Source organism: Lactuca virosa, chromosome 2 (assembly GCF_052849685.1).
Source record: "Lactuca virosa cultivar CGN04683 chromosome 2, Lactuca_virosa_CGN04683_v6, whole genome shotgun sequence".
Lineage (NCBI taxonomy): Eukaryota > Viridiplantae > Streptophyta > Magnoliopsida > Asterales > Asteraceae > Lactuca > Lactuca virosa.
This window is the reverse complement of record NC_136427.1, coordinates 237,106,539-237,178,627: the sequence shown is the minus strand read 5'-3', so window position 1 is coordinate 237,178,627 and position 72,089 is coordinate 237,106,539. Positions and strand designations below refer to the sequence as shown.

General features: G+C 35.8%; 4 protein-coding genes across 4 annotated transcripts; 3 read left to right on the top strand and 1 right to left on the bottom strand.

Moving 5' to 3' along the window:
- Positions 1 to 20,309: 20,309 nt before the first annotated feature.
- Positions 20,310 to 27,087, top strand: LOC145160535 (alpha-dioxygenase PIOX-like). Its single transcript, XM_079079776.1, has 10 exons — positions 20,310 to 20,605; positions 20,704 to 20,970; positions 24,041 to 24,190; positions 24,300 to 24,433; positions 24,524 to 24,737; positions 24,838 to 24,983; positions 25,057 to 25,284; positions 25,427 to 25,629; positions 26,424 to 26,667; positions 26,758 to 27,087. Exons 1-10 carry the CDS (start codon positions 20,471 to 20,473, stop codon positions 26,981 to 26,983), a joined length of 1,947 nt encoding a protein of 648 aa, XP_078935902.1. The 5' UTR covers positions 20,310 to 20,470; the 3' UTR covers positions 26,984 to 27,087.
- Positions 27,088 to 30,719: 3,632 nt separating this feature from the next.
- LOC145158309 (uncharacterized) lies at positions 30,720 to 36,030 on the top strand. Its single transcript, XM_079077225.1, has 10 exons — positions 30,720 to 30,849; positions 31,864 to 32,510; positions 32,648 to 32,847; positions 32,959 to 33,346; positions 33,407 to 33,502; positions 33,581 to 33,634; positions 33,704 to 33,790; positions 33,996 to 34,058; positions 34,673 to 34,797; positions 35,940 to 36,030. Exons 1-10 carry the CDS (start codon positions 30,720 to 30,722, stop codon positions 36,028 to 36,030), a joined length of 1,881 nt encoding a protein of 626 aa, XP_078933351.1.
- Positions 36,031 to 37,680: 1,650 nt separating this feature from the next.
- On the bottom strand, positions 37,681 to 39,784 carry LOC145158308 (uncharacterized). The gene is made up of 4 exons (XM_079077224.1): positions 38,839 to 39,784; positions 38,543 to 38,753; positions 38,318 to 38,457; positions 37,681 to 38,009 (listed from the first exon to the last, which is right to left on the bottom strand). Exons 1-4 carry the CDS (start codon positions 39,782 to 39,784, stop codon positions 37,681 to 37,683), a joined length of 1,626 nt encoding a protein of 541 aa, XP_078933350.1.
- A 15,337-nt stretch (positions 39,785 to 55,121) lies between these two features.
- Positions 55,122 to 60,058, top strand: LOC145160533 (alpha-dioxygenase PIOX-like). The gene is made up of 10 exons (XM_079079775.1): positions 55,122 to 55,269; positions 55,383 to 55,649; positions 57,047 to 57,196; positions 57,313 to 57,446; positions 57,711 to 57,924; positions 58,008 to 58,153; positions 58,248 to 58,475; positions 58,714 to 58,916; positions 59,060 to 59,303; positions 59,409 to 60,058. Exons 1-10 carry the CDS (start codon positions 55,150 to 55,152, stop codon positions 59,632 to 59,634), a joined length of 1,932 nt encoding a protein of 643 aa, XP_078935901.1. The 5' UTR covers positions 55,122 to 55,149; the 3' UTR covers positions 59,635 to 60,058.
- Positions 60,059 to 72,089: the final 12,031 nt, after the last annotated feature.

Below are 72,089 nucleotides of genomic sequence, written 5' to 3'. Positions count from 1 at the left end.
AAGGATTCTTATCAACTAACTTGAATTTTCTCCCGTTTTGTAGATGTCTAAATCTTACAATGGTCTTCCCAAGTCCCTTGGAACAAGCTTTCCAAATAAAGATGACGTTTCACGATACGATCAAGGAAATGAGAGTCATGCTTCACTTCCTCCACCTCCTCCAATTATTCTCCCTAACCCACAAGTTCAAAGGCTTGAAAAGTTCAAGCTCACTCAAGCCCTATTGGCAAGTAAACACGAAGATGGGAAACCTGTGTGTGCACACGTCTTGGAGATAAAGTCACACATTGACAGGTTAAGGATGTTAGGTGTCGAGATTTCAGGTGAGTTGGCTGTTGACTGGGTTCTTCAGTCGCTTCCTGAATCATATAGTGAGTTCGTTAGAGAGTACTATATGATGGACCATGACGTGACCCTCATTGATTTGACCTATTTGCTTATAGCTGCTGAATCAGCAATGATTTGGCATGCTGATCAAGCAAATTTGTCTGGTGAATCAAACTCCCAAACTTCGATGGACATTAAAAATGGTGACATTGGAAATCCAGAAAAGGTAAATTCTGAGATAGTTCCTTGTGCCATTCCAAACGAGTCCATTTGCTTCTACTGCCAAGAGAAGGGGCATTGGAGACGAAGCTGCCCTGTTTATCTGAGAGATCTAAGAGATGGGAGAGTCAAGACGTATGGCTCTACTTCAGGTAAAATCCACTAACTAACTATGTAAGTTCCTATTTTTTGATTCTTGATACATGATGTAATAAGATTACATTTTGATGTTTTGCAGGATCGAAGAAAAGAAAGGAAGCTTAAGGAAGAAGCGTGCTGAATCTGATCATGAAGAAATGGTTTTCGATCGCATGGATTCGAAGATCAGATTTTTGAGCTGCTACTCCAAAGTTAGGATAGAATGATAAGAAATATGAAATAGCATAGTTTTTCAGTTGAATTGCATTGTAAGGACAAATTTTTCCGCAATAAAATAAATTTTGATTTTGTCTTATTTATTTATCCTTACAATGGTGTGTATGAAAAATTGATGTTTAATTGTTTCTATTATTAGCAATAATGGATTTGATTCTTAATTATGTTATTTTTGGAAATGTCGAGAATTTGCCAAATAAGGGAAGATTCTCATCGCCCAAGTTTCAATTGGACAGAAACTTGGAATCATACAACTAGGTTGCGTGATGAATGAAAAACTTCATATTTGGAAATTAGACTATTTTTGACAAAGTGTCAAGAGAAGGACTAGGAGATCAAGTACACTAGGTTGTGCGTTGATCAAGTCCATCACAAGAGTGATAAAGATATTCATCATGATTTACTAAAGTTTAGTAAATATGGTTATACTTATAAGATTAAGTATAATTCTGAGTTGATTGAAAGAGTTTCAATCAATAGCAGAACGAATAAGAAGAATCAAGTAGGCAGAAAGATAAAAGTTTCTCTATTCTAAGAAGAAGGGAGAGTACCTTTTATTGTGTTTTATGATAAGTCTTAATCATTAATAACCATATCTCAATTGATCCTCCAAGTGAGTCTTAGTGCATTTGTATGTCTAAGAAGAGGAATCGAGAATTGTAGAAATGGTTAAAATCAAGAAGTCAATCATACTTCGTTCCAATATCAAGTCTTAGAGTTATATTCCAAGATTGTGAATTGAGTGACAAGACTTTAGTAGGTTTATAACACTCAACAAATGTGGAATTGGAAAAGGTCTTCTTATTCCTGCACATTTGAGATTGGTAAGTTGTGATGTCTTGGATAAGACAAAGACCAACTAGAACCAATTATGTAAAGTGATAGTCTTGATAAAAACTACACTAACTCTTGAATATTTGTTTTATCAAGGAATGTTTCTTGACAAGAGAATCTTATATGTCAAGGAGTCAGTGGGAGTCTTAATGGTCTTGAAAGGTTTCAAGAACAAATCAAGAGTTAAACCTAGTTGATCATCACTAGCACACGACTTGAGGTTTAAAGCCTATCGTGGATGACATACTCTTTTTCTATGCCATTCCAATTGAGTTAATATGCATGTGAGTTCTATGAGTTCTCATTTGAATACATAAAGACAAAGCACCTTGATCAATGGAAAGTACATTGATATGAAAGGGTGAGTTGCTTGGAAGACATGGTGGGCATTCATGTTACCATGAGGCAAGAAATCGAGATCGAGCACGTTCGGTCCATATGAGTTTGGATTTGTTGCAAACTTTGGTTTTGACAAATTCACATGGATAGGAACACATACACTTTAAAATCTAAGTGTCATGAGGTTTCCCTCCTTCATGAAAATGATTGTAAGGAAATGCTTTCACTAAGAGAGATTTTAAGAAGATTGCAATTGTGAAAATTGTATTCTCAAATTCGATTATGATTACGACATCCCTCTTCATAGTTCGAATTGTGAGATTTGGCAATTAGTCTGAACATTTGGGACTTAGTAACATAAGTTCTGAATTTCTTTAGACACACATGTGAGCTATCTAAGGCAAAGGTGTATGAGCTTACAAAGCTTAGATAAATGCTTATCAAAGCATTAGGTATTAGAAATATGAACTTAAGAAATTCAATAAGCATTGTTTTCTGGAAGTTCAATTGTTTTCTGAATACATGTCAAAGCTAGTGGGATCATAAGTGTTATGCTGGTAAGAAAATAATCATCATGTTAGTGGGAGCATGATTATTATGGTAAGTATTGCAAGTTAGCAATATTAATTATAGAAAACAAAGATTCACTTTGCAAAGTTGCAAGGGTTGAAAAGTTGTTTTGCTATAATTAAGGGAGAGAATATTATACTTCGTTTCAAAATTCTAAAGCTTAGATCAAGAAATGTTAATAAATTTAGTCAAGGATACATAGTGCATTCTCAAAATTCAATTATGATTACGACATCCTTCTTCATAGTTCGAATTATAGGAACAGGACACCTAAAATATTATGGCAGAAGGCTGATAAAGTATCACGTCTTTATGTGAGACATTATGCATCGTGTCCAATACGCTTCAGGTATAGGATCGATTGCATATGCTATAATATTTGACCATTCTAAAATTTTCCAAATGCCTAGGGCATTAAGAGGGAAAAAGGACTAGAATCGGTTTTGACTAAAATAATTAAACAACTATCAAAGGACGATCTGAGGTTCACTGAGGATTTATCGCTTGTGAATAGTTGGAAGTATAGTACTGGATGGACTATATTGACATTATTATGAATAGATAAGATTCTATTAAGAATGAGTTGTCATATGGAAAATATGGAAATGTTTCCATTAATGGGAGTGGGATATTAAGAAATATGTCTAGATTAGAAACTTTTATGCGATAAGGATGTTCAAAGGAATGTACTTTGAATGTGAGACTTCACGTCTATGGAGTTGTCTTGTAACAATTTCCGATAGAATACCTTGTAATTTCATTAGCCGGGTCTTGGTGACTTTTGTGCTATGACATTACGAAAGAATCATTGCATAAAATGTTAGAATCTGACATATTCTAAAAGTGGCAAGAATTTGGTATTCTTATACTAATATTAAGGATTGGGGATTGTGAAATGAGTTTCATTGGAAAAGTTTTTCAATTGATCTATTTCACAAAGTATGGACCATAGGAAACCAAAGTGTGCATGCTTGGAGCATGGGACAATTGTGGTTATAATTCGAGTAATAAGTTGATTTTCTGAAACAGTAAGCAATGAATAATGAGTAATCAATATGGTGTTTAAATAAAAGTGTTTTTATTTACGCTCAAAAGTTTTGGGGCCATATAGGATTAATATTATTATTGCGTTTCACTTTGCATGTTTTGACTTCCAGAATAACTGGGTTATTCGAACCTCCACAGTCAGTCATACGTTGGAAGTAGGTATGAAGGAAGACTGTCATGAATTTTTCTGTAGATTGTCTAAAGTGTTTAGACATAGCACAAGTTTGCTGCAGAGTTCATGAGTGCTTTAATAAGATTAAAGTATTGGATTAAACCCACGCTCACTTGAATCACTTCATGGATTTATCACGGGTGATTAGTAAGACGATAACATTGTATATTCTTGAAACCGAGACGTGTGAGTTGTTATTTGCTGGTCGGTTGCACATTGATGATAAGTAAACGCACCAGTAACTTGGTGTTATAAAACTTATTGTTGTGTGTGATTCGATTAGTAGGTGCAAGCAAGCATTTGAGTCGAATTTTATCAATTCCTTTTACCCCAAGGTGGGATAAAAGCGATATATGTGGGCTCCTCGATGATTTAGTGATGACACCCTAAGCACTTGGCCAAGCCGGGACTAAGTTGATGTGTTCAATTGTAGTCTGTTGTCAGTTGTCATAAATCAGATGTCGGGAAACAATACATAGACAGAGAGAATGATTTAAATCCATGTCTCGCGTCTATATGATATCTTGAGAATGGAGGAATATATGATCCCTTATCTAAAGGACACGCATATATGATAAGATCAGAGTTGACAGCTGCTTTTGAAAGCTACGATTGTTGATCAGGTTCTGAAGTTATGCATAATAGTTATTAGACTTATCCAAGTAGGAGACTGTTGGATTAGTGTCTAAGTCCATAACTATTTTGGTATGTACTTGACCCGATTATGAGCATGGTCCTTTTGGGTTGCCTTCACCATAGCAATATGTAGGATGAATTAAGGAGAGAAAGGTTTAATTATGATTTATTAATATATTATAAGAATAATATATTAAAGGAGAAATCATATTGTTTAATTAATATTAGTCAAGAATTAATTTTGTGGCTAAAAGAGATTAATTAAACTTAGGGGACTGGAATTGTAATTATAGGATAATGCAATTGGACTATGGATCACCTTGGAATAATAGGTTGGACGAATTCTATGGGGAAGCCCATTAGAAATCGTCCAAGGCATGTTCCAGAAGGGGTCCATGGGCTGCTTAGGGCTTAAGCAGTCAAATTAGGGTTTCCTTGTTAGATAACCCTAATAGTCTACCTATTTAAGGAGCCCCTAAGCCCCAAAAACGTGGTGAATGATCCCCTTAGGGTTTCTGGACGATTTTGGGCAGCCTCTCTTCTTCTCTCCTTCATCCAATTGCTTAGTGGTGTTTGTGACTCCATTAGAGGTGCAACACTTGAGGCACTAAGCTTTCTGAAGCCAATCAAAGCAAGGATTGATTGTTATTGCTATATAACAATCAAAGGTAATTACTAAACCCTTATTTTAGTTCTTATATGATAGATCTAGGGTTTGTAAGTCTTGGAAGTTTATTGCATGTTCAAAGTAGAAAACCTAGATCCAAGCAATTAGGGTTGCATGAACACCATAGGATTGATGTTATGCTCAAAACCCATCAATATCTTCCCATTTCCACATGGGAATGTCTAGCGGCTGCATCTTGCCGTGTGGCCTCTGGTTGTCACACCCCAAAACCGGAACGACGGAAACGTTCAGGGGTGGAGGACGTCATGTACAGTATCACAACAATGCATAGTAGTAAACAAGCAACAACATCATCCATTGCATTAATAATATAATTTAATACAAGTGTGTTCTGTAGAGTTTAATAGACACCAAAAAGTAAATCAAAATATGAGATGAGTCTTGAACGAGCTCCATCTTCTCAAAACCTGGCACCGGTACCTGTCTACTGGTGACCTGAGAATACAAGTTATTTTGAAAGAGTTGGTCAACTTTAAAGCTGGTGAATTCATAAGTATTTTAGTGTCATTGTTTGTATGAAAGTGTTTGTATGCACTTGATGTATAAGTTTGTAAATGTTTGTAAACGTTTGAAATCTCCTCGAAAACCCTATGTTTTCTACTAAAAGTAGCCTTCTACCAAGGCATCAAATGTTCGTGTGTTTGTTTCTTGTAAAAGTGTGTATTTTCCCAAATATGACTATCATTAACCAAAAATATAGATTTTACATTACCGTTCATTGTGTGAAGATCATAAAGTGAATGCAATGGGGAAATAATAAAGTACTGTAGTGTTGTATTAAGTAACTACTGTTGTACTAATTACTTTAAACCAATTGTTATTTAAAGTAACATGTGATATGCCTGTACCATACTACCGACTAAAAACACGACGATGAAAGACGTCGAAAGAAATGACATTTGGCACCCGTAGACTTGCAAGTCCCACTTTAGCGAGCAGCAAGGTGTAGGATAGTCAATCCAGTATAGATCTATACACAAATTCAACGCTCTCCTTATAGGAGACTCTGGATACAAAACGAGCCATGACAGGTGATGCCATGCCCCGTTACGTGGCTCACATAACTGTTGTAATGTTCTTGTATATGTATTGTATGTACTAGCTGTATTGTATGTTCTCTCTGTCTAGTATGTATGTATGTTCTCTCTGTATGTTATTGTTTGTTTCTCATCATATTATTCTCTATATGTATGTTATCTTTGTTTCTCATCATAGTATGTATTGACTCATGTACGAACTGACTCATTGTATGTTTCACTGTTCTAGTAATAGTATTAGTAACTTCCTAAACTATACCTATTATAGTTTACTAGCAATGTTGTTTGTATGTATGAATATGATTGTATACCTTTGATACCCAAAGGTATTGTACTGAATGAAGGAACTTTTATATCTATACACATATACATAATATATAACTAAGATTCAAACGACCTTCGGACAAATAACCGATACCCTAAGTCCACAACCAAACAAGGAACAGGAAGCAAGGCGAGCTATCAGTCCTAAGTCTTTTCAATCTTACTTATATAACTATATGTATATAGATATGCATTTTACAAAGTATAAGTTTAAAAGAGTTTGAATAAAAAGTATTTAACATGTAAAAGCATTTGATAATCATTTGAAGTAGATTTGTTTGATAAAACAGCTAATTGAATAGCAAATCCTTAGTTTGATAGTTATTAATCACATGTGATTGATATAATAACTAAAATGTTTCAACTTGTATCCCCCCCCCATAAAAGCATTTAAAATCATTTAAAAGGTTGATTAAGGGGTATGAACTCACCTGTTGTGAGTGGTTTGGATGAACGGATGGTATAGGATGCTAAGTGTCAAGTGAAGACTTGAGCACACACACGGATCCTATTTAACAAGTATTGACACATATATGTATCCAATTAGTCAATTAACAACTAATTAATCAAGTTAAGACACCCTAAAACATGGATAACACTTTGATTCAAGTGTTAGGAGTACATTAGGGTTGCATCTATGGGTTGTAGGGCTTTGCTTTTGAGTTTACGGTCCAAGGGTAAACTCTCCATGAGTTTACGGTTTAGGGTGTACGGTCCTAATGGGTTTACGGCCGTAAACCCATGGTAACTCCTACCATTTTGTGTTTTAAGGTCTTACAAGTCAAGGTTAAGTATCCTATGATCAAGTCCAAGCCTTAGGAAGTAATAGTGGCACCATTGCACCACCTACATGAGTTTACGGCCCATGGTCAATTCCCCATGAGTTTACGGCCGTAAAATCATGTGTGCTTGGTTCTTTTGTTTGTTTAAGGTCCTATACTCCTTAAGGAAGTGATCTAGACTTGTATCCAAGGCTTAGTAAGGGACTGGGGCTCATAATGGCCCTTTCATTAGAGTTTACGGCCCAAGGAGATTGCCTTGGCCGTAAACACTTATGATCTTGTGTTTCTTGTTGTTTTCTAATTGATTAACAAGTGTATCAAGCCTATAAAAAGCTAAGGTAAGAGTACTTACAATATAGAAGCTTGTAAGGGTGTTCACGGCTCAAGAACACTAGTGTGTGTTCTTGGTGTTCTTGGTGAAATGAAGAACACTTGAAGATCTATGAAAATGGAATGATTTCATGGATGAAATCATGTAAGATCACTAGATGATGAAGGATATCAACTAATCAAGGCAATAAACACTTACTTTCTTGAAGATCTTGAAGAACAATCGGATGATACTTGAGAGAGAATGAGTTTCTAGGCTTGAAATGGTAAAAAAAGTGAGTAAAATGACTAAGTGTCATATTTATACTCCTTAGAGTTTACGGCCGTAAACTCCATGCTTGGGCCGTAAACTCCAAACTCTTGGAGTTTTGGGACTTAAATGTTGTACAATTAACTCTAGATCATACTTCCTATATTTACCTCTTGATTTACTAGGCTTTAGAACACTCAAACTGACTCCAAACAGCTTAAAAGTTAACAGAAACAAATCTGACTTCTATTGAAGTGAATGGTTGTATAAGATAGAAATTTCGAGTTGTCACACTGGTGCTTAGCCTTAACCTTCATGCAGGTCAAGCATCGCTCTACGTACCAGGCGACGTCCCGCTTCATGCAGGGCCACCAGTAATCGGGTCGAAGATCCCTGTACATCTTCGTCGCCCCGAGATGAATCGAGAATCGGGATTTATGCGCCTCCTCCATCAGAACCTGACGCACACCCCCATGATAGGGAACCCACACCCTGTGGTGTAGCGTCAATAACCCATGGCTATCATAGTCGAAGGAGGAAATCTGTCCCATAATACGCTCGCTCTTCCGATGTTCCTCCTTCATAGCCTCCTGCTGGGCCTCTTGGATCTGCTCCAAAAAAGGAGTCACCACCGTCATCCTCATGCAGATGTCTCTGATCGGCGCTGCCTTGCGGCTAAGCGCATCGGCCACGACATTGGCCTTCCCCGGGTGGTAAAGGATCTCGCAATCGTAATCCTTAACCACATCTAACCACCGACGCTGCCTCATGTTCAGATTTAGCTGATCCATGAGATACCTCAAACTCTTGTGGTCCGTGTAGATGGTACAACGGACCCCATAGAGGTAGTGTCGCCAAATCTTGAGGGTTAAGACGACCGTGCCCAACTCCAAATCGTGCGTCAGGTAGTTCGCTTGATGAGGCTTCAACTGCCTCGAAGTGTAAGCGATAACGTGCCCTCTCTGCATCAATACCGCGCCCAACCCTGAGATGGACGCATCACAATATACCATAAAACCCTCCACGCCCTCGGGCAGGGCGAGAATTGGCGCCTCGCACAGTCTCTATCTCAACGTCTCAAATGCTACCTGCTGCTCAGGCCCCCAGCGAAAGACAACGACTTTCTTCGTCGGCCGCGTCAAGGGTACGACTATTTTGGAGAAGTCCTGAATGAATCTCCGATAATAGCCTGCGAGTCCGAGGAAACTCTGAATCTCAGATGGAGACTTCGGAACCTCCCATCTCATCACGGCCTCCACTTTGGCCGGGTCAACCAATATCCCGTTCTGGTTGACAAGGTGTCCAAGAAACTGCACCTCGCGCAACCAGAACTCGCACTTGGAGAACTTGGCATACAAGCTCTCCCTCCTCAGGGTATCTAACACCTCTCGCAAGTGCTCCTCATGCTGCTCCTGCGTCTTGGAGTAAACCAAGATGTCATCAATGAAAACTTTTACAAACCGATCTAGCATCGGTCTGCACACGCGGTTCATGAGGTCCATGAACACGGCAAGAGCATTGGTGAGCCCGAAGGGCATCACCACGAACTCGTAGTGGCCATACAGAGTCCGAAAAACAGTCTTCTGTACATCCTCCTCTCTGACCCTCATCTGGTGGTATCCTGACTGCAAGTCTATCTTGGAAAACTAAGACGCTCCCTGAAGCTGGTCGAACAAATCATCTATCCTCGGAAGTGGGTAACGGTTCTTCACCGTTACCTTGTTCAGCTCCCAGTAATCTATGCACATGCGATGTGACCCGTCCTTCTTATTGACAAACAGGATCGGGGCTCCCCAAGGCGAACTACTCGGTCTGATAAATCCTTTGTCTAACAGCTCCTGCAGCTGCGTAGACAACTCCTGCATCTCGAGAGGAGCCAACCGATATGGTGTCTTGGCTATCGGTGCCGCACCAGGGACTAGATCGATCCTGAACTCCACCTGTCGCTACGGAGGTATCCCAGGCAGCTCCTCTGGGAATACATCCGCGTAATCTCGCACCACGGGTACATCGCTCACTGATGCCTTGCCCGCCTCTCGGGTATCCATAACATAGGCGACATACCCAGCGCATCCCTGCTGAAGATAACGCCTAGCCCTCGCTGCTGAACATAGTGCTGGTCCGCGCTGTGGCCTCTTACCCTGTATCACCAGCTCTCCCCCACTCGGGGTCCTGATCCGAACCAACATTACGCACAGTCGATCACTGCCCCGTTGGGGGCTCAACCAATCCATGCCTATAATCACCTTGTTCCCACGCAGCGGAATGGGAACCAAGTCTACCAGGTTGAGCTCTTCGAATAACCTCAGAACGCAATCTCTAAAAACCGCTGATGCTCGCACTGATCGATCATTCGCAATCTCGACCTCTAGAGGGCAATCCAACATGCCCGAAGACTCAGAGAACCTCTTGCTAAGCGCAAGAGAGAAAAATGATCGGGTAGCACCCGAATCAAACAACACCTGAACTGGGATACCGTTCACATGGAACGATCCTAAACAAGACATATCACATGGCACATTAATATCATAAACACATAAAATAAAAGCTAGGGAGAAGAAATCATACCAGTCACCACATCGGGTGCGGCGCGTGCCTCCTCGGTAGTCAACTGGAAGGCCCGACTCCTCACCACTGGAGCCTCTGTCTTGCCCTGCCGACCATCAGTGATCCGCAGGGTCGTTGGAGCTGGCGCCTTCACTGGCGCTGCTGCTGTCAACTGAGGGTAATTGGCCTTTTTATGGCCCTTCTGATTGCAATGAAAGCAAATCAGTTCTGACGTCTGAAAGGTGGGGGCAGGGGCAGTACAATCCCTACCAAAGTGCCCCGTCTTGCCGCACTTATAGCAGCCCGACGATCCCAACCTGAAATCCCCCTCATGCGGCCTGCCGCATTTCCTGCAGCGGCCCTGACCCGACTGGCCCTTCGGCCTAGTGTTTGATCCCTTGGGCTTCTTCCCCGAAGCCCCAGTAACCTGTCCCTCATCTGCCTTCCTCTTCCTGAGGTGCTCCAATTCTATCTCCCTCTCCCTCGCCCTGGCAATCATGGAATCCAGGGTCGGGTATGCCGAGAAGCTGACATGCTCCCGGATGTCTGCCCTCAACATATCATGATAGCGGGTTTTTCGCATCTCCTCGTCTCCCGCATACTGGGGCACCAACAATGCCCTCTCCCGGAACTTGGCGGTAATCTCTGCCACTGACTCCGTCGTCTGCCTCATATCCAGAAACTCCCTGGCCAGCTGCTGAAGCTCTACAGTTGGCGCAAACTCAGACCTGAACCTGGTCACAAAGTTCGACCAAGTCATAGCCTCAATCGCCGAGGCTCCCAACGAGTCACAACTGACTCCCACCAATCCCTGGCCCAGTCTCTCAAACAACCTGCAACATATCGCACCTTCGACCCCTCAGGGCAGAAGTTCGTCAACTGTGCATACTCAATGTCTGCAATCCATCTCCTGGCTGCGATGGGGTCCTTAGCCCCATGGAAATCTGGTACACCACTGCTCCTGAAGTCCTTGAAGGACAGTGTGCGTGATCCTGACTGACTGAATGCCATATCGCCCCTGAATGCCCTGAGGCGATCCTCCATCAACTCAATGCTCCCTTCCTTGATCGACCCGTATATCACCGGGGTCGATTCAAGGATACCTCTCGTGATCTCAGAAGCAATGAACTCACGCAGTCCCTCATCAACTGGCTCGGTACCTGCTCCCGAACCTGATCCCGAACCGGATCCTGACCCTGAACCTCCTCCTCTGTGACGTGTGATCATCACCATTCTCAAACATAACATATAACTGTCAGAATCATACATAAACCTCGGGAGGTTTCATACACTTCTACAAGTTTCCTGGTTCCATCTCAGCCCTCCTCGATTCGAGTACGGATCCTCTGCTTCTAGTAGTACGGGCCCATACTACCTTCCACATCTATCTGTACTTTCCTCGAGGATTACTTCGACTTCACCAAGTCCCTTCTATTACCGTTGCACTCTTTTCCAATCTCGTCCTAGGCTTACCCTAGGGTACTCTCCAATCCACTCGCCCTCAGCTGCTGAAAGATTCTCAGTAATGTTAACTAGCTACCTCATGAATATAGCCACATGCAATAGAGATCAGATAATCCTTCGAGTAAAAGACCCATCCCTAGAACGGTTGGACTCAAACAAGAGCTGCGCAATAGGGTCAAATATATCACTCTGAGATTATCCAGCCTGTGCCACATGTGACTTAGCATATTCACTTAATAGCTAGCTCACACTACTAAGAGTCCCACAAAGCACAAAGCAAACATCATTCAGACAATGGAAATATCTAACCATCATATACTACTCAAACCATTCTATCCTCTAATCAGGAATCTAAACATACAATCCAAAGGCTCATACAATCAGGCATAACCTAAACATGCTATCCTATCACTGACAGATCAGTACTAGCATGCAAGTCTACAAGCTCATACAATAAGCACATACGGCATCCTCCTAGATCCTTAACTCTAATCTAGCATGCAGTTCTCATAATCATATCATAACCTATCATATCATAACATGTATGGGTATCTTGGGGAAAACTTACTTGAGCTCAGCCGGTCGCGCACATCACACATCTAGTTCTTTTTCAAAGTTCTTTTCTCTTTTCAAACTTCTTTTCATAAAAAAAATGATTTTACTTTTGAAAATTTCATACCAAGTCCTTAGTTTGAGTTCAGACACACCCGGGAGTGTGCCCGAATCCCTCAAAGCAAGGCTCTGATACCAACTTGTAACATCCCAATTTTCAAGGCCAAAAATTTCATTTTTAATTAAGTAACTCATAAAACAGTTTATCAAAAACATTACCAATGTCAAATCAATTTATAAAACTGTAACAACGTGTCTCAAAACCATATCATCAATAGTAATAAAAATCAGAGTACAATCCCAAGAAATCCTATAGTGCGGAAATCATGCATGTGTGTGGTGTGCCGCTACCGCGCCAGCTCCTTCCCCTTTGCCGAAGAGGTACCTGAAACAAGACTGAAAACTGTAAGCACGAAGCTTAGTGATTCCCCCATCATACCGCATACCATACAGTTACATGGCATACATACTGTCGAGCAATTCTGGGGTGCCCGACCTACCCGGTCCGGCCATTATGGGGTGCCGACCTACCCATGTCAAGCCGTTCTGGGGTGCTGACCAACCCATGTCAAGCCATTATGGGGTGCTGACCTACCCATGTCAAGCCATTATGGGGTGCTGACCTACCCTTCGGTCCTAACAACCGAAATACGAGGACTGTTTCACCTCCTACTACTACTACCACATAATATCATATCACATAAACATATTGTCAGGCATATCTGGGGGTGCCCGACCTACCCTTCGGTCCTAAAAACTGAACTGGGGGACTAACCCCCTCCTACTACCTCTATATAACATATCTCGCTAGCACATACTCACATCAGGTAGTAGCGAACCTAGATGAATATCACGAAGACAATCATCTAACAAACAACTCCTACTAGTGGGCCGACATTGTGGCTGTAGACCCACTTCTACTGGAAGGTAACTCACCTCAATGTCGCGTAGTGTCTGCACTGATCTCGATGTGGAAACCGACTCTCCTCGACTCCTCAATCCCTACACGACAACTCTTCCAAGTTATCAACTCATACTCATACTCGTAACCCTTACAAGGGTCACGCAATCCTAGTCAATGTCAAAGTCATACCCATGGTCAAAGTCAACTTTTGGTCAAAGTCAACATCTGGTTGATTCGACTCGCCGAGTTGGCCCGCCAACTCGCCGAGTCCTCATGACCACACAATGCCATAATCCCTTCCTTACCCGTCGAGTCTAGCAAGAGCTCGATGAGTTCGCCTTCAACAACACATCGGACAATCTTCAACCGACTCGCCGAGTTCGTTCTTGAACTCGCCGAGTTCATCTTCATCCATAAGAAGATGTTCAGTCTATGACTCGCCGAGTTCCTCTTGAACTCGCCGAGTCCGTCTTCATAAGTTGGGAGATTGCCTTGGACTCGCCGAGTCTGTTCATACACTCGTCGAGTCCCATGAGTTCCAGGTCCAAAACAAACCGCTATCAGGCTGAGTGTTCCTTCCACTCAACCAAAACCATTTCCAGGAGACACTTTGGGGGAAAAAGCGTCCCGACTCGCCGAGTCACCTAAGTGACTCGCCGAGTCCCTCTTTGTCCAAAACTATACAGTCGATTTCAGTGGGACTTAATGCATCCCAATCATAGATCTGACCTCCTAGGGTCCCTTTTATACGTAAAGCTACGAACTTGATGTCCATGCATGGGGTTTTTGGCTCAAAAGGCTATACAATGGGGTTTATATGATGCATGGGTCTCCCATGGCCATAAAGTTGGCACCTTTATGCCATGGGAACCCTCAATGGTTCCAGATCTGAAGCACAACCCACATATACAAGCAAAACTAAACATAGCTTCTCAAAAGCTTAGAAAAGGTGGAGAAATAGCCCCAAAACAAGATCTAGGAAATAGATGGTCAAGGTTCAAGCCTTTTACCTTGAATGGACTGAGAATGAAGCAAAACCTTGGGATCTACTAGATTCCTCTTGATCTCCTAAGCTCTCTTCTTCTCCTTCAACTTCAAACACACACAAATAGGCACAAAAGAGCTCAAAATCACTCAAAAATGGTTTAGGGTTTCAATCTAGGGTTTCTCTGAGTTGGGAGGGTGATGGAGGCTGGTTTGGGACGAGATAAAGTGTTTAAATAGGGTGCAAACCCTAAATATTAGGGTTTTGTCCAGACAGCTCCTACTCGTCGAGTCGGTCTTCCGACTCGTCGAGTAGGTCACTTAAACCCCCGATCATAAGTCGCGTCTACTCGACGAGTTGGGCCTCCAACTCGCCGAGTCCCAGAGTAAATTGTAACATTTCAATGAAATTAAATACGTACCAGGAATCGGGTGCTACATTAATCGTAACCCTTTATTATGTGTGTCAAAATTTAATTAACAATTTTTTTTTCCATCGAATTCATTTATCTTTCCTTGGTCATCTCTTGTTGCTATTTGGATAGTATCATGTAAACTTAACAAGACAATGTAAATTTAAAAAGACATGGTAGCGTTCTGTTCATCATCACCAATGTAAAGTTAAAAAGAAAGAAGATTAATGTGGTGATCGATTACCAGATTAGCAAGACTGCAATCGATCGTCATATGATTGAGTGAGTTTCTTTAATGGATTAATCACCCTCGCTTGAATGATCGCTTCTGCCTTCTCATGCCTTCTACGACTGATCGATTAGAGAGCATTTGGGCCTATCCCGAATATAGAAAAAATAATAATAATAAAAAATTGGGCCCCCGTCAGAAATAAGGCCCTGTGCACATGCACATCTTTCCACTGCTTATAACCGGACATGATGCCCAACATTGTACTGTTGTATTACTGAGACCAATCATCTAGCATAGTATTGATGACGACCACAGACTCTTCTAGACAGTCCAGTGGAACAACAACAAACTCACAATCTGTAGGTGTTAATGAATCATACAATCCGAGAGTATAGAGCGTGTGTTCATTTGAGTAGTTTATTCCCCCTTATGGTTACCTTATTGACATATATTGCTACAAAATCCTCGAAGTAATATTGTCTACTCGTTACTTTCAACGATCCTTTAGGATAGGTACTTTGAGATCGTCAATTTAGGATCAAAGAGTGAGAATAACGAGAATGGATAATCGTATTATTTGTAAAAGAGATATATTTAAGAGATTTTAACTAAATTATTGTAGGTTGAAAACCCTATGTGCTCACCATGCTCCCAAGCCTGACGCACTCAGTTTCTTTGTATCACAGGTAGCGGTACGAAGGTACATGAATATTGATGTATGAATCTGCCGAGAGATTTAAGGATTTTTAGGCCATTAAATAAATTGATGTAAGGCCTGTAAAGACTAGTTTATGCTAATATTTCTGTATCGGTTATGACATGCCAAATTTTTATAAAATTAAGACTAAACTACACAAATTGTCCCTGTGGTTTGCTCAAAATTGCCACTTTGGTCCAAAAAGTTTGGACTAGCATCAGAGGTCCAAACTTTTCATTTTGTTGCTTATTTGGTCCAATCTGTTTTGATTTTTCTCAAAATGACAGATTTGCCCCTGTTAATATGATTTTCTCTTTTTTCTTAATTGTTTTTTTATTTTCATATTTAAAAAAAAATAAAAAAATTAAATTAAATCTCTCTCTCTCTCTCTCTCTCTCTCAACAAAATTAATACATATCTGGAAGTGGATTTGTAAAATGAAGAACCCTCACTTTTATCAATTTTGTTCAATTCATTGTGTGAAGTCGAATATAACTAAACACATACACACACATATATGAATATGAATCTCAAGAACACTCGTTTTTTTCGTGACTTCAAGAACAAGAACATCATATTCACGAACCCATAAATCGATTTCTAATGAACTGTCTGATGGGTTTTAGGTAAAACAAATAAACTAGAAAAACAATTCCTAAGTTCACATGCAACCTACTTTGGATCTATGTTTTAACTATTGAACATATAACTTTGAATTGCAAAACAAGAACCCTAGAGGAGAGAGGCTAATTTTGAAATTAACAAACTAGGGTTTAGGAGTTACATACCTTTCAATTGTTATAGTAAACAATTGATAATCCTCTTGACCTTGATCTTGATCTTCTTGGAAGCTTAGCACCACAAATGTAATGCCTCTAATGGAATCACACCCAAGAACTAGCAAGAAAGAAACTAGAAGAAGAGAGGATGGAGAGAGTATGCAATTTTGGCCTAGGTATCTTCCAAAGAAAAGAGTGGTCGAAAATATGAGCCAGGAGGCTCCTTATATAGCTGAGGGAACTAGGGTTTTGGGAAAACCCTAATGCTCCTTAGCTTAGGGCCTAAGCAAACCCAAGGGCCTTATCCAAAGCCCCCTTGGACGAAATCCTTAGGGTTTCCCCTATAGATTTCGTCCACCTCCTTCCAAGGAGGTTCTGGAGCCTTCCACTCAACTATCTGATAATTGCAAACTAGTCCCTGCACTTTATAATTAATACTTTTAACCCCAAAATTAATTCTGATTAATTTCGGGCTAACTATTAATTAAACATAATGATTTCTAATTAATATATTAATCTTTTAACATATTAATAAATCATTTATATTAATTTATTAATCTTATAAATTAATATCTCTCCTTTATAATTTCCTTGTCCAGTTGCTAGGTTGAGGGCAACCCAAAAGGACTGTGCTGCTATCAATTCAAGTACATACCAATTATAGTTATGGGCTTAGACACCTAATCCAACACTGCCATCACCACCACCTGAATCGATTTCTTCTATAAACTGCCCACCTCACACCCACAAGCACACAAACAACTCAACAAACATGAAGATGAGGGCAAACTGACCCTTTTTATCCCTCTCCCTGAATTGAAGACACTGTATACCCCAAATCAGTACAAGGAAAAATTGACACTAGCCAGTCCTATAAAACCCAAATCGAAAATCATAAATTTAGGAGGTGGATCAAGGGGTTGGGAGATAGACGCATGATTTTTTCTTTGACAGACCATAGCCCTAAAATACTTGCGTGATGATGCGAGGATTGGGATGCAATTTCCCGCTTTCTCTTAAACTCCATTCCTCCGATTTGCAATCTGGTGAAATACTTGATTGACTGATGAAGAACGCCAAAGCTAAGTAGCAAATCGAGGTCGTGAATCTGCTTGGGATTACGATTTACAGGTGAAAGGGATTACGATTTACAGATGAAAGGGATTACAATTTACATCCTAGAAATTTTTGCGACCTTTCCAATCATTGAATCAAATGCCAATCGTGTCCCTCTCTCTCGTTCTTCTCTAAATCAGTGTGTGTATCGATTTTAGGTGTGTAGAAGATGACTATTGTAGAAGAACGACGATAACAATGGCATTGTAGATCTAAACGACGGTGGGAGAAAACCCAGGTACGGTGGTTTGACCTAGGAGGCGATGGTGTTGTTAGTGTTCGTCAGAGATGTTACCTGAGAGGTTTGACCTAGGAGGCGAAGATGTTGGTGGGTCAGGTAAGAGAAAAGCAGTGTTTTCTGGCGAAGACATATCAGATGGGCAGGGGAGGGTAGCTGTTGGTCGGAGATGACATAAAAAAGGTGGTGGTGGTTGTTCGTGGAAGAAGAGAAAAGGAAAAGGGTGAATCGAAAAAGCTGGAGCTCGAATTGAAAAAACGTGAGTCTTCTTTGTCCGATAAAGATGCACATTAGGCTCAACTAGAGTATGGAAAAGAAATAGAGAGATTTTGATTCAATTAAAACACAAAACAGAGCTTTGAATCTTGATCTGATTTGGAATTTGAGGGTCGATTGATAACGAGATTCAAAACCCAGATGAAATCAAGCTTGTGGAAATTTGATTTAGAATTTGAATGTTGATCTGATGAGAGAGAGAGAGAGAGAGAGAGAGAGAGATTTAATTTAATTTTTTAATTTTTAATTTTTTTTTAAATCTGAATATCAGAAAAAACAATTAAGAAAAAAGAGAAAATCATATTAACAAGGGCAAATTCGTAATTTTGAAAAAAAAATCAAAACAGATCGGACCAAATAAGCAACAAAATGAAAACTTTGGACCTCTGATGCTAGTCCAAACTTTTTTGGACCAAAGTGACAATTTTGAGCAAACCACAAGGATCATTTGTGCAGTTTGAAAACGTTTATTTGGAAATGCTTTGGTAATGATATTATTTCACAACAAGATAATGTTTTGGTACAAATTCCGCACAATAAATGAATACTCCGTCTTAAATAAACATTAATGAAAAAGTTTTTAACTGGTCGTAAAATTGGAGATGTCACACCATTCATCATGAATTTTTTTCTAAACCCTAATTCCTCTCGAACACTCTCGACCTTCTCAGATTCTAATTAGGGTGGTGTCCATAGCCTAGACCAGTCTACTACAACATACCTCATGTACCTTGGCACAAACATAATTTCATGGAGGTCTATAAGGCAAAAGTCGGTTTCTCGTTCCTCCACTGAAGCTAAGCACAAGGCATTGGAAAATGCCTCAACTGAACTCATTTGGCTAAAGAAGTTATTGAAAGAACTCGACATCATTGTCTAACAAACGCCGACAACAAAGATGCTACATACTTATGTGCGAATCCTCATGAAGCACATAGCACTTGACTATCACTTTGTGCGGGAGGTAGCAAATCTCTTATGGTCTTCTCAGAGTACTTCACATCAGCTCGCAAGATCTACTTGCCGACATGTTAACAACATCACTTTCTCGGGTGCCGTTTCTGCGAAATAGATCCAAGATTGGAGTTTCCGATGGATCCTCCATCTTGTGGGGGCGTATTAGAGATATTGAGCCCACAACACAACCCATTTAGGATGAAACCATATCCAATTACTCCTGTAGGATGAAACCATATCCAATTACTCCTGTAGGATGAAACCATATATATACATTCCAATGTGCTGTCAAAATACCAATAATAGTTCGTTAAATTACTCCTATAAATGCGTTCCTTCCAACTATATACTTTGCCAATATAAGGCACATAAATGTGTAAATGAAATCAACAAATTCTAAAACAATTCTCTTTACCTTTATAAACTCAACTGAAAAACTCTCTATTTCGATGGTTGGATGTCAAAACTCAAAACGGTCCTGGTTCACTCCGACGAGGAGTTTTTCTTGATTCCTTCGGCTTTGATTTCACCCAACAACATAGAACGGATTTGAGATAGTTTTTCACGTTTCTATGATTGTTCTATAGATGTACGATGTATGATATTCACTAAAATAAAGGTTACTCCGGTTACCTTCATGGTCAACAAAATTCACGTGGTTTATCAATATTGATTTTTAAGATTTCAAAGTTCATTTGATCTTTAAACAAAAATATTATTTCATTACAACATATGTGAATGTTATGCGTAATTAACGTCAGTCTATATAGATAGATGTATGTATATATTTATTTGTTTATTATTCTTGTAAAAATTACAATAATATGCAATATAACTCCAAAGATAAAAAAGAAACCGTGGAGAATGGGTTCGGTTAATCAACTGAATTTCAAACCTATCGATCAAAAGACGTGTTTAATTAAGCGACTCATAGATCTCATTTCCTTATATATTTCTAATTTCTTTTTTGATTCGGTACCTTATCCAATCTGACTCGTTCCTTTTGAATAATTGGCACCAATTAAACACATTTTCAATTAAATCAACATAACTGATATAGTGGTAAGTTAACCATTTAGTAGTCTCCACTTGAAAAGTCCTTAAATAGCTTGTTGTTGTTTTGGACACCTCTTAATTTCCTCTGACAATTCACTGTACGTTTATTTTTCTTCATTTGTAATTTCTATTCAATGCTTATGAGCAGACCCGGTACAGACGTGACTCACGTTCCAACCATATCCATCCTGACAATTAGTGTATAAATAGGCAATCTTGGTGTTGTAAATCTCACACAAAACATTCAATCGAGCTGTCCCTCAAGATGAAACCCACCATGAATCTAATGATCTTATCTTCTGCGCAATCTCTCCTTCTTTCACCCATCAAACACTTTATTCATGGCGACTTCCATGATATCTATCAAAGGATGACACTCATCGATAGGCTTCTTTTCCTGGTGCTTATATTTTGATCCATGCATGCATGTAGCTTTCACTCTTAACTAAGTCAAAAAAATGGTGCACTAATTAATTCTAGGGTTTCATTGTTTTGCAGATTATGCATAGTATTGATAAGATAGGGATTCAGTGGCATCGTTTGCCTGTTTTCCTGGGGCTGATATACCTTGCCATACGGAGGTATCTTCATGACGAGTACAATTTGCTGAACGTTGGGAAAACTCCGGTGGGGGTAAGGTTCAATGCTGGCGACATTCCGTTCAGGACAGCTGACGGGAAGTTTAATGATCCTTTCAATGAAGACGCCGGCAGTGAGGGGACTTTCTTTGGCCGGAACATGCCCCCAGTTGATCAGAAAGATAAGGTATATACATAAATGCATGGACTTTTTTTTTTTTTTTTTTTTTTCATGGTGCATTATAGACTTATAGCGCATCCGTATGTTATTAATAGAGTTCTGAATTCAAATAGCACATTCAGTTTCCTGCAGTTAATTGTCAAGATTTATTGCCGAGATAGGTTCACTAACTAGGACCAAAGGGCTTCTAGTCCAGCGGTACCAGGTGGTGTCCTTCCTCTTTGAGGTCGATGGTTCAAGTCCCGTCGTGGATATAAGTGGTATTAGGTGTTAGATTAGGAGTAGATTTATATATTTGTATTTGCAGGTTCAAAAAAAAAAGTTCATCCTTTAAATATGATTCTTTTGATAATCTTATGAAAGAAACAAAAAGTTTTAAACTTGTAGATATGATTTTATTGGTCATTTGAAACATAAGGTTAAACGAAAATAGGGTTTAGTACTTTTCTTTTCTTCTTAAATATGAAGATAGATCAAGTTACATATATATATATATATATATATATATATATATATATATATATATATATATATATATATATATATATATATATATATATATATGCTTTGAAGTTGAATTTTTTTGTCAATCATTTAACTTATTTACCCGTCATCAATAATAAAGGAATTAAATTTATGCTATATATCTAGTTCTCTAGCAAACTCAACTAATTAATTTTAATTTAGTTGGGTTTAATTTGGTTCAAGATTTCAGTTATAAATAACATGGATGTGATTATACAAGTGCCAGAGAGCAGGTGGGTGGTTGGATCGGAACCTTTCATATTGAAATGATATGAATAATAAGTAATCCTTATTAATACCCGATTAATTATGTTTTTCTATATTTGTTTATAATTAATGATCCCTTCAATATAGCGTGTTTCAGTATGCAAGATTTGGTTACAATAGTCCAAAAGATTTTTAACATTTTGTATTGAAAAACAAGATTGGTTCAAATCTCATTTTTTTACATATAAAGGATACAAGTTTTACCACTTCAGTTTTGATTTTTCTGGTCTTCTAAAAAACAGTAGTTTTTATGGATGTGTTATATGTTTGACTAAATATTAAGTCAAAATTTTGTTCGTTTCCGAACCATGCATACACTTCCCTTTACGTCCAAATCAACCTTTTTGGGGCAAAGATAAAAATAAAATAAGAACAATTAGGTCTATTATAATTAATTAACTTAGAGAAGCGTTATGTTTTCTTGATCAAACTTAGATTCCATCATTTGGATTAGATTTCATAATGTATTATGTACGTAATATATTAATCATAAATGTATCGTAACACGCGCGAGTACCAACTACTGCTGCTACTGTATATAATACTAATCTCTCCAGAAAAAAAAAAACAACATTATTATTCGTTTTTCAAATTAGGCATGCTATATATTTTCTGAATTTAAAATTGTTGTGGACATTTAATTAAGATATTATAAATAAAGTTTTGGTAGTCGCGTTAAAATCTAGGGTTATAATTGTCAAAAACAGATTAAGAAATGTCTTTCAAAGATTTGATTATGTGTTCTGCTCCATTAAATATATTGTAAACAAGTTGTACATAGTTTTTATTAGTATTTACTAGTTCTGAGATACATATATTATATGAGTTAATTTAATATATATATATATATATATATATATATATATATATAAATGTCAAAATATTTGAAAATTTTGAATTTATAAAAAAATAAAAAAAATAATGAATTATTATAATTTGAATGTTTTTTATCTTTTAAATTTAAACAAATAATTTAAATAAATAAACAAAAGAAACTAATGAGCTTTAATTTTGAGATTTTTTTGAAAGTAAAAGGTAATTAAATTCATTAATGAAATTGATATTTATTTATCATTACATTTATTGTAATTATTACATTAAAATATTATGTGGAATTTAATAAAACAGAAAAAACTAATAAAATAACATTTGAAAAAAAAAATTAATTCAAAATAATTGACAAATTGAATGAGAGTGTGACAAGTGATAAAAAAACATTCATTTATTAGAGTAGAAGAAGATGTAGTATTTTGTTTTAAAACCTTTGGTTTCAAACCAAAGGAAATAAAATTATAGTAATTTTACTTATTGAAATTATCTAAATTCAGATATTAAATTAAGATCCCGATAAAAAATTCAGTCTGCATAAGTTGATTTAATTTTTTTTTAGAATGACAAATATATTCTACACTTCTAATAAACTACTTCTAAATCCAAATCCACCTATGTTCTTAACATTACTTGAACCCTCGATCTCAAGAAGGAATGACAACATCAGATACTGTTAGGATAGAGACCCTTTGGTACATAAGTTGACTTAATTACTTTTATAAATCAACGACGTTTTTAAATAAGTCATTTAACTTTATATGTTTTAAATAATTTCTAACTATTTTTAACGAACACCTATATTCAAATAAGAGTTACAATTCAATTTCTAGCTATTAGCTAGTTTATAGAACATGCCCATGGTTGGCGTGGTTATTAATTACTCATTTAATTTTCTCCAAGCATATTATAAAAATGAAAACTGTATTTATATAACCGAATTTTCTTTTCCCATAGCCAAAGTAACAAAAATATAATATCAAAATCTTCATGAAGTAAATTTTTTAAATGATAATTGTTGGTTAATCATATCCTTATCTTGGAAATTAAGATATAACTGGTTTATTTCTTTGTTGATCAACATTTTTATATAGTATAATTATCTAGCTAGATCTAGAAAAATCAAACGCATTATGGTTTTCAGAATTCGAACAACGGAACAAGTTTATATGTGATTTTTAACTTTTTGTGAATCTTTACTAACAATCACAAAGAGTCTAATGTTCTTATGCATATACATTGAACAAATACAATCGATCAACTGTTCATTGTTCTATATATATATATATATATATATATATATATATATATATATATATATATATATATATCAGTTAACTTTTTATCATTCTTAATTTGTTATAACAGATATTAAGCTAATTAAGAATGATATTCAAGAACTATAAACAATATTACTGCAAGGAAAATATATTAATACTCCAAGTTTTGTGTGCAGCTACTAAAACCGGATCCAATGGTGGTGGCAACAAAACTTCTGGCACGTAGACAAATCATAGACACTGGTAAACAATTTAACATGATTGCTGCTTCGTGGATTCAGTTCATGATTCACGATTGGATTGATCATCTTGAGACAACACAACAGGTTTAGTTTATATATATTTATCCCGTTATCCGTATATATCATATTATCATTTCAAACAAGACATGATGCAAGAAAAACTAACACATGATCATGGAATTGCATGGATCAGATTGAGCTAAAGGCACCTCCAGAAGTAGCAAACCAATGTCCTCTCAAATCCTTCAAGTTTTATAAGACCAAAGAAGTTGACACGGGATTTTATGACATCAACAAAGGTCAACTTAACATCAGAACTTCTTGGTGGTATGAACAATCAATCTATTTTTAGAACTATTTGCAACTAAAAACAGTTGCTGAATCAATAATATGAAGTTAAGAAACCAATTCTTTTAGGGACGGGAGTGCAATATACGGAAGCAACTCAAGTACATTGAATCAGTTGAGAACATTCAAAGAAGGAAAGCTCAAGATTGGAAAAGATGGCCTCCTTCAACATGACAGTGACGGAGTTCCATTATCTGGCGATGTCCGTAATGGTTGGATTGGTTTATCAACCTTGCAAGCTCTCTTCATCCTCGAGCACAATGCCATTTGTGATGCGTTGAAGGTACGTACATACATTTACACACAAACCCATTCACGTAATTACCTTTAAATTCACTATAGTAATTCTCATTTGCAAATTAATTATGTATATAATATATCAGAAAGAATATCAAGATTTGGAGGATGAAGATTTATATCGTCATGCAAGGCTAGTGACTTCTGCTGTCATTGCCAAGATCCACACCATTGACTGGACTGTCGAGCTTCTTAAGACTGACATGCTTCATGTAGCAATGAGAGCAAACTGGTAATTGATCGAATTAGTTGGAATTAATTAGTTAACTAATGTATTTGATTATTTTTTAAATTGATTTATACAGGTATGGGCTACTGGGGAAAAGATTCAAGGATACATTTGGACACGTTGGAGGAGCCATATTGGGAGGTCTTGTAGGATTAAAGAAACCAAATAACCATGGGGTACCCTACTCACTAACTGAAGAGTTCGTGAGTGTTTACAGAATGCATTCTCTGTTACCTGATCAACTTTTCATTAGGGATGTTAATTCAACACCAGGCCCCAACAAATCTCCAAAATTAACCAAAAAGTAAGACCTTATGGAGCCAAATTAATTTATCTTCAGTAGTTACAGCTTCAAATAACTTACTTGTTTGTCAATTGGTAGCCAGTCCCGATAATTTATTCAGCAAATAATATTGATGGAAATTTTGATCAACATTAATTCACAGGGTTGACATGATAAATTTGCTTGGAAGGAGAGGGGAGAAGGAATTATCAGAAATTGGATTTACAACACAGATGGTATCAATGGGACATCAAGCATGTGGGGCTCTTGAGCTATGGAATTATCCGACGTGGCTGAGGGACTTGGTGCCACAAAACGTTGATGGCACAGATCGCCCAGATCATGTCGACTTACCATCCCTTGAGAGTAAATATCTTCTTTCCTCACTAAAATTCAAAATAATTATTAGATTTTAGTCAAAGGGCGTGAAATTTTAACAAGGAATGAAGAATGTGTTAGAAAATGGCGTATAGAAAGACTTGAAATTCTGAGAATTGTGTTAAACACTTTCAGATTAAAACATTTGGGTTGTACTCCCAATATTCTTTAATCGGATAAGACTCAGAGAGACAAGAACTTAGAATGTTTTGAAGATAGTTTCGTATGTCCCAGAAATGAGACCAAAAACCGACTTTATGATCTTTGTCTGAAAACTGTCATATGACAGTTTCAAACTGTCATAAAACTATAAAAACTATCATAAAAACGGAAGTTTGGATAAGGGTCAAACAATGGTCAATTATCTGAAAATCCGATTTTCTGATGCATTTTTAATATAGTAACATACCCTATATATATATATATATATATATATATATATATATATATATATATATAATTCCGCGCTGACCTGGAAGCTAGACCCCAGCCAGGGGCTGCCGCCCCTTGGACCCCGCTCCCAGGGGCGCTGCCCCTAAATGACAGTGTACTTTGAAACTTGATCAAACTTAAACAAGTGTGTACTCCACACCTTCCTTACTTGTTAATTATTTATCAAGATCTCTTTTGGTCAACAAAATAATCCCATTACACTTAAATAATATTGATGATAACAAATCACCAACATAAATGATTACTTAATGTTCTTGTTTGCAACAATGATCTGTATTATTCTGTGTATCTACTTATTGATCAGAACACATTCATGCATGGTGATGTAGTTTACAGGGACAGGGAGAGGAATGTAGCAAGATATAACGAGTTTCGTAGATCACTCTTTTTGATCCCCATTTCCAAATGGGAAGATCTGACGGATGATAAAGAAGCTATCAATACATTGCGTGAAGTGTACAATGATGACGTGGAGCAGCTCGATATGTTGGTAGGAATGGCAGCTGAGAAAAAGATTAAAGGGTTCGCCATTAGCGAGACAGCTTTTGTAATATTTATCATCATGGCATCAAGGTAGGACTTAACACCATAAGAAAAAACTAACACTGATGATCAAAATAAGCAAACTGAACGGATATTCTAATGAATTGCATGGTTTTGCAGGAGACTGGAGGCAGATAGATTTTTCACGAGTGACTTTAATGAAGATGTTTACACAAAAAAGGGGTTGGAATGGGTGAATACAACAGAGAGTTTAAAAGATGTATTGGACAGACACTACCCTGAGATGACCGATCGATGGATGAACTCTACAAGTGCTTTTACGGTGTGGGATGCTACACCAGATCCTGATAATCCCATCCCTATATATTTTCGTGTGCCAAAATGATAGATGATTTTTTTTTTGGTGGTATATAAACTAGATTATGACTTGCGTTAAATGTGGGGAATATAAATTAAATAAATATCACATTAAAATGTGGTATTGTCTTAGGTGGAATTCTAATAAAAATGTTAGTTAAATTCATTTTTAGAATTTTTGAACCAAACTTATTAAATAAAAATATTTAAAATTTATATTAGAGCAATTTGGTTTTTTAATACAGTAATTTTAACATAAATGATCCATATGATCTTTGTTTTATCACAACATGATGCCACTCCTTGATTAAAACATGTTCATATAACTCTTTTCATATTGGCACTTTAAAATGAAAAGCAACAATAAGTTGTTATATGTACCAGCAACTTTAAATTCTGCAAAGAAATTCAATAAACATTACAATTAAAGTGCATTGTCATAACCATAAACATAAAATTCATACATTTTAATTTGGTCAATTTCTAAAGTATTTTTTCCTTATAAAAATTAAAATATGATTTTTCAGGCTAAACCTAATCACATATACATATTCCGATCAAATAAATTATTACAAAAAAAAGTGAAGAACAAAAATATAATATTAGTTTCATAATTTGCCAAAGGTTAACACTAATAAATAATAATGAACTTTCATAAATCTTGCATTTTGGTCACTACATCCAACTAACAAATGAAATTCAGTTTGGAGGATTGATTCAAGAAGTGCATCCATGACTTCTTGTAGTTAAATTTGGGGAAATGCTAAGACCTACTAAGATATAAGGGAACGGTCTGTGAGGCTACAGTTGGTTTCTAGAGAGCAATACAAATTCAATATCGTTAGCACATATCTTTCATACCTGCTTCAATTATCAAATTTAGATCAAACTTGTCAAAATCAAATTACAAAAAAAACCCAGATATGTAACCTAGCAATCACATATTTTTCATAGAAATAAATATCACAAATCTACGATTTACACTTTATATAATATTCCTAAATTATATCTTACATTTTCATCTTTAATGGTCACTAACACCTCTTTCTGCCTTATTGTTGTGACACGCATCTATATCGAAAATAAGAGAAAGAACTATAGAGAACGAACGTTGACAGAGTGATCCTTCATTGAAAAGGCAACAAAATTCTTCATAGAGCCGCTAGGATTATTCTATAGACCACTAGAAGGTCTCTATAGTGACAACCAATGTGGCATCTATGAGAACGCACCATTTAAAGTAACAGTTTTGATTAATGTAAGTGAAAAATCATTTAAAATGCTTACCAGTAGTGGTTGTTTCCACTTGGATGTGAACATTAACATTCTTGTAGAGAAGTGGAACTTCAAATGAAGCATGCATAGCCAAATCAACAAACATGACAACACAAAAAGAATCCTAAATTGACATATAACCAAATTTCCAACAAATTTCAAAATGTTAAGGTTTCGCTGAACAAATTTTTAAATTTATCAAAATTTTATTTTATTACAACCCTATATGAGTAATCAATAATCTAAAGTAAATGAAAAAAAGTAACTGTTCATTTAAAGCCAGTAAAAAAAATACAATATTATGAAATTGTTTATGATTTACATATCTGCTTATTGTCCTGGAGGTACCCGACCACTTGGACATGTGTTATTATTTGATTAATTAGTGCATAAATTACATTATAGAATATTTAATTTAACAATTGTTCAAATTCATTTACACTTGATTTAACAATAGAAAATGGTCAAATTTATAACCATAAAAGTATGCTTAATTTAACAAATTTGTTATCAAAATTAATGGAAAAGTGAGTGTCTTGAAGAAATAAATCAAATACACAAAAACGATATAAATAAAAAACAAAGAATGAAGCAAAGAACATTTGAAGATCATGTCAGAAAGGTATGACCAATAAGATCTTTTTGACACTTTTCAATATAACCACAATTAATCTTTTTTCATCTTCAAGATGATAAGTACAAGTGAGTAGAGAAAACAAATTTATAATCATAAAAATATGCTTAATTCAACATATTTGTTATCAAATGAAAATATTTTTTGTCGAAATAATCAATTATTAAGTATGTAGGATATTACCACTAAGGGATTTAGAGTTTTGCATCATCCTCAAGCTTCAATACAGACATTAACTAATGCTCATCACTTTCAAGTAAAATTATCTGCAATTTAAACTTAATTATAGTTAAGCTAATCAATAACATTATAAAAAAGGGTAAGGTTAAGAATAAATACGTACATTTATTGAGTTATATAGTTGGAAATCGAGAAATTGTAATTTAACATGTATAAGACCAATTATTATTTTCAAAACTGGAAGTATTTACTATATTAATAAGATTTAGAGTAAATTATAGTTTTGGTCCCTGTGGTTTGTTCCAATTCGCAGGTTTGGTCCAACCTTTGGAATTTTTATAGGACCCATCCTTGTGGTTTTAAAAAATTACAGTGGCTATCCTTGAGGCATACATCGTTTATTTAAGCCGTCAAACACCATCACGTGCCCTCACATGAGGGGCATTTTTGTCAATTTGCTCATGCGTTTTACGTTGCCGCCACCCTCTTAATTACATTAGTATCTGTCATTATCCTACTCTAACGTACCTGCTCAAGCATCCCAAGAAACCCTATTATCCTTCCTTCTTCCTCATCTGTTTGTTAGGGTTACTTTGTTTGAAGATTGAGAATGGGTCCAACATTATGGAGTATACGACCTAGAAATTCTCCCACTGATGTCGACAAAGTGTACGGTAAGGATTCATATTTCTTCAAACTACTAATCATGATCGTTCATTTTCTTTGTTTAGGTTTTAATATGAGGTTATTTTACCATTATGCAGAAGGTTTTCCCCATATTTTCATAATGCTTATTTCACGTGGGGGATGTTCTCAAAATACATGGTAGAAGAACGTGCCTGGTAAGGTTATTTATGTTGACTTTATTGACATCGACGAGTTCTCAGTGCACGAACTTCGTGTGATCTTAGAGGAGTTGGGATATGGTAGACATGATTGTATTTACTACCACTATTGCATTCATGGGATTGACTTGGACTGTGGACTTCTACCTTTAGGTAATGACCAAGATGTCATTAGGTTGTCAACATACGTTAGAAAGAATAAGGAAATTCGAGTTTATTCAGAACATGGGTCAAGTAATCTGAATACATATTTGATGTCTCCTACAAAAGTGGTTATTAAGGAGATTGAGGATAACCCTTCACCAGAATTACATACAGGAAGGAAAAAGATGAAAAAGAGTGGGTCATGAAGTAAGAAGATCGATTTTGGCCTCAATATCCCAAATCCAAGCTCATTGGTATTGGTTGTCTATAATAACCAAGAGCAACAAAAAGCCAATACTTCTGACCCATTTGAAAATGTCCCACATGTACAACCTATAAATGAACCTGAGTCAGTGGAACAAGATGAAGGAATTGGTAACATTGAAATGGATTTCCTTGATCCATTGTTTGATATTGGGAAAGAATATGAGCCTTACAATGGTAATATATAAGAGGATTATGACATTGATTTTGGATCGAATGTAGAAGAGCATTTGGACAACCAAGATGATATGGACGTGAATGATGGTTCTAATTCTGATAAGGATGGTTGGTCTAGCAGTGATAGTGACTTTCTTATGGATGAAGAAGACCTAGTGGTTGACTATGAGGTTGACATGTCAGAGTTTCATAGTGTGGTTGATACAAATGTCGAATGGATAGAAAAGAATTAAAAGAAAAAGCCAATGGATGTAGATCATGAGGAAGAAGATATGGAAGTAATTAATGAAGACAAATTTGAGTTTGCTAGGTATGAAGAGGATAAGAGAGCAAGGTTGTTGAAAGACTTGACTAGGCCAAAATATTGTTCAGATGGTAAGGTGCATGGGAGTGAATTTATGGTGGGTCAAACTTTTCAAACAAAGAAGGAAGTCACAGGCTTGGTGAAGGTGATGGGTTATGAGCATAACATAAATCCTATGGTGTTCATGCAACCATAATTGCTTTGATCTAGGTTTTTCTAATTTGAACATACAACATTGAATACCAAAGCAATAACCCTATTCTAACATACAAATATCGAAATTGACATATGAATAAGGTTAGAAAAATTACCTTGATTGTTATGTAGCAATAACAATCACAATCCTTCTTGATCTTGAATTCTGAAAGCTTAGTGCCTCAAATGTTGCACCTCTAATGGAGTCACAAACACCACTAGCAACAAGGAAGAAAAAGAGAGAGAGGAGAGGCTCAAAATCAGCTATGGAATCCTTCTAGGGTTTCTAGTGGCCCATTTTGTCATGCCCAAGGGTTCCTTATATAGTTGAGCAATTAGGGTTTCATTCAAAACCCTAATCTAACTGCTTAGTCTTTAAGCAGCCCAAAGGATCCTTCCAGAAGGCCCCCTTGGACGATTTCTATATGGACTCCCATATAGAATTCGTCCATTGCTTCCTTATGGATCCTAAGCCCAACTTTGTAACTATCTTATAATTACAGTATCAGTCCCCTTGATTTAATTAATCTCTTTTGACCACAAAACTAATTCTAAATTAATTATTGATCAATATTAATTAAACCATATGATTTCTCTTTTAATATATTATTCACATAATATATTAATAAATCACAATTAATACTCTTTCTCCATAATTCATCCTATCAGTTGCTAAGGCGAAGGCAACCCAAAAGGACTATGCTCATAATCGGGTCAAGTACATAACAAAATAGTTATGGGCTTAGACACCTAATCCAACAGAAGGAACATGCTTTATAGACTCGGAGGGACCTACATATAGAAAAAAAAATGATAAGATAAGGGTAAGGATAGTGTGCAGAGTTGTTACTCCAGAATTGACTCTAGTGGGTTGCTGGGATGTAATAAAGGTAAGGGTAGTTCTGTAAATAAAGAAAAAGGATCTTGTCCTTGGGTTTTGTTGGTTTCTAGGCCATCAAACTTAGATATTTGGACTGTGAAGGTTTATGAAGAGAAACATTACTGCTTGCGTACAAGAGATGTTAAGAGTTGCACCCAGAGTTTCATAGCTAAAAAAATTGCTTCTCAAATAGAGATGAACCATACTTTTCCAACACATGCTTTACAAGAGGAGTTTCATACGAAATATGGTGTTGGGGTTTCAAAAAGCAAAATTTTTAGAGCGAAGGCCATAGCTCAACAACAAGTACATGGCGAATATGAGAAGAAATACTCGATGCTTAGGGACTATGTCTTGGAGCTACAAACAACAAATCCTGGGACGATAGTCAAGATAACGGTTGAAAGTCAACCAAACATTAATTTGGAAACTAGGAAATTCCAAAGAATTTATGTTTGTCTTGGTGCATTGAAACATGGTTTTAAAGAATATCAAAGGGAAATACTTGGCCTTGATGGGTCATTCATGAAAGGCCCTTACCCAAGCCAACTCTTGACTGCAGTTGGTGTTGACTCAAACAATGGTATGTTCCCTGTTACATATACAATTGTTAAAGCAGAGAATTTGAATTCATGGTCATGGTTTTTAGAATGTTTGGTGAAGACCTGGACCTACCCACAAGAGCCAACTTTACCTTCATTTCAGATAGACAGAAGGTACCCTTTCGTTACTCTATTTTTTCTTATAATATATGTTTTTATGGATATATTATAATACTCTATATTGTTATTTAGGGGTTATTAACAGCTACTGCAAAAATCTTCCCATGTGCTGAGCACAGGTTTTGTCTCAGACACATACATGAAAACATGAAACTAAAGTGGAGAGGAAATCAATTAAAGGAGATGTTATGGAACTGTGCAACTGCTACAACTGTAATCCACTTTGAAAAGGTTATGAAGAATCTATCTTTATTCAATAAGGATGCATATGAGTGGCTAAAAAAAGTCCACCACTTCATTGGGCTAGGAGTCATTTTACAGGTCTGATGTATTCTGTATTTGTTCTTTAATGTTTCCATATAATTACCATGTATTGGCTGTAGGTATCATTGTCAAATGTTGCTTAACAATATGTGTAAAATATTCAATGGAAAATTGATTGATGGGAGAGATAAATCAATAATCTCAGCCTTAGAGTACATTAAGGAGTATCTGATGAGGACAATGTACAGTGTCCAAAAGGTCATAGATAAAAGTATGGGTCCTTTAACACCTACTACGACACAATTGTTAGAAAAAGTTGAAGAAGAAGCACAACAGCTGAGGGTAATTTTTGCAGGCAATGAAAAGTACCAAGTGACAGGGGTATGGAATGATCAATATGTTGTTAACATGAGTGAAAGATCATGTACTTGTAGGAAATGGGAGTTGACCGGCATACCCTGTAAACATGCAGTGGCAATAATTTGGGATATGATACATAATGGAAAGGTTGTTGAGAGAGTGTAGCATTGGGTTCATCAATGTTATTGGTTGTCTACTTGGAAAAAGATGTACGTTGTGAAAGTGGATCCTATAAATGGTAGAGATATGTGGCAGAAATCAGCATGCCCAACAAAAATCACACTACCAACTCATCACAAACAGGTAAAATCAACTAAAAAGTAGATTAGTTGTTTATGACTATGGTTGGTCACATAATAGATTAAGGTTTATCTATTTTAGGTGGGAAGCCCAAAAAAGAAAAGAATTAGGAGCGCAGATGAGGTAGCAAGTCAGGTTTTGTCCCAATGAACCAATCTCACTAGAAAGTTTATCATTGTTACATGCAGTAAGTATAATAATAAGGGACACAATTCTAGAAGTTGTAAAGGCCAAGGGGGTGAAGGTGAAGCAGTAATGGAGGAGGAAAAAGGAGCAAGAGCAAGGAGAAAGGTGCAACAGTTTAAGAAGCAAGAATAAGGAGAAGGATGCATCAGTCTATCTTTATATTTCCCTGAAAACAATGGGTTTTTTTGTGTACTGAATTGTTTTTAACTACTATGTTTTTGTGGTTTAATGATCAAGTGATGTACCGATGACATTAGGAACATTAATGCTTGCATTTTTATGGTTTTAAGTTATGGTGTGATTAATGTAGTTTTCTCTTAATGATCTTAATGACCTTAATGGTATTAGGAACATTAATGCTTGCACTTTTATGGTTTTAAGTTATAGTGTGATTAATGTAGTTTTATCTTAATGATCTTAATGGTATTAAGAACATTTATACTTGCACTATTACGCCAAACAAACCTTTGTATTAATACCAAAGACCACTTAAACATTACAGTCACAAATCAAGTCTAAAATGCAACAAGCCCATACATTATACAACATTACTGCTTAAACTTTACCGTCAAAAGCATGGCTTAATGACAACAAAACAAGACAGGGATCCTACCAAAAGAAACAACACATCTAACAACCAAAATAAGGGATCCCATCAAAATAACTAAAAGTTTCACCTACTTTAACTCTACATCATCGTTACCATCACCCATGAAGAACATGACTCCAAAAAAACCCAAGAAGGGACTAAGAGGTATTTGTAAATCCATCTACTAGCTTCCAAGTTGTTTCTTGCCCTTAGTAATCCTGGGATGATATCGACAGACCTACGACACATCGGTAGGTCAAAATAGCCGATAAATGGACATCGTGAGCCATTCGAGGGACAACCCCAAAAATGCATGCTTGGATTAACATCTGTCCACGACGTGCGTACAATCGCAGGACGACCACAAGCACATATTACCATTATTTGATTTTTCACAGATTCAATTTTCGAAAGGGTATTCTGATGCTTTATTGAGAAAGAAATGGTGTTTAAATAACTTTGATTCCTTCGTTCATATAGACGTCGGGAAGAAGACAAGCAAATTGACAAAAATGCCCTTCATGTGAGGGGCACATGATGGTGTTTGACGGATTGATATAAACACCGTATGCTTCAAGGATGGCCATTGCAATTTTTTAAAACCACAAGGATGGGTCCTATCAAAATTACAAAGGTTGGACCAAACCTGTGAATTGGGACAAACCACAGGGACCAAAACTGTAATTTACTCTAAGATTTAAATACAAGGTGAACGTTTTGCCCTTGATGAATTTTGGTACCATCAACGTACACTGAGAAAGAAAGAGAATAATGAAGAATATATATCATGTTGACTTGCAAACATATAGGATGAGCAGTGCATAAATTACGACTTTAAATTTGGGGAGGATTTGAATTTTGAATTTTGAATTTTATTGTAGGGATAGAGGAAATTGGTGAAGGCTTAAGCGGAAACATTGATGGACAACCTGTTTGACCAAACATTCGTCAAGATGACGTAAGCACTTTGATCTAAGGGTGAAAAAAGTATAAGTGAAACACAATCAAAAGTATTTATTGCTTTAGACGATGAGATAAAGTTTCTCTTTTAGACATAAAATTCAATCTTATATTTTGTAAATGTAAACATCTTAGTTATCGTCTCTCTCTAGCGTCATTGTAATATGTTTTATTATATAAATCTGTAAAATTGTAGAATATCATTAATATCTAAAAAATTATAATATTTCAATGGTAAATGTTTACTAATAATTTATCAATAAATTCACAAGGAATTATAAATAGTTGTTTTAGAACGGTTACAAGATTTATAAAAGTTTACAATTTCATAAAAAGTGGTAGTTTTCTAATATTTATATTGAAGTTGTAATGAATAACATTGTAACAATTTTGACAAATTCACATTCAAACGGAATAGAGTAAAAAAAATGATTAAAATTATAAATTCATATGAGTTTAAACCCTAAAGACAAATAGATGAATAATTCAACATTTCATAAAACCCAAAATATATTCAAATGATCAAAATTCTAACCCAAAAACGAATATTATGAAACAAAGTCATCAAAAACCAAACACAAAAACCAAACACAAAAACCAAATAGTATATAAGCATAATATGAAATCAATAGTACTCAAATCACCCAACTACTCAAACAAAATCATGAAAATCATATATTATTTTTCTTTCTTTGGAATTAACAGTTTTGGCGTGCCTTCTCCAGAAGTACGATCTGCCATTGAAGTTAATGGTCGTTTGGTTGAGGACATTGTTGCCGGATTATCAACATCGTAAATATATTCCAGGTTGCGTTTTAATTCGCCATGTCTAGACACTTTTAAAAGAGGTCCACTTACTTTTTTTTAGAACGGCGGCAATATATAAAACTAGCAAAAGCTAGAAAAAAAACATTAAGTGATTACAAAAGACGGGTTTTTCACCCAATCAACCCAATTAACTCTAAACTTAGAATATCTAGAATTAATCAAAAAAAAGATTGAGATTGAATCGAATCCCAAATGACCGCCTTACGAGGTTTGTCTTTCACAAAAAGAAAACTATGTCGATAAGACCATAACGCCCAAAACATGGTGTTAACCACCGCATCTAGACATCTCTTGACCTGGAGAGATAAACGAGTCGAATCTAACCAAGAAAGCCATTCTGAGATAGAAGAAAATAAAGGCATATCCACCTCCCACCATCTAGAAACCAGACTCCATAAATCGATCACAATACCACAAGTAAATAAAAGATGATTGACGGTCTCAACATCATTGCCACAAATAGGACAAAGCACAGAACCAATGTCAATTCCCCGTCTATCTAAATTCATTATGGTAGGAACTTTATTCAAGTGTAGTCTCCAAAACAAAATATTGACCTTGGAAGGCAGGAAGCGATTCCATCTAGTAGATTGAGAGGAGGTCTCTAAAAATTGGGAATCAATCATAGTCCTAGCAGAAGCAACTATGTAACCTACCGAAGCATTAGGAGACCACAACCAAGAATCTTGATTCTCACCAAGAACCATGTGGCCAAAAAAAGACTTTAAAGTAGTAAATTGAACCAACTCCTCACCTCCACTAGGATGGCATATAAAAACTGAAAACCAGTCACACAACTTTAATCTGTCATCCATTGTACAATTCTTCTCCAAATCAAGCTCAAAAACCCTAGGGAATCGAGTTTTTAAAGGGATATCACCACACCAAACGTCCTCCCAAAATAAAGTAGAATTCCCTTTTCCAATGTTTCGAACACACAAGGAAAAAAGATCTAAGCCTTTTTTTTAAAGGGATCTGACTGCATTGATCGTCATCTTCCATGGAGACAGCAAAGAACTATTAATGCAAGCTTTATCAATACCCCATCTACCCCATGAATATTTTTTATGACAATAGCCCATAAGTCATTAGGCTTCATTTTAAATCTCCAAATCCACTTGAATAAAAGAGAGATATTGAGAGCATAAATACTACCAATGCCCAAACCCCCGAGTTCTTTACTAGCCAAACACTTTTTCCAAGCAATCCAAGTCATCTTCCTATCTTCCAAGTCACCACCCACAAAAAAATTATTGTGAAGAGATTCCAATCTTTTTTCTCTATCTACCGACATCCTGTAAATGGACATATAATAAGTAGGGAGATTCCCAAGGACAACTTTAAGAAACACCATTCGGCCTCCAATAGAAAGGGTACGAGCCTTCCAACCAGAAAGTTTTTTTTTAACTTATCAAAAACCCCTTTCCAATTGGCAATACGCGACATATTGCAACCAATCGGAACCCCAAGGTAAGTGAAAGGAAAATTCAAGGCCCCATATCCTAACATCGAAGCATGTCATTAATATCTTCTTCAGACATGGAAATACCCAACAACTTACTTTTTTGAACATTTATTTTCAACCCCGAATACAGGAAAAAACATCGTAAGATACTAATTAAATTAGTAGCATTCCGAATAGACCATCCCCCAAAAACATCACATCATCTGCGTACATAAGATGAGAAATAAATAAGTTATTACCACTAATCGGAGCACCTTTGAAGAGACCAATAAACATCGCCTTTCGAATTACTGCATGCAAGCCTTCCATTGCAATAATAAATAGAAAAGGGGATAAAGGATCACCTTGACGAAGATCTCTACAAATCTCAAATTCGTCCGTGGGAGAACCGTTAACCAAAATGGAAGCACGAGCATTCATAAGGCAACCTTCAATCCATCTTCTCCATTTAGAACCAAAACTCATTTCTTCCATCATAAGATCTAAAAAATCCCATCTTAACGAATCAAAGGCTTTTTCAAAATCCACTTTAAACACAAGTAACTTTGATTTTCGTTTCCGATATCACTCCATAATTTCATTAAGAATCATAAGACCATCCAAAATATTTCTGCCTTTAATAAAAGCAGATTACTCAGGACTAACACAACTACCAATAACCAAGCTTAACCGATTAGCTAAAAGTTTGCCAATAATTTTATATTGACAACCTATTAGACTAATAAGTCTAAAATAGAAACAAACTTTGGGGAAGTAATTTTAGGGATCAAAGCAATAAAAGAAGAGTTACATCCTTTTGGAAAATGGCTTGTTATAAAGAAATCTTCAACAAAACGAACAACATCTTTCTCAATAATCGACCAGAACTCCTTAAAGAAAGCGAAAGAAATTGGGGCCCGGAGCACGATCACTGCCACAATCCCAAACAGCCTGTTTGATCTCATCACAGGAAAACATGGAATCTAAAAAATCGGCATCAGCAGGAGACAACCGATTAGGGAGGGGAGCATCACACCAAATCCGAGAAGAAAATGTAGGAGAGAAACGACGACTAAAATGGTCAAAAAGTTCTGATTTTATTAAAGTAGGGTCTTCAAGCCAATTCCCATCTTTCATAATGCCTTTGATTGCCATTTGCCTACGCTTTTTCTTAAGAATACCATGAAAAAACTTAGAATTTTCATCTCCTTCCACAACCCAATTAATCTTAGCTTTTTGAGCTAAGTCTTTAGATTCACAATTAAGAATATCAGTTAACTTTTTTTATCGAATGTTGTCTAAGAATCATATCTTCTTTCGAAGCAACCCCACTATCAACCAGAACATCCATAGCTACAATAACAGAGCTAAGATTAGCTTTTTCCGTCTTCAACATCGACCTATTATCAAGATTCCATTTTCGAATTGCCGACTTGAGAAGCTGAAGTTTCTTTTTGAAAGCCACCATACCGTTAACATCAAGGAATTCAACACTATTCCAAGTATTAACAACAAGCTCGTGAAAACCAGCCATATCAAGCCAAGAATTAAAGAAACAGAAAGGAGTAGGGCCAAAATCAACAACATTCTCCTTGAGCAAGATAGGTCGATGATCCAGGATGAACTTGTCTAACACTACTGTCGAGACCCCAACAAAATTGTCCGTAAAACAATCAGAGACCAAGAATCTATCAATTTTGCTCATTTTTGATGCCGACCTATTCGTCCAAGTAAAAGAATATCCTCCCATGTTGACATCAATTAACTCCGTATCCTTAATAAAATCATTAAAATAATCAACATGTTTCTGACTGAAAACAGAACCAAACCTATCTGTCGCCTCATGAACCTCATTGAAATCTCCCATAAGCACCACCATCTTATTCCATTTTTTAATCATCAATAGTAATTTTAACCATAAGTTGCGTTTATCTCTTATCGACTGCGGAGCATAAACAGACACAAACATAATCGGAGTATTTGTAGGATGCCAAACCCCTTCGACAGCAACAAAGTTATCATCACTAAAAACTTTTATTTTTTGGAAAACTAAACTATTCCAAACACATAAAATGCCACCAGAAAAGCCTCTAGAAAAGCAAGCAAAATCAAAAAGGGAATTACCCCACAATTGTCTGATCACCCATAAATCAAAAAGAAAAACTTTGGTCTCCTGAATAGCAAGAAAGTTGACCATATGAACATTACACAAATTTTTTAACCATCTTCTCTTCTCTACTCCACCAAAGCCCTGAATATTAATTGAGAGGACACTCATTGATGACCAAAAATTTTGCAAGTTTCAGCAATAATACTTTCCAAATTTTTTTCATAACCTGCCATGTCCCATCCTAAAGCAGTTCCAACAGCAGTGGTAGCTTCTAATTGCTCAATCATGGAAAAACCTTCTGGAGGAGAAGTAATAGAATTGAAAGATGAGTTACCCTTCACTTTGCTTTTTTAGAATCCTTAATCAGCCCCACATCAGGTTCATAATTAGCATCTTATGAGATAGATTGGTCAAAATCGACATCCTGATCTTGAACTTGCTCTGTTTCAGACTTGTAATTGTTCTCCTCCCCCTGAACATCAACATTTTCATGCAAATTAGCACCAAAATCAACCCCTGTAGGCGTAAAACCTGGAGGAAACTCTGGATCTGAATCTTGAGAAAACGAGTTCTGATGAATATGCTTAAGATGGTCACTCTTAACCGAGTTAACATTAAACATATTCTTAGGCATCATGTTGGATCATTCGTTGGCAATTAGAGGCTCTAAATTAAAAGGATCACTATTATGAGAATCACCATTATTTGGTTCAGGCCTATGATCATTTGTATTGATATCAACATCCTTATCCTTTTCGATACTAAACGAATCTGGAACACAATGTAACGAATCAACATCATCACAGTCTACCACATCGATCCCCCCTACCGATGAATCATTATCTTCCTCATAATTAAAGCCTTTACAGAAATTAGGAATCCAAGATTCTAATTCTTTTACTCGAACACAATATTCGACACCAAACACTTCAACAAAAATCGATTCATATAAGAGAGTGCAATGATTCGAGATCATAGTGACATTCATAGAGAACCTATTGTGATCATCTGGTGGGATGTCAAGTCCACCAAGCAAATTACACCCTTTGTTTGCAAATAAAACGTAATATAATGGTAAAAAGGGGTATTGATCCTCGGGGAAATGGTTGTATTCAATCACCAATGCAATCCAATATAACTAGTTTAAATAAACTAACTAACTACAATTAAACTAAAAGGGGGGGGGGGGGTGTTGTGATTGCTTGAAAACTAAAAGACCTGAATAACTAAAAAGCTTGCAATTAAGCAAGATGATGAGATGCTCAAATATTGGAGAGAATTGGTTAACCAAGGCAATTCAACACAATGAACATTTGTGTGTTTATCATTAGGATTCAACATGAAGCTTATAATTCATCCCAAATTGGTTATAGCAATCATGAAGCATGATATGCCAAGATTCCTCATAGGTAGTATGGAGGTTGGGGAAGCCCACAACACACCTTCTTAATCAAAATCAAAGATCTAATTGAAGCAATTGAACCCAAGAAGTTGATTAGCCTTAAGAATGAAGGAATCCCCAATTCCTAGAGGATGTCAATGCTTACACATCCATAAAGGAGTTATGATTCATAAGCTAGAGATGATTTCTACCATCATAAAGCCCTTGTTCTAAGTAAATTCAATGATTCAATGCTAAACCAAAGAAATAAACCAACAATTGCTTATTCAAGTACCAAGCTCATGATCAAAGCATTAAACAAGCATAGGAAATATGAACTAGAATCATAGACATAAGATAAATGATAAATAAACATGAATCCTTCAAAAACCCACAAACATTCAAAGGTTTTAGCCAATGCTAACCAAAATAGAGAAATTAGCCACTCATGGCAATAGAATAACAATCACAAAAGTCTAATTGCATAAAGAAACTACCAATAACTTGGAAAGATGAAAAGAATGTGTATCCAAGCTCCTAAAATCGCCTCCTCTGGTCTCTAATGGTGTAAAATCGAAGTGATAGCTGATAGATCCAATCCCCCAAGGTAATGGCAAGCCAAATGACCAAAATGCCCAAAACTGGGCAGTTACGCGGGTACCCACGCGACGGAGATTCCACCCGCGCAAGTGTTGCTAGAATGCTATTGGCTCATTTTTCCTCCACTAACCATTCTACTACCAAAGATTCCCTTGGTCCCCTCCATATCCCACATGATTCAAATTAACCAATCATCTTTTAGCTTCAAATATGGATGCTCCAAGCCCAAAATAACAATTCATGATCCATCTTCACAAGCCCACTTCATCCAAGTCTTTATCCTTTTTAAGCCCAAATCTCCTTTAATGGATCCGCAAAGCCCAATAATGTCTCGGAAGCCCACAAAGCCCATCTCCAAGTTAATCCACAACCACAACAAGCTCCAAAATCCTACAAAATCTCTCATGCAAAATAGAAAGTCCCCGATACGATCCATGATAAAGAAAAATAAAGAATATACAATGCAATATTAATAAAAAGATCTAAAAATCTATAATAAACTAATAAAAATAAGGAAATAAAATAAGCTATCAAATCACCCTAAGCTTAAACCTAACTTGTCCTCAAGTTAGAACAAGACTAAAATGAGCTCGGGATGAGCTAAACTAAAATGGAAAAAGAAAGATACCATAGAACTTGGTCAACATCAGTCAACATGGTCAGAATCAGTCTTTCATGGACCCTACGCATCTTCAAAATGTTCCCCACTTTAGAACCATAAACCACATTCTCAACCACTTGATGGGCGAATAGATCACGGCTGGATGTAGTCGCAGTGTGCAATACAAAGGAAACTGAGGATGCGCCCAGTGGGGGCACTTTAAATCACCAATGTAGACCATAGTGCACGAAGGAAAGGCGCCTCTTCACACGCTATGATTCCTACATTTTTCAGGCTAAAGTGTGTAATACGAAATAGGGTTTTGCAGCGCGGCCTCCGGGAAAACATCCGGTTTCAGAGGCTTCTCCCTTGTATTGTCCTTTACAATCTACCGTCTCATCGTCATAGCCTTTTCTCACCAAAAATCAAAAATAAAATAAAATAATAAAAATTCTACTTAACCTAAATCTAAACCTAACAACTTAAGTCTTCAATCTTGAACTTCTGTTATTTGGATTTCAGCCTCTTTGTAGCTCGATTTTTTTTGAAGAGAAGTCTTGAACTTGGATTCTTGTTCTTCTTTTTGTGTTGCTCTTTTTCTTCATTGTTTTTGTTGCTTTTCTTGAGTCTTATTTTATCGTCTCTTATTGTCCTCACTTTTCCAATTTCTTCATTTTTTTTGTGTTTCTTCTTGGATGGTCTAAGGAATTTCACCATGTAACATAGGACTCTAATAGTGAAAATGGAGTAATAGATAGAGGCTAACATGAAAACCTAATGATCATTGACAATGTGTCAAGATTTACTAAAAAGGGTGGGGTATGACTCAAAAATAGGTGTTACCGAAAAAACTTGGTCCCAAAAGATGTGAATTGGGGGACACACTTCAAAGTTCATCAAGCACCTCAATGCAAGGTGTGATAAAAAAAAATCTATCTAACTATCTACTCTAGACCCCTATAAAAATGATGACCTATCTTAAAAAGGTGATGACAATCTAACTAAGTAAGGCTCGGACGAGACTCGGGAGTACTAAGGGGTATTCCCCCCAAAACCAAGATGCGAGTCTTCAATGTCTTCAAAATACCTTACCGGGCTAATCTTTGATCGCACACATCGGTCTGACCAACCACATCCCTCCGCACCTAGACCCAATCAAGCTACCTGCATCTGACCCCCATACAAGCGGTCTCAAAGTGGTCCGTGAGGCTAAAAACGTGTCCCATTTATCCAATACAAGGAATTTCATATTAAGACCCGGGACCAATCTATGATTCAATACTTATGACTCGGCGCTATGGTACATGTAGGGATGAGAAGACAAGAGAGAACAAAAATGCATGAACTTAAACTAGAATGCATCTAAAAAGTATGAAAATTAGAAAAGAAAGAAACAAAATATGCAATATTTTTGAATTTTTTATGCAATTTTTATGAATGACCTAAATGACTTACTCTAAATGCAACTATATACAACCTAAATGCAATAAAAAATAAAAGATAAAGAATACCTCACCCCAAGCTTAAAATTAAGCATTGTCCTCAATGTTTAGGATGAGAGTAAGGAAGGATCGTACCAGGATCAAGGTGGAGGAGGCCCGCGATGACGTTACGGAAGCAACACATGGGTCGTACAATGATGTGTGGGTGGAGTTATTGGCCGCCTAAATACACATGGATGAAAGCTTGGTCGCGCAAAGGAAGCATATGAAATGACTCGAAATTTTCTTATGAAGTGGCATATTTGCGCGGGTACCCTCGCAAACTTTGCGCGGGTGGGGGGCAGCCGCGTGCATACATCAGATTACAACTCGTGTGGGGGTAATTTGAGCTCGGATTTTGTGCGGGTAGGCTTGGGTCGCGCAACGTTTGCGCGGGTACCCGTGCAAGTTGCAGATTTTGACATTTGTTGCAATTTTTCGCTCCACTAGCTCCGGTTTTCTACCATACTTTACGAAGATCATTGCTAAACCTCAAGATGCTTATTTTTTGACCAACTTCAAGCCTAGAAACATCAAAACTTCAAGCGGAGATTATTTATTTACAATGCATTTATTTAACGTCTTTGCCAAGACTTAGCCCCGCTTCCGTCAACCTTCGTAAATTGGAGTTTCCAATGTTACATTGTCGAATTCTCCTATGTCAAAGCCTTCATAAAATGGTTTCAAACGATGCCCATTCACTTTGAATATTTGATTTGTTTCCAAACTCTTAATTTCAACCTCACCATGATTAAACACTTTTATAACAATAAAAGTTCTGTACCATCGAGATCGCAATTTTCCCGGGAATATCTTTTAGCGTGAATGATAAAGAAGAACTTCTTGACCCGGAATAAAGTGTTTTTGGGTTATGTGCTTGCCATGAAATGCCTTTTTCTTCTCTTTGCATCTTTTGAACCTTTTAATTATCTTCTTCTTGACCACTTCCATGAATGGAAGATTCAATCTTCTTTGAGCCTCTCTCTTAGGCTTGCAATCATCTTCCATGAGAATTTTATGTGTACATACATTAGGGCTTATACCGTTTATTGACTCAATCACATCAACCCGGTACAATGGAGAAATGTTGCTAGGGTACCCCATTGCTTCAAATATGTTGAAGTGAATGATCTCTCCATCGAACTCCATAGTAGTTTTCCCTTTATGGACATCAATGATCGTGTGAGCGGTATTCATGAATGGTCTTCCAAGGAGGATCATAGATGATTTGGAAGGGGTCTTCTCTTCAAGATCAATGATATAAAAATCTGTGGGAAAAACAAGTTGATTAACTTGTACTAACACATCCTCCAACACTCCTCTTGGAGACACACTTGACTTGTCTACTAATTGAATGATTACTCCGGTTTCTTCCAAAGGTCCAAGATTGAGAGATTCAAAAACCGAGTATGGCATCACATTGATCGAGGCTCCAAGATCTAGCATTGCACTTTCAACATGCAAATCACCAATAGTGCAAGGGATAACAAGCATTCTCGGGTCCTTGCATTTGGGTGGTAACTTCTTTTGGATGATCGCGGACACATTTGCATTGACTTTGATCTTTTCATTCGCCTTGAATTTCCTCTTATTGGTGCACAAATCCTTAAGAAACTTGGCATAGCGCGGAATTTGCTTTATGGCATCCAATAATGGAATATTGATTTGGACCTTGCGGATAGTCTCAAGAAACTCTTTCTCTTCCTCTTGTTTCTTTGAAGGAGCCAACCGGGAGGGAAAAGGTGGTGGTATGACCAATGGTTTAATGGTCTTGTTGGAAGAGTCGGGCTGGTCAATGTTTGGCACAATCGGGTCCTTTGGAGTAGAGACCACCCTTGAAGGTTCAACAATAATAACTTCATCTTCTTCTGCTCTTGAAACTCTTTTAGGTTTGCTTTCTCCAAGTGTTTTCCCACTTATCAAGGTTATTGCACTCACATTGGGGTTCTTCTCGGTTTGAGATGGGATTTTACCCCTTTGTTCCATCTTTTTGAGAGCGGTGGTCAAGTCTCCAATTTGTGCTTGAATGTTGGAGAAAGTGTTCTTGGTCATTAGTTGAAATTGGGTTTGGCTTTGAGCAAGAGAAGTAACGAGTTCATGAAGACTCATTTGATGGTTACCACTTGATTGGCCTTGTTGTTGAGGTTGTTGGTAATTTGGAGGGGGATGAGACGTTTGTGGATATGGAGGTTTTTGTGATGGGTATTGTGGATATTGGGGTCTCATCATAACATTTGGTGGGTTTTGCTTTGGTGGGTATGGGTTGTTTGGGTTATTCCTCCAATTTGGGTTGTAGGTATTTTGAAAGCCCATAGGTCTTGGTTGACCTTGATATCCTCCCATTGCATTAACATCCTCCGGTTCACTACCAAGTGAAGGACACTTATTTGTATAATGTCCCGTCATTGCACAAATTCCACACACCATTAATTATTGACCACTTCCCACCACCATTTGACTTAACACATTAGTCAAATCCAAGAGCTTTTATTCCAAGTGTTGGGTGTTGCTAACTTCACCGACCACTTGTGGAGAATTTCTCTTCATTTCATTGCGAGTCCCAAAGTTCCTTTGATTTTGAGAAATGGTTCCAAAAAGTGATCTTATCTCTTGAGGTGTCTTGTTGAAGATGTCACCACCACTTGAAGCATCAATCATCCTTCGATCTTTTTCATTCATGCCCTCATAAAATTGTCGAAGAAGTAGTTGTTCGGGTATGTTGTGTTGAGGGCAACTTGTACACAAGTTGTTGAATCGCTCCCAAAAATCATGAAAAGTCTCATTCTCCCCTTGACGAATCCCCAAAATGTCACTTCTTTGACTTGATATCCAGGAGGTGGGATAGAACTTGCTATTGAAGGCTTTGAGTAACTCTTCCCATGTGTGAATAGATCCCGATGGTAAGTTAAATAACCACTCTCTATCTTTATCTTCCAAGGTGAGAGGGAAGGTGGTTAACTTGAAATCATCCAATGTCACATGTTCGGGTAACATGCTAATACATATCATATGAAAGGACTTCAAATGCCTTTGAGGATCTTCTCTATCCAAACCATGGAAATTGGTTAGTTGATGTATGAAACTTGACTTCAATTCAATCCCTCGGCGGTTTGCGGGATAAACAATACCAAGAGGTATGTGAGTAACATCCGTCTCCATCATTTGTCTAAGTGTCAACTCTTGAGGGGGGGTTGGGTGGATTGGGGTTATTGGGATATTGTTGCATGTAATTGGGAGGTTGTTGGTAAGGTGGGTATGGGTATGGTTGGTGATTATACATTTGTGGTGGATAAGGTTGGTAGTTAGGGTATTGGTTGTAAGGAGGTTGTTGTTGGGGGTACATTGGTTGTTGGTACATTAGAGGTTGTGGGTAATGAGGCTGATTTGGTTGATGTGTTTGTGGTTGTTGAACTTGAAAAACATTGTTTTGAGGTTGGTTGTTTTGATGGAAGTTTTGGTTTTGTGGTTGTGGTTGTTGATAATTGGGTTGATGAGGGGGTTGATTCCAAGGTGGCATATCTATGAGAGGTTCTTGGTGTTGTTGTCTTGGTTGTTGGGGTGGGGTATTGGCATCTTGATTGTTTGGGTTTGGGTTGGGATTGTGATCAGGTGGAGTGTGATTCATGGCTATGTAGTTTTCAAAAGGAATGTCTTCAAAGGAATGACCAACAATTGGAGAACTCGGCTCGGTGTCGGTATCACTTGAAGTATGAACTTGATTTTCTATGTTGATTAGTGGAGAAGAGGAAGAAACTTGAACGAGTTGTTGTTGCTTTGCTTGTTTGGCTAACTTTTTCAACCTTTTTGCTTCTTTTTCAATCTCCGGATTGTAGAGTGGTTCATCGGTTCTTGTAGACCTAGGCATAAACAATCAAATAACAATAACCAATTTCCCCGGCAACGGCGCCAAAACTTGGTGGGATGTCAAGTCCACCAAGCAAATTACACCCTTTGTTTGCAAATAAAACGTAATATAATGGTAAAAAGGGGTATCGATCCTCGGGGAAATGGTTGTATTCAATCACCAATGCAATCCAATATAACTAGTTTAAATAAACTAACTAACTACAATTAAACTAAAAGGGGGGGGGGTGTTGTGATTGCTTGAAAACTAAAAGACCTGAATAACTAAAAAGCTTGCAATTAAGCAAGATGATGAGATGCTCAAATATTGGAGAGAATTGGTTAACCAAGGCAATTCAACACAATGAACATTTGTGTGTTTATCATTAGGATTCATCATGAAGCTTATCATTCATCCCAAATTGGTTATAGCAATCATGAAGCATGATATGCCAAGATTCCTCATAGGTAGTATGGAGGTTGGGGAAGCCCACAACACACCTTCTTAATCAAAATCAAAGATCCAATTGAAGCAATTGAACCCAAGAAGTTGATTAGCCTTAAGAATGAAGGAATCCCCAATTCCTAGAGGATGTCAATGCTTACACATCCATAAAGGAGTTATGATTCATAAGCTAGAGATGATTTCTACCATCATAAAGCCCTTGTTCTAAGTAAATTCAATGACTCAATGCTAAACCAAAGAAATAAACCAACAATTGCTTATTCAAGTACCAAGCTCATGATCAAAGCATTAAACAAGCATAGGAAATATGAACTAGAATCATAGACATAAGATAAATGATAAATAAACATGAATCCTTCAAAAACCCACAAACATTCAAAGGTTTTAGCCAATGCTAACCAAAATAGAGAAATTAGCCACTCATGGCAATAGAATAATAATCACAAAAGTCTAATTGCATAAAGAAACTACCAATAACTTGGAAAGATGAAAAGAATGTGTATCCAAGCTCCCAAAATCGCCTCCTCTGGTCTCTAATGGTGTAAAATCGAAGTGATAGCTGATAGATCCAATCCCCCAAGGTAATGGCAAGCCAAATGACCAAAATGCCCAAAACTGGGCAGTTACGCGGGTACCCACGCGACGGAGATTCCACCCGCGCAAGTGTTGCTGGAATGCTATTGGCTCATTTTCCCTCCACTAACCATTCTACTAGCAAAGATTCCCTTGGTCCCCTCCATATCCCACATGATTCAAATTAACCAATCATCTTTTAGCTTCAAATATGGATGCTCCAAGCCCAAAATAACAATTCATGATCCATCTTCACAAGCCCACTTCATCCAAGTCTTTATCCTTTTTAAGCCCAAATCTCCTTTAATGGATCCGCAAAGCCCAATAATGTCTCGGAAGCCCACAAAGCCCATTTCCAAGTTAATCCACAACCACAACAAGCTCCAAAATCCTACAAAATTTCTCATGCAAAATAGAAAGTCCCAGATACGATCCATGATAAAGAAAAATAAAGAATATACAATGCAATATTAATAAAAAGATAAAATAAATTAATAAAAATAAGGAAATAAAATAAGCTATCATCATCCTGTTTTTCCAAAGTCAACAATTCTCCCCAATTACTAACAACTTTCTTAAAAGTTGAGTGACACCAAGCAAGAAGCGGAATACCTTCTATTTGAACACGTATAATTCTTTCATCACACACAAAATTATCGTCCCAAGGCTTCAAAGTAGAGAACCACGAATTGATACTAGCATGATTCAAGAATTGATGTCTAGTTTCAGCAGAACTGAAATCAAGGAGCACCCAACAACCACCAACATACAAATAATCCACATCCATAAAACCTTCTCCTTGGCAAATACTACGTGTGTTTTCAATTGATCTAAAATCCTTATAACAACCAATAAGTGTCAGGGGTAGTTTGGTCTTTGGTTAACATTACAAGCAATATTAACATTAGACATATGGGATTTAGATTCCAATTTCACCTCCTTATCCACTGTAATTTTGTCACCAGACAACACCTGAGCATAAGAAGTCTTCCCCACCAGATTACCACTAAAATTATTCACATCACCATTATTAGAACCAGGAACAGACCGAGTCTTAATATCCTCCCTAGCGAACCTAGCCAAATTGGCATGCAGTCTAAGATTTCCAATTTTAGCATTGCAAAGAGAATTCAACAAAGATTCCTGATTACTCACCCTAATAAACCTGGCAAATGCAAACATTTGTCCCAGATTATTCTTCTTCTTAGCAATGAACACATCAACTACTACCCCCATACGACCACAGATAGTTAGTGGATTTCTTTCAGTAATTTTATCTAGATTTGAAGCGGATGTGACGTTATCGTCAGTAAATGAAATAACAAACTAAATGTAGAAAATAAATTCATATGTCAATCTAAAATTTTATAATATTTTAAACTATTTAAAATATTATATTTAGTTATATTATATTTAAACCTTCAAATTTAATGTGTCTTGAGATACGAATTCTACCGATAAAACGTTAAACGGATCAGATTCTGGTGCATACATTTGTAGTATATAATATGTTAGTTCATCAACAAAAATATATAAAACAAAATTGAATAAGGGTAGTGTTTGTAGTATTCTTCGTAAACTAATGTTACTTGTTCGATGTTATTTTTTTCCAATTCAACAATGATTGTATTATCAATAGTGAAGTTTGAGATTGCATAACCATCAACTTTGTTCTTCAAATTATAATATGAAATTTGAATTTTGAACGCCAACATTTTATGCAAAGATACATTCAAATCAAAGGGATAAATCTCTATATTACCCTCTTAAAAAAATGAACGATTATAAAAATAGATAGACAAAAAATAAAAACTAGTTTTATGTAAATAAAGTTAATACCGATAACCTCATTAAACTTTTGAAGCTACTCGTGTGCGGTTTTTTCCAGAAGTTTCTTTGTGTCACGATCAAATAACATAAGTGACACCACAGTGGTAAGTCTTGTGTTCTAATGGTGATTTGGAAACTAAAACAATTAATGTAAACAAACTAGTAATATAAAATTAGAAAATTTAACTGAAGATTTTAATAATATGTATAAAAGAATTATTGAAAACCTTGGAACAAGATATATGTCTTTGTTCATGCAAGTTGAAGTGTAACAATAAAAAACTTATTTATCTTGCTTTAGGTCCGTTCCACAGTTTTGACATCATGCATTAAAACGACTTTTATGGCTTTCTTTTGACATTTAGTACAAGCCAAATAATATCATTCCACATCTCTACACACATGCTTAATCGTACCGACAATAAGCAATGTTTTTTTTTCTGAGAAATATTGATGCGAGTTTAAATTATATAACAAAAAAAAAAAGCAAAATGAAATATGATGGTAAAATTAATCGAAAAACTATTTGACATAATGTATATTTTATAAATGAAAGTTAAGTATATAAACATCATCTACTTGTTGGAGACTAGCATTAACATAAAAATCAAACTTATGAAGGAAATCGTCATTTTCAGAGTAGATGATGGAGGAAGAAACGTTGCTACAATTAGCAGATGTGCTTTCTAGACCGACTTTGGCAATAAATCTTAACAATAAAAAAGATGTTATTTTTGTTGCTTTAAAATATAAGTAAAACAGTAATAATATGCAAACAAAATAATAAGGAATTTATCTAACTACTCAATAGGATCATTGATGAAGATCCTAGTCGTAGTGAAGCAATTTGTGATGGAGAAACGTTCTGAAACGATGCATAATGAAGTTATTATAAATGTATATTCATTTATAGTAAAAAGAAGAATAATATTTTGAAATTTTTTTAAGGTGTAAGTTGTGAATCAAAGTAATGAACAAACCCCTATAATAAAATATTTTTCCGCACTGAATAAAAACTACCATACGTTTGTTTATTATTTTCCAAATAGCCAGTCAAGTGTTGTGCATACCATCCCAAAGTGTTACACTTATTTGTTTGCTTTTACAAAACCAAAAAAAATAAATAAATATACAATATAAAGTAAAATTTGACACAAAATTTTGAAAAGTAAACTCTCTAGATCTTCCAAGCTCAAATTGACTCTCTTTTATAATTTATTTTTCTTGTTTATAAGAGTTTCCACAGGGAAGCATCGCACAACATCTTCAATAACATTTATTATATACGATAAAAAATGGAAGATTAGTATAAAAGTTTTGGTACGATGAGTAATGGTAAATAGGATAATATCTTTATATAAATCATTAGATTGTAATATATAAACTAACCAACATGTGTGTTCTCAACAAAGACACCATCAAAATGGCATTGAAGTTTGCAAAAGAGAATCCATAAAGTGATCACGTCCACTCATTGCATGGTGTAACTTTGGTTATGATATAAATATTGATTTTGTTTTCGTTATCAACAAAGTTATTTCTGTTTTGATTAAGACCAAGTTGTGGATTTTGGATGTAGTAACAATCATCCCCATGAAGCAAACTTTAAATCTTTCAATCCATCTATTAGTAACCTCTGTCTCGGTCTTCCTTCCCTAAATGCACAAAAAACCAGTTTATATATTGTTATATGTGGTTAGAATGAAATTGTAAGAAAATTCATAAATAAAAAAATTTGTTATTACATGTTCATCAATGAGAATCATATCAATTTTGTAAGTCTTTGTTGAAGATCCATATGCAAGATGTTTCATGAGACGGATTATTCTTACTCTCATGGTAAGTTGACATTTTGAAACATCAAGTTTGGTCTATGAAGGTAATGTTGCTTTGAGCTGTGTTTCTGTTTGTGAAAAATTAATGATTGTTCAACATATGTGACTCAACCAAGTAATATAGACCGAGTAAAATAGGCAAAAAAAGAACAATTCAAAATCATAGCGTCAGAGTTGAAATATAGTTTTAGTGACGGAATTTGTAACTTTTGACATAACTCAAGGACGCCGAATGTAATTTAGTCTAAAACATATCATGTAGAAAGTCTTTTGTATGTAATCAAAATCAAAGTTATAAAAATCAAATAAAATTCTTATCATCCAAATATGAATGATGTTATATATACTTTTAAAAAACCTCATAATGCAAACCTGACAATAAAGTAAGTATAAATAGTTTTTGTTGTTGTTCATAAGAAAACATATCAAGAAGTATATATCATTACTCGTTTAGTGTGATACCCTTCAAATCTAAGTATTTTTATTAAAATATATGTTTACAAAAACAGTTTAAAACAACAATGTACTTTCAAAGCATATTGTTGTAATTTATAAAATATTTTTTTTAAATGGACAACAATATATAGCAATATAAATTATTTTTTAAAGCCATTTTCTATCTAATAAAAAGTTGGTATTTACGTATAAATTAACAAAAATTTTATAGATTCGTAGTTTTGACTTATATACCTAAAAAAACTGACTATGTAGTTTTAACTTTTTTATTTGTTTACAAAAACAGTTTAAAACAACAATGTACTTTCAAAGTACATTGCTGTAATTTATAAAGTATTTTTTTTAAATGGATATCAATATATAGCAATATAAATTATTTTTTATGTTCATATAGATAGCATACTTTAACATCCAAAATGACCGTATTTCTCATGTATACTATCATATTCATAATTTTAAATGAGTAAAATATTAAGGAAAAATTTTTAGTAGTAGAAGGGGGGCAACAGTGACAGGGGTAGGGGTATTTTAGGTAAAGAGAACGTATACATAGATGTTATTCTGCACTCATTCATCATGCAAATAGTATTCAATATAGAAGAGTATTTTTATGTGGTGTATAGAAATATACTAGTTCATTCCTTGATATATACCATTGTATTTGATTCATGATTACATTTGATAACCCTCACATATTAAGAAAATCGATTGCACAAGTTTCAGGAATGTTGCAAACAGAGGATATAACGTCTATTATACATAGACTCACAAACAAACATAGGTCAACACATTAAGAAATCGATTTAAAGGATATAATTTTGTTTCTATAACTAAATGAATGAAACTAATATGCTTAAAGTAGATTGGTTAATTTTTTTCATGACCTCTCAACAGGAATACAGTAATAACAGGTAATAAGAACAGAGTAAATGCAAGAAGTTGGAGAAGAAGAAAGAGAACAGAGTAAAGACAGAACCTGGAAAAAAGAATTGGAGAAGAAGACCGTTGAAGAAGAACACTGTAAATCATAGGACTCAATCCAAAATCGTAAGAATAACAGCTTCAATGTAATCGTATATATAATGTGTTTTTGAATAAGGAAATCATTATATTCCAAAAAAATTGGAATCCTAAAATATCATCTTGTAGATTTTCGGTTATTCATCTCGAACAAAAAAGAAAGATATCATTCATATTAATTTAAAATTCCAAATTAATCGACTTGCTTATTTAATGAGTTTTAAAATTCAAACCATTATCTTAAATTGATTTATTTTATGTGGGATATAGTGAGAAATAAATTATGAATAATATTGACTTTAATTTTGACTCTCAAATATTTTGTTGATTTAATGAGATTAGATTAGATTTTATAAGTTAATAACCGAATTATTGATATGCTTATTTAATGAGTTTAAAAAAAAAAAAAAAAAAAAAAAAAAAAAAAAAAAAACGAGTTTGAATTTTGAAGCCAAAAGCTATAAATAGGGGAGTTAAATTAGAAGCAATATTAATTAAAGCAACTGATATCTTGTATATATATAGAATGATATGCTTCAATTGATAACGTAATTACTGAATTTAAAGATTTTATAATTAAATGTAATTTCGTTTGAATTCTATTTGGAGAAGATGATGTCAGCAATTTGATCTAAAGGTGGAAAATATGATTGAAATATCAAAGACCCTAATTGATCCATTGGAGAATTAAGGGTTCTCTTTGAATTGAATCTTATCTTTTATTTGATTGTGCAAAAGTTAAATTAACTTGTTTTAATTACGTTTACATAATTTTTAGTAAAGACAAATCTTAAAAAATGGTGTCGTAGGACGCACGCTCGCACACAAGTTCAATGGACGTGTGATATATCAAAACAAAGGTATCACGGAGGAGAACACGAACACATAATCATTTGTCCTTTTTGATTACATTAAAAGTTCGAAATTCGTGCTCAAAAATGGAGAAAATCCATTTTTGGAAATTAATAAAATTAATTTTCCAACAGCTATCGTCGTTAAAGATATCGCCGCTAATACCTTAATTTCTTGTAGTGAGTTTCTAATTATTACAATAAAAAATATATATTGGAATTATAGTTTATTTGATTAATTAACTTGTTATTTTGTTGGTCAGCTTGATCGATCCTTCTCATTAGTGATAAAATAGAAAACGTATTGCAAAATTTTACCAAGTCAGTCGTGGTTTTATACCCATTTGTACAAGCTGGACTTCAAAAATGAGCAAGTTGTGGTTATCAGTAGGAACACCAGTTTGAGTTTCCTGTATGGACTATGGACTAAATCTCTTAATTCTTCGTCATTTTCTTGTTCCATTTTGTTGAATATTTCAAGTCAACCCATTCTCACCCACTCCCTGGCTAGCTTATACTAAGTATATAAATAGTACATATTCATTCGTGTTTGTATACCTACCTACCTAACAGCTCAAACACTCTAATCAACCAATATGATTTCATTTATGTCTTCTGCAAAATCTCTTCTCATTTCGCCTATGGAACACTTCATCCATCCCGACTTTCACCAAATCTTTCAAACAATGACACTCGTCAACAAGTTTCTCTTTCTGGTAGGTATCTGAAATTCTGCATGCATGTTGTTATCTAGAATTCTAGATCCTTAATCACTTCAAGAGAATAGTACTGTATTAATTCTGAAGGGATTAATTTATTTTATGTGCAGGTAATTCATAGTGTTGATAAGTCAGGGATAGGGTGGCACCGTTTGCCGGTGTTCTTGGGGCTAATCTACTTGGCTATACGCCGGCGTCTTCATGAGGAGTACAACTTGATCAACGTGGGGAAAACTCCTGTGGGGTCTCGATTCAATCCCAGTGACTTTGCTTTCAGGTCTGCCAACGGAAAGTTCAATGATCCATTAAAGGAAGATGCCGGAAGTCAAGGGTCTTTCTTTGGCCGGAACATGCCTTCTGCTGATCAGAAAGATAAGGTATGTTGAAAATTTACACATGAATACGTTTTGTTCGATCAAAATAATTTCATGAAGTTTTACTTCTATACACGTGCATCATTTAATAGATCGATATAATTTGATATTAATTTTATAGATCATATATATATTGGGGTGTTTTAAGAAGAAAAATTAAAAACATAATCTTTTTTATAGTATATATATCAAGTTGAAAATGATAAAGACATGTGTAGATTGTTTAACAAATACAAGTGTTAAATAAATATACAATACGTACAAGATTATTATAAGAAGCATGGTCCACGAAGATTCAATTCGTGCGTATTCCTGATTCATTTGTACTCTATCAGTGGATAGTAATCATTCGAACTACTACTTCAACTTTACGCATTAAATTAAATGATTAAATATAAATCAATACGCCATGTAGGGACGTAGGGTCAATATATACCAATTTTAATATTTATTAATAAAACCTTTTTATGCAATTACGTACTGCGAATGCGATATATAATTAATGGAAAAGTTGGAACAATCCTGTCACATAGACAATGATGTATTTGATCATTATGGGAGTTTTTTATTTGGTTAAATTACTTTTTTTTCAAGTTATTAATTAGTTCACAAATTTAAGTGATGATTACACGAGCAATCGTTAATTTTTTTCTAACACGGAATTATATTAAAATCCACTCCCAAAAGGAGAGGCATGACAAAAAAAAAAAAAAAAGGTTCAAAATGATTACAAAATACTAATTAAAGGAGAATCACACCATATATATAGCCCAGTTAAGTTCTGGTACTTCCTCTACGTTTTATACAACTAAACACAAAAATGAAAATATTATCCGCCAATTTCTGTTAATTAAATGTACAGTTATAGATAAATATGTAAGTATATATGATTCATATTTTTATTCAGGCATAAGAAATAATTATCTTTTCCTATTCGGCGCCTAAAATGAATAATGGCGAAATTAGTACTCTCTCGTCAAATCGTATGCCTCTTGTGTTTGTGTGTACGGAGTTAATTAACAAGTGATCTTAATTTTACTAAAACTAAATAAAAATAAAAGAATTAAAATATAGTTGTAATATATGATCAGTTGTTCGAACATCTAGCTAAAATGATAAAATAAAATGTTAAATTGCAATATCTATCTCATATGATATTAATTTAATTATAATAAAAAAGAATGTAAGTAGGGTTTTTTTCATATGATATCAAGCTAGTGTAGTAGATTTGAAAAAGATGGATCCAGCTCATGGGAATAGAGTATTGTTGTTGCTGTTGAATTTCCTAGAATGACTTGTTTAGATAACTTAAGGTTATGAAGTTTTTCAAAGCGATAACAGAAGTTTTATGAGATACAATGTGAGATGAAGATATTTAAGCTCTAGTTAATATTGTGCAGCTATTGAAGCCAGATCCTATGGTGGTGGCAACAAAGCTTCTAGCACGCAGAGAACTTAAAGACACTGGAAAACAGTTCAACATGATTGCTGCTTCTTGGATTCAGTTCATGATTCATGATTGGATCGATCACCTCGAGTCAACACAACAGGTTTGACCAACATACATTTATGCAAGATTATTGCATGTAAACACATAATTAATCTCTAATGCACATACATGAGGCATGAGTATTAGAACCTGATCATGCTTTTGCATCGTATGCAGATTGAACTCAAGGCACCCATGGAAGTTGCGAATGAATGTCCTCTTACATCCTACAAATTTTACAAGACTAAAGAAGTTGATACTGGTTTGCCCGACATTAAGAAAGGTCATCGTAACATCAGAACTCCATGGTGGTATGATTTTTAGCTACGCTTTATTCTATTCGTTCTCTTTCACATACATATATACCTTGAACCAAATAGTTGTATCTTTGAAAGTAAATGTTCATATAATTTAAAACTCAAAATATAGCTAGTTCATGAATTAAAAATTGTGAATTATCAATCGAATAACTAACGGACCACACAGATTTAGGTTTATAGCAATTAAAAAAATACCCAAACATTTTTGCGTAATATGAAGTAATTAAGAGAGCTTGGGATACATAATACATACAGGGACGGGAGTGTAGTATATGGAAGCAATTCGAAGAAGATGCGCCAAGTGAGAACATTCAAAGATGGAAAGTTGAAGATCGAAAAAGACGGCCTCCTGCAACATAACAGCGACGGATTGCCCATCGCCGGCGACGTTCGTAACAGTTGGATTGGGGTATCAACCTTGCAAGCACTATTCATCCTCGAGCACAACGCCGTTTGTGAAGCATTAAAGGTGCATTAACTCATACATCCATTATTAATTCCTGTTACTAACTTCAATCTTATATCTTATATTAATATATTTGTGGTAATCAGAAAGAATATCATTATTTGGAAGATGAAGATCTGTATCGTCACGCAAGACTAGTAACTTCGGCAGTTATTGCAAAGATACACACCATTGATTGGACTATTGAGCTTCTCAAAACCGACACACTTGTCGCCGGAATGAGAGCTAACTGGTAATAAACCTGTTTTTCTTTTAGCTAGAATGGTTTTCGGTGTTACTTTTGTTAAAATGTAACGTGAAATTCTCTTGAAAATATTCAATTTCAGGTATGGGCTATTAGGAAAAAGATTCAAGGACACATTTGGGCATGTTGGAGGAGCCATTTTGGGAGGTCTTGTAGGGTTAAAGGAACCCGTTAATCATGGTGTACCTTACTCACTAACAGAAGAATTTACGAGTGTTTACAGAATGCATTCTCTCTTACCTGATCAACTCTTCATTAGGGATGTCAATTCAAAGCCAGGACCTAATAAGTCTCCAAAATTGAGCAAAACGTAAGACTCTTTAATTTGGACCCATGTAAATTGACGTCGAATATATACTCTCACTCAAAATTGTGTCTAGGATATATATGAATCCGAAACTTATAAACTGGACCAAGTCTATCTCTATGATTTTTAAACATCATGCATATCTCATTATGCAATGATAAAAATTATCTGCTAGATCAATTTTCTCCTTCAAAAAGAATTTTTTAATGGATTTTCGGAATAATTAGAATAATTTTTACAGGATTGATATGATAAATTTGATTGGAAAGAGTGGGGAAAAGGAATTGTTAGATATTGGATTTACAACACAAATGGTATCAATGGGGCATCAAGCATGCGGGGCACTTGAGTTATGGAATTATCCGGTGTGGTTGAGGAACATTGTACCTCAAAACGTTGATGGCACAGATCGCCCAGATCATATCGACTTAGCATCACTCGATAGTAAGTATCATCTTTCTTTCACATAATATTATGGTTTTTAATTTTAATATTATTCATACCAAGTCTAGCATATTGAAATTTTATATAAAAACAATTACAGTTGGGATAATGGTTTTGGTCCTAACACATGCATGATAATGCAGTTTTTAGGGATAGGGAAAGGAATGTAGCAAGATACAATGACTTCCGTAGATCACTACTCTTGATCCCGATCTCAAAATGGGATGATCTAACGGACGATATAGAAGCTATTGACACATTGCATGACGTGTATGGTGATGATGTGGAGCAACTCGACCTTTTGGTAGGAATGGCGGCGGAGAAAAAGATCAAAGGGTTTGCCATCAGTGAGACTGCTTTTATAATTTTCTTAATCATGGCATCAAGGTATATTTAACTCAAACACATGGAAAATATAAAAACTAAAAACAAACAAACCATATATATGAATATACTAATTGATTCTTTAATTTATTTGTGCACCAATTGTAGGAGACTCGAGGCAGATAGATTTTTCACAAGTGACTTTAACGAAGATGTGTACACGAAAAGAGGTTTTAAATGGGTGAACACAACCGAGAGTTTGAAAGATGTGTTGGATCGGCACTATCTGGAAATGACCGATCGTTGGATGAACTCAACGAGTGCTTTTTCTGTTTGGGATGCTGCACCAGAATCACATAATCCTATACCAATATATTTTCGTGTCCCTAATTAAGTAATTATTCATGTTTTGTATATATATATGTATTAGGGTTTACTTATTGCATGGATCTTCTGAAAATAAATTTTTTAAATGGTAAATCATGCAACTACAAGGAAAATGATCATTAGCGGCGACAAAAGTCGCCGGTAATAAGCCAAGATGTCGCCGGTAATGGTAATAGCGGCGACGCGTCGCCGGTAATAAGTCGCCGCTACTACTTCGTCGCTATTGATGAACATGCCGCCGCTAATGATAGATGTCGCCGCTAATGAAGGAGTCGTCGCTAATGATATGTGTCGCCGGTAATGACTGTGTCGCCGGTAATAACCCTGTCGCCGGTAATAGTGTCGCCGGTAATTATGATTTTCATTTTTTGAAATTTGTTTTTGTAATTAACGATTTTGGTTGCCGGTAATAATGTACTCGGTAATTACATAGCAACATTCGATTAAATATCAAAAATAATAGTGTCGATGCTAATTACAAAACAAACATCCGATTATAATTAATTAAATATCAAAAGTCATAATAGCCGATTAAATATAAAAAGTAATAATGTCGCCCGGTATTAGTGTCGCCGGCAATTACAAAAAACAACCAAAGTTTTACAATCTACCAAGTAGCAAAGCGTGATAACATATGCAAATAAAACTCATCCTGGCCTATATACCATCATCTTCATTCCCGTCGTTTCCTCGATTATTTTGGGATTGAAAAAACGAATACAGCTCATCCCTACATGCCGGGTCATTCAGCATCGCGCGGAGATTTTCCAACTACATAATTAATAACAACATATACAAACTTATAAGTTAAATTATCAAAAATAAACAAAAACTATGAAAATACATAGTTATTTTTAAACTAAGACAAAAAACCAAAGTACGTTGTTATTTTTTGCACTTGGGACAAAAACCTAATTACCAAACTTTTTAGCAAATAATCACCACAAAACCAAAATTACCAAATCAGCATGCATTTTACGATGATAAAGTAGATTGCTATTTTTAAACTAAGACAAAAAACCAAAGTACGTTGTTATTTTTTGCACTTGGGACAAAAACCTAATTACCAAACTTTTTAGCAAATAATCACCACAAAACCAAAATTACCAAAGTAGATTGTTTTACCTGTGATGGTTGTGATGGTTGCGAAGGCTGTGGAATCGGCGGGAGAGCAGAAGGTTTACGGCCAATGCCTCTAATATGGCCACATCGCTCTCCTAATACTTTCTCAAACGCAGTTCTTTCTTAAGCGGGTGTTAACTGACTTTCACCTTGAGTTTGTTCTAACAGCTCTTCAACTAACCGATTCTGTAACTCCCAAAAGTGAGTAACAATTAAGTATAAATAAACATTTAATTATATGATAAAATTATAATTAAATACTTACATATTGTTGTTCCGCCTCAGCAGTAACAAATACATCATTCTTATCGGTATGAGATTTGCGAAATGTTTCCACTCTCTTCAGGTTCTGTTTAACTTTAAAAATTAGATTATATTTTAAAAAAATAATTACATGTATCGTACGTTACCTTCTTATAGCAAGTACTGCTATACGAGCTCGACCCCCCACGATTCACATTTGTTTGCATTTCACGGATTTTTTTGTTTCTTTCTGAAGCAAATCTGTGTTCGTCTATTTGGAAATACTCAACTGCTTTCATCCAGTTATCAACTTCCATACCCTCTGGAGGGTTGGCTAATGCTCCCGGGATATCTTCATACCCTCCGACTGACATAAAATATTCTTTTGCGTCAGCTTTACGTTCTCGATAACCTTTTAACAAAGCTGCTTGAAAACTCTCTGTCAACAAATTAGCTTGTACATCTGATCCAAATCAAACTTTGTCTACAAAAAATAAAAGTTAACCAAGTAAAAAACAATTATAGTTAACCATATAAAATAGATTTAAATAAATTATTACCGCTAAATGTTGTAATACGGTGTCCTGTATTGCAGGGGAAACTTTTTTCCAAGTCCATTTATCAAATGGGACCATTTGCCACATTGTTTTTCCAACGTCTCGGGAAAACATGTCTTTCGGCTCTCCTACGGGATCAAATGTGATATCCCTATCATATTCCATGGTAATCGGTTTGCCCTTGTTCCGTAAGATCGCTTTTTCAAGCTTTATATTTTTCGCTTTGCCTCGAACTTTCCTTCGTGCAGTTTGCTCAACTACAAATGTAATTAAAAATTATTAGAAACGGTATTTAATTTATAATAACTTAACAAAATTAGTAAATAAAAATTCATAATAAGACTTACCGTCCTGCTCGTGATGACCAGCACATCTACCACCTGGGAGAGGTGGGTCCTCAGCTCCATCACCTCCGTGTCCACGACCCATAACAACAGCCATGGTATACATAAACAAAACCCATATTGTCATCGTTTCCTGAAAAAATATAAGATATACAAATATAATTTTTATTACAAATACACATTACATAGAAATAAACATTTACATAGGACTAAACATTTCTATTTAAACAAGAAATCCAAATAAAGTTCATATTACAAACACGTATTACATAAGAACTATTCTAATCAGAATCTTCCTCATATCCTTCAGTGTCTTCTTCGGTATCATAATCAGAATCGGTCTCATCGTAATCAGTCTCACAATCAGAAACATCATTGACTATTCCAGTTGGCGGAGGAACTTCAGTTGCACTTTCTACATCAACAATGACTCTAGGAATGTTTTGAAAGTACATGCTGAAATCGATAAAAAGTGGAGCATCGGATGAAGATATATTTTGAAGTACATCTACATTGTCTACATTTTCGTGTGAGCCATTGTCATCATTTTGGACACGATCATCGTTTGATGGTAGATCCCAAATACTTCGATGGTTAACATGCTCGACAACACACCGATGGTTACTGTTTGGCTCTCTGATGTAGAACACTTGTTTGGCTTGTGAAGCATATATGAGTTGATCATCTTTGTATGCTTCGCGTCGTGTATCGATACTGGTGAAATTATCACTAGTAATAACTCCTGTTCGAGTATCAAACCACTTGCAACGAAATAGTACATTTGAATAATCATGTGTATACCTCAACTCTATAATCTCTTCTAACTGGTCATAATATTTCTCACCTTTCTCACCCACCGGTAAAACCCCAGAGTTTTGTGTTGTACGTTGTGCGTCACGACTAAGTACCATAAACCTAACACCGTTGACTATGCATGCGGTGTAAGAATAAGCATTCATGAGCGGACCCATTGCAAGAGCCGACAACTCTTTGTGGAATTCTGGAGAGTTTTCTATTTTCATTTGATGAACCTAGCAATTATAAAGTAATATGTATTATGTATTCGTTAGATCAATGAAACAAATTTGTTTATTAATTTATATTACCTTTTCACGAAACCAATTACGAAATTCTCTCTTTTCATCACTTTGGGGATGTTCAGATTTGAATTTCCTATGTTGATGACCAAAAGATATAGATTTAAAAAGATTAAAAAAAAATTAAGGATGAAAGTTAGAGATAAGATTAGTTAGTTAATATACTGTGTGACTTCTTCACAGCTATTCAATACAAACCAATCCATGTTACGCATTTCCGTTAAATTAAGAGTTTTGATTTGAGTTGTGCTGGCCGGTCGACATTTAGACTCAAACATCCAAAACTTTGTTTTTTCAATGACAACATCTTCATTTCTTTCCGGACGATTCTTTACCTAGTTGCTCTTGTATGTAGTCATTACTAAAGTGTCTCGGGGCGGGTCTTGTCTCTTCCATCCCGTTAAAGTCCAACCTCTTTCTTAACGGATCATTAGCATCTAGGAAACGACGATGACCGATATATACGACTTTGTTTGTTGCACGGTACGAAGGAGTGTCTTCATTGCAAGTAGCACATGCTTTATACCCTTGCCCACTCCAACCTGATAGACTACTACGAGCTGGCCAGCTGTTTATTGTCCACAACAACATAGCTCTCATCGTGAAGAATGTGTTTGTCGCCGCATCTTTAATACGTACGCCTGAGTGCCACAAATCTTTAAGCTCTTCCACCAATGGCCTAAGGAAAACATCCATATCCTTACCAGGAGCTTTCGGGCCGGGAATCAACAAAGTCAACATGAATGATGACTCTTTCATACAAAGCCAGGGTGGCAGATTGTATGTGGTGAGTATGACCGGCCATGTGCTATGTGGATTACACATGTTTCCAAATGGATTGAAACCGTCAGCTGAAAGACCTAGGCGTACGTTACGGGGTTCACTCGAGAAGTCGGGGTATTTTTTTATCAAAATCTTGCCAATGTTCCCCATCAACAGGATGAAGCATCACACCATCTTCTGAACGTCCGGTACTATGCCAAATCATATTTTTGGCAGTGTGCCTCGAACAATATAAACGTCGTAGTCTAGGGGTCACAGGAAAGTACCGTAACACCTTATGAGGTACTTTCTTACCCTTGGTGTTTTTATCGATCCATCGGCTCTCTTTACAAACGGGACAAACTTGCAATGAATCGTGTTCTTTCCAAAAGAGACAACAATCGTTTTTGCACACATGTATCGACTCGTACCCCAGACCAATAGACTTCAGTTTCTTTTTGGCTAGATAATGTGAAAGGGGAACCTTGTTGCCTTTGGGAAACGCTAAATGCAACAACTCAAGGAGTTGATCAAATGAACTATTAGTCCATTTGTTGTTCACCTTGATATGCATTAACTTTGCTAGAAACTCAAGGGAAGAAAAGATGCAACCAGGATACAATTTAGTTTCCACTTCTTCCAACAACTGTGCAAAATCATCATCCACATCGCTACCCCTTGTATTCGAGGTTCCTTCATCAAGGTTGGTATCATTTTCTCTCGACTCCCACATCACATCGTCGATTAAATCGGCCATTTCGTTACTTGGCAAGACGACTTGAGGAATAAAAGATTCACCATGATAGATCCAAATTTTGTACGACTTACTGAAACCATTTATAAATATATGGCGTTCAACTGCAGTCGGGTACTTGAAGTAACGGTTATCACATTTTTCACACGCACATCTGATTTTACCATTACTATCAAGGTGTGACTTGGACTTCTCGATAAAAGCTTTGAGTCCTGCTTGGAACTCGGGATGGTTTCGATATGGATTAGTAGTCCAGCTTTTATCAATAGACATGATGTTGCTGAAACATAATTTTGGGTTTAGAGTTTAGTATATAGAATCAGCATTGTTTTTTTTTCCAATCCACATTTTTTTTACAATTAAAAGAATAAAAAAATTAAATTAAAATTTTTTATTTATGCGTTTTTTAATTAATTTTAATTACAATTTGTAACATATTATGTTGTTGTGTTGTTGTTTCTAGTATTTGTAATTTACCGTCGAGATTAAAAAATATATATATATTTTATTTATAACATATATAAATACGTTATTTCGGGGTTGGACGATTTTGGAAAAGTTAATCACCAAAAAGTTAATCACTAAAAAGAGTTTGTAGTAATAATTTTTGGTTTTAGAGTGCTGATTTATTTTTGTCAATTATAATAATCTTATTTTGTAAAGCTTTTACTAATATTATTTTGCAATTTTTTATTCTCATTTTTTTTCTAGTAATAAAATTATTAATAATAAGAAATATGACTTAAAAGTATTTAAAACAGGTTTGATAAGTAATTTTTATCGTTTTCCTAAAAATCATATTTGTTTTGGTGCGTATTGACAATTTGGTTTTTAAATAATCATTTTAATTTTATTATATTCACATCTATTCAAACATTAAAATGTGATTCTTAACACTTTGCCACAATAATCAAAATGACATGATTTAAAAAAGGGATAATCATTCAAAGTTCAAACCCCCCAAAAAATATCCAATACACACATGAATATGTGTATAGTACCCTAACAATTTTATAACATTTTTTTTGTGTTTTTTTTTTTGCAATTATAACAATAATTTTTTTTTCAATTATAGCATCCTACTTATACCAAAACCACACACTTTTACATAATACATAAGAACATGAAATTCACATACTTTTACATACATATACCACATATACACCAAATACAAATACATTCACATACACACAAAATAGCATCCTACTTAAACCAATTACACATAATTTCACATATATAGATAATAACATCCTATTTATAGCAAATACAAAATTTTCACAATCATATACCACATTTACAACAAACATACATACATTCACATACACACAATAACATCCTACATATAACAAACACATATAATTTCACATATCATATATATACTTCTACCAAATACTCATATACCACATACATCAAATATCAAATATACACACAATTTTCACATACAAATATCAAATATACACACAATTTTCACATATGGCAATTTTCACTTAATTTTCACATACAAATACCAAATTCACAAAAAAAAAATGAAAGAATAGAACCTGTAGTGGCGGAAATCCACGGATATGTAGCCGGAAAAACTGATATTCACCCGATGAAGCTACAAATCGACAGTAAAGATGATGTTTCCTTCAACAATATGTCCTCCAACAAAACCTGGGAGCCATCCAAAATGTCACAAATCTCTTCAACAATATTAGCAAAGGCCTCCAAAGAATGTAAGAACAAATTGATCTTTAAACAATATAAGGTGAAACTTTTGGCTATCTTACTGTTTCCACAGAAGTTAAACCAAAAAAAATTAGATAAATGAAATGAACGGGCTGAAATCATCACAATTAAACGAAAAACTACACAAAAACCAGATTACTCTCATCATGGTTCATACATTATCAGTTTATTAGACTGTAAATTGATGTTCTCATTCAATACGTCTTTGATTTTACTTTTATAGAAGACCTTCAATTTGAATTCATCCAGGATTCCTGATTACCCATAACATTTAATCAACCACACCATATGATAACAAACAATCAACAAGGGACAGATCAAAGTTCAAATATTAGCACAACAATGAAAGTCATCAGCTTGAATAGCTATTCACTAGCAACTAAAAAAGCTTGAAGATACACGAGAAAAAAAAGCATCAACTGAAGAAAACAGGATGCATAAAGTACTAAAGTATCAATAACCATTGGGAATATGTGAACTATTCTACGTGCATTCTCACACAAACCAAATTAACAAGGAAATTATCAAATCAAATTACCTTTCTTCAAGAAATTGAGTTAGAAATCGGTCCCAAATCACACCTTCATCCTTAATATCCTTAATATGACACAATGTGGGGAGAAATCGGGATGGAACAAGCAAATTGAAGATGAACTCGGAAGAAGCTGGAAGGGGCGAAGGGTAAACAGAAAGCAGAATGGAAGAATGAAGTCTGCTGCGTGCGTTTTTTTTTTATCTGCAACAGGCTTTACCGGCGACGCCTTTAGCGGTGACTAATAGGGTTTTACCGGCGACACTTATCAATGGTGGCGACAATCTGGAGGGAAGGGTACCGCGTCACTTTTTAGTGAAGTATTAGCGGCGACAATTTCAACCTTTAGCGGCGACACATATGTCGCCGGTATTAGGTTAGTTCGGATAAAGTGACCCCAACCGTTGGATTGGATATTTGATCGGACGGTGTAGATATAACGGAAGGGGAAAATGCGGATTCGGGTGATCATCCTTTAGCGGCGACGCTATTACCGGCGACAGGGGCTTTTAGAGGCGACAATCTCTAGTGTCGCCGCTAAAGACCTCCGTCGCCGGTAATAGCGTCGCCGCTAAAGGGTGATTTTCTTGTAGTCAAACCACATGTCCGTACATGTGGTAAATGATAATTTTTTATATTAAATGTTTAGCTCAAAATACATAGGAATAAATTCATATAAATTCTAAACGGAAAATTTTATTTACAACCATGGTGAATGAAAGCTAGTACTGTTAATTGTTATGTACACCAACAAAACAAGTCGAAATTTATCCTAGATCCTGAGCAGAAACACTTGAATATCTCATGGAATTAATTGTGATCAATGTTTGAGAAAGTTAATTAGAGATTTTGTAACATTCCAAAATTTATAAGGTAAAAATTTCATTTTTAATTCAATCATAAATACCATTTACTATTACCAATCATTCAAAAGTACATCAAGGTATCAAAGTACAATCCCAAAATCAATAAGTTGCGGAAACATGGGTGAATGCATTGCAGTCATGTCGAATCCTTCTTTTTTATACCGGAAGTACCCGAAATCATAAACAATAAACCGTAAGCACGGAACTTAGTGAGTTTCCAAAATATCACACACACACACACAACACACACACACACACACATATATATATATATATATATATATATATATATATATATATATATATAATAGTACGTGGTTGTGTCAGATCCGTATCAACCCATATGACAGCATGTAGTTGTGTCGGGTCCGTATCAACCCATATGACCGCAAGTAGCTGTGTCAGGTCCGTATCAACCCCCGAGTCCATAATGACTATATATAACATCATATAGTTGTGTCGGGTCCGTATCAACCCCCACATGCATAAAACATACAATCATATCATCAAGAGTCACAAAGGCAATCAAGTACATACAGACATATCAGCAAGTGTCACAAAGACAACTACCATCCTACAACATAATCCAGTGGGCCGGCATTGGTGCCTTCGACCCACGAGTATAGTGAAGAGACTCACCTGAATCACAAAGCCGACTTTAGCTAGTTACTCTACTGCAAAAAGACGGTTGGTCGGCACCTCCTATCAATCCACACAAGGTAAACCCTAAGTCTACCTTCTAAAAATAGAATTTTGGCCCAAAAGTCAAACCAAGTCGAAAGTCAACAGTCAACATACCAACAGTTGACCCTCAGGTCGTGAACAGTACTTGGTCACGTCGTGAGATTACACTCAGACAGATTCCAGCTCGAACTCACACCACTCAGCAACTCGGGCGAAACGACTCAAAAGCAGTCCTCACGACGTGAGCCTTCCTTGGTCACGTCGTGAGCTTCAAATGTTCAAGTTTCTGTGGGAAAAAACCATTCTCACGTTGTAACACTCCCTGTATCACGTCGTGAGCATATTTTGATGCACTATCCTAATGTTTTGAGTCCTTAGTTGTTGGATTAGGTGTCTAATCTCATAACTATTTTTTGGTATGTGCTTGATTTGATTATGAGCATGGTCCTTTTGGGTTTGCCTTCACCATAGCAACTGATATGATGAATTATGGAGAAAGAGGATTAATTATGATTTATTAATATATTATAAGAATAATATATTAATTGAAAAATCCGATTATTATTTAATTAGTATTGATCAGAAATTAATTTGGAATTAATTTGGTGATTAAAAGAGACTGATTAAATTAGCGGGGACTGATTATGTAAATTAGTAATATTTATAGTTTGGGCTCATGGACCTTATTGGTGTAAGGTGGACGAAATCTATATGAGAGTCCATAAAGATTTCGTCCAAGGCTTGTTCAATAAGAGTCCATAAGTTGCTTAGGGCCTAAGCAAAGGGAATTAGGGTTTCATGTTCAAAACCCTAGTAATCCTCAACTATAAAAGGAACCCCAATGGCTCTCAAAATCGTCTTATGCCTTTAGAAGGAACCCTAGCAGACTTTTGAAGCCTCCTCCTCTTTCTCTTGTTCTTCCTTGTTGCTAGTGGTGTTTGTGACTCTATTAGAGGTGCAACATTTGAGGCACTATGCTTTCAAAGGTCAAGGATATTCAAGGTGAACTTTTTATTGCTACATTTCAAGAAAGGTAAGATCTAAACCCTAGTTTATATGTCAATTTTGATTGTTATATGCTAGTCCATAGGGTCACTGCTTTGGTATCCATAGTTGTATGTTTATTATAGAAAAACCTAGATCCAAAGCAATTAGGGTTGCATGTACACCATAGCAATGATGTTATGCTCAAAACCCATCAGTGGTATCAGAGCATAGGTCATTTTTCTATTGAATAGATGCAAAAGTGAACTGCCAAATGATCAAAAAGTCAAAGATCTTGCTGTCTGACTGGCTGACTCGTCGAGTCTATGTATGGACTCGACGAGTTGGATGAACTCGACGAGTTCCATAGTGGACTCGGCGAATTGACTGTTCTGGTGCCGGGATTTTTGATTTTCTGGCTAGATTTTGATTAGGATATTTACCAAAACTCGTTTTTCTTGCCTAAATTCGATTTTTTAAGATTGGTATGGATATCCTTATCAAAATTGGTGGATTTGGTTAAATATGGATAATATAGGATTATTTTGATTCAAATATTTAACCTAGTAAGTTTGAAAAGTTTCAAATTGCACCCTTTAGGTTTTATAGTTTAAATTTGAACTTAAAAGTTTTAGTTTTTGAAATTTAAATAGTTAAACCCTAATATTTTGAAAGGTTTCATAATTTGTCCTCAAGTTTTTGAATTCAAAATTTAATTAAAAGGTATTAATTTTGAAATATTAAATTCTAAAACCCTAGTGTTTTGAAAAGTTCAAATTACACCCTTATGGATTTTATTAAATTAAGTAAGAGTTTAATTAAAAGAGAGAATTAATAAATCCATAATAATATGGTTTAAGATTAATCAAATTAAAAGTCTAAATTATTAATAGATTAAACCACTTAGTATTTTAAAAGTGTAAAATACAACCTTATACTATATACAATTAAAAGTCTAATATATTATATATGTATAAGTAAAATGTCAGTCTTACCGTTAGTAGGCCTCATTCACGAAGCTGGTCTACAAGGGGTGTTTAAGGAAGCGGCCTGTAAAATGACCGCCATTGGGTATCCACTCTTACCCACCGTACCCTTGACTAGTGGGGGGTCGTTAGCCGAACGGGTAGGATAGGACACAACCTTCCATTATAAGTATAATGAAATACGAAGTAACTAAACATCTTTTATAAAATTCCCAAATCTTGGTTACTTTAGGAAAATGTGAAGTTGGTGCAAATCCATGAAATTGCACATTGCACCTTGTTGGTCGTTAGTGGAGCGTGTGTGGTTAACCGGCACACTAATATGGGACCAATGAAGGATGGAAATGGGTAGCTCATAGATTATCATAGATCAATGGAGTGTGTGTGGTTAACCGACACATTGATTAGGTGATATACGTCTTCGAGAGTACCAAGCTAATTTGCATGGTTATTCACACCTTGTTTGTGATCATCGGTATCCCAGTCACAAACTTGAAGGGCATAATCGAGATTAAACATGACATTGAAAAGTTTAATGAATCTCAAAAGATCTATGAGTTTCAATTCATTTAAAACCTAATTTTTCATTTTCGAAATCGTCATTTACCTACCTTCAAATATTCTGCAACTGGATTACGACATTCCTCTTCCGAATTGTAGAATATTGTGTTGGGTCCTTGCCTTGATATTTCATTTGGGTGTTATATTAAGGACTTAAATCAACTAACTTGAATTTCTCCCTTTTTGTAGATGTCAAAATCTAACAACTATGGTCTTCCCGAATCCTTTGGAAAACGTTTTCCACATGAAGATGATGTTCCACGATTGGATCGTGGAAACGAAAATCATGCTTCACTTCCTCCACCTCCTCCAATAGTTCTCCCTAACCCACATGTTTTGAAGACTTGAAAAGTTCAAGGTCACTCAAGCCCTATTGGCAAGCAAACATGAAGATGGAAAGTCTATTGTGCTCACGTCTTGGAGATGAAGTTACATATTGACAAGTTGGGAATGTTGGGTGTCGATGTATCAAGGAAGCTGGTTGTTGACTTAGTTCTTCAATCACTTCCCGAATCATATAGTGAGTTCATTAAAGATTACTATATAATGGACCACGACGTGACCCTAACTGATCTTACCTATTTTCTTATTGCTGTTGAATCAGCAATGATTTGGCGCACTAGTAAAGCAAATTTGACTGGTAGATCAACCTCCCAAACTTCCATGGATATTGACAATGGCAACATTGGAAGTCCAGAAAATTCTTCTCTTCCCAATGGAAAGGGATCGGCCAAGGTCAAACCGTTTGACCAGATGGTAAAGAGAAAGGCTGAATCTGAGATTGTCCCATGTGTTGTTCCAAAAGAGTCCATTTGTTTCTACTGCCAAGAGAAGGGGAATTGGATGCGAAGCTGTCGTATCTACCTGAAGGATCGCGAAGATGGGAGAGTCAAGATGTATGACTCTGCTTCAGGTAAATCCACTATCTAATTCTATTAAGTTCCTATTTGTAGATTCTTAATACATGATGTGATAAGATTGCATTTTGATGTTTTGTAGGATCGAAGAAAAGAAAGGAAGCTTAAAGGAAAAGTATGCGGAGTCTGATCGTGAAGAGATGGATTTCTATCGCATGGTTCGATGATCGGATTTTTGAGTTGTTGCATAGGAGTTATGATAGATTGCTTAGGAATATTTAGTAACATAGTTTTCATTTGTAATTGCGTTGTAAGGACAAGTTTTTCCGCGTTTTATGAATAAAAATATATTTTGATTTATTTATATCCTTGCAATGGCATT

Bases quoted from the DNA above. Each gene is read 5' to 3' on its own strand.
- LOC145160535 (XM_079079776.1), top strand. From the start codon at position 20,471: ATGAAACCCACCATGAATCTAATGATCTTATCTTCTGCGCAATCTCTC. The intron at 24,738-24,837 runs GTACGTACATAC...ATAATATATCAG, and splicing joins CCATTTGTGATGCGTTGAAG to AAAGAATATCAAGATTTGGA. The intron at 26,668-26,757 runs GTAGGACTTAAC...ATGGTTTTGCAG, and splicing joins TTTATCATCATGGCATCAAG to GAGACTGGAGGCAGATAGAT.
- LOC145160533 (XM_079079775.1), top strand. From the start codon at position 55,150: ATGATTTCATTTATGTCTTCTGCAAAATCTCTTCTCATTTCGCCTATG. The intron at 57,197-57,312 runs GTTTGACCAACA...CATCGTATGCAG, and splicing joins ACCTCGAGTCAACACAACAG to ATTGAACTCAAGGCACCCAT. The intron at 58,476-58,713 runs GTAAGACTCTTT...TAATTTTTACAG, and splicing joins TCTCCAAAATTGAGCAAAAC to GATTGATATGATAAATTTGA.
- LOC145158309 (XM_079077225.1), top strand. From the start codon at position 30,720: ATGGATGTAGATCATGAGGAAGAAGATATGGAAGTAATTAATGAAGAC. The intron at 34,059-34,672 runs GTTTTAAGTTAT...GATTTTTCACAG, and splicing joins TTAATGCTTGCACTTTTATG to ATTCAATTTTCGAAAGGGTA. The intron at 34,798-35,939 runs GTGAGGGGCACA...TGGAATTAACAG, and splicing joins TTGACAAAAATGCCCTTCAT to TTTTGGCGTGCCTTCTCCAG.
- LOC145158308 (XM_079077224.1), bottom strand. From the start codon at position 39,784: ATGAGTGTCCTCTCAATTAATATTCAGGGCTTTGGTGGAGTAGAGAAG. The intron at 38,754-38,838 runs GTGGGGTTGCTT...GTGAATCTAAAG, and splicing joins TATGGATGTTCTGGTTGATA to ACTTAGCTCAAAAAGCTAAG. The intron at 38,458-38,542 runs GTGTGATGCTCC...GAGATCAAACAG, and splicing joins ACATTTTCTTCTCGGATTTG to GCTGTTTGGGATTGTGGCAG.